Below are 56,966 nucleotides of genomic sequence, written 5' to 3'. Positions count from 1 at the left end.
TGGGGGACTTAAAAAAACGGGAATTTTGTCATACCTTCTTTATTTTTTAATATTTTTACACCAATATTTAACCACCTTCAAAGTATTCTCCCTTGACCACAACGCGCCTCTGCAAACGATCCTTCCATTATTCAAAACATTTTTAAAATTCACTTGTCGGGATGTTCTTTAGGCCTTCCAGAGATTTTTGATTTACCTCCTTCACAGTGGCAAAACGCGGGGTGAACAATTGGTGTCATACCGTTTTTGGCCAAAAACAGCTGTTTTTGTTCACCCCCTACTCACCGGAACAAGCCCCCTGTGATTTTTTTGTTCCCCAGACTCAAAAGGGACATGAGAGGAAAGCGTTTTGGCACTGTGGAGGAGGTAAAACAAAAATCGCTGGAAGGCCTAAAGAACATCCAGATAAGTGAATTTTTTTTTTTTGAACAATGGAAGGATCGTTTGCAGATATGCGTTGTGGTCAAGGGAAAATACGTCTAAGGTGATCAAAATAAACACCCCTTGTACATATATTTTTTTTACTTTACTTCGAAATCTATATTTCTCGTCCACCCCACTGCGGTAAACTGAAATCATCTTCCGCATTTGTGTCTGCGCTTCCAGAGCCCCCCGCGCCCGCCGTGATAGACCACTCGGACTCGTCCACCGACTCGGTCGTGTTCTGCTCCGAGCAGCCCTTCCCCGCCCCCCTGCCCGCCGCCTCCCCGGCGCCGCGCGCCGCCGCCGCCGCGCCGCCGTCGCCCGCGTCGCCGCCGCCGCTGGCGCCGCTGCGGCGCGCGTCGCCGCTCGTGCGCCGCCTGGAGGACTCCTCGTCCGGCTCGGGCGGCAGCAGCTCGAGCGGCAGCGACAGCAGCTCGAGCGACAGCGACAGCTCCGGCCGGTCGGCGGGCGGCGGCCGCTTCACGCCGTCGCCGCCGCCGCCGCCCATCGTCAGGTCCAACGGGATATCCAACCATCTCGGGTATGTTTGCCATAATGGCTTAGTAAAATATTTAGTTTCTTTTTTCTGAAAATCACCTCAAGGGCACGGTACGACAAGTAATTGAAAAAAATTACATTAATATATTACAACAAAAATGAAGATTTTATAGAAATCAGGCATTTACAGGGCTTTTGACCTGTCATTGGCTGGTCTGTTATTTATTAAACTCAGTTTTAATACATAAAAAAACGCTTTAATATAATAACTTTTTAAAAATTAATAATTAACAGTTTTACTCAATAACAGTTTTTAAAAAAAAGTTTAAAAAATATTGGTTTTAAATAATATTAAAAAAAAGAAAATGGTAAATGATTTAAATATAACAGCTTAAAAAAATACAGTCAGAAAAATGTAATTAGCTTAAAGAATAACAGTTTAGAAAAAAAAAACTGTTTCGAAAAAACATTTTTAAAAATACCTACTAAAAAAATAATAATTTAATAACAGTTAAAAAAATAACATTCAAGTAGATAAAAATTTAAAACAGTTTTCAAAAAAAAAACAGTTTCCAAAATAACAGTTTTAAAAACTGCCATTTTTTATAATAAAATTTATTAAAAAAAAACTGTTTTAACCCATTACAACACAAAGCAGGCGAATCTACGGCCATGGTCAATTTGTCGCTGACACACCACGCTGGCGATTCGCCGGTTTGTGTTTGAAATTTTTTTTTTTTTACATCAAAACTGAATGACAATAACTTTATTCTAAAAATGACAAATTAGTATATTACGGTTACTGATTTCATAATAAAATGTAATAATCACAATTTATTTCACATTATTTATTACGAAATTTAGTCTTAATGTTATTGTAATAAAAAAATGTGTCTAAATTAAATAGTGTTTTGTATGAACAAATTATGGCATTTTTATTAGTGGTGCAATGGTATTGAAATATATATAATATTGAATATCAATAGCATTGAAAAACAATATCAAAAGGTAATATTGAGTTAGTAAGAGAAAATAGATTAGTTATTTCTAAAAGCCGTTGGTTCCGCAGTTTTCCTCCTGAAATAACATTTGTTGACTTGTACGGGATGACTATTATACACAGTAATCACCTCCGTCATGTGGTGAAGGTACTTTTAGTTCCCCTTGTAATTTGTATGATCGAAACGGCTGTATATTTACGAGGTCTGTTCCATCTCCCCGCAGCATGTCCCCCGATGGCCACTCGTCCTCGGCGGGGTCGTCGCCCGACCGGACCCCCGGGCCGCTCCCCGGGAGCTCGCCCCCGCGCTCGCCCAGCTCGGCCTCCAGCGAGAGCGCCGACAAGCCCTTCCAGTGCCACACCTGCCGGAAGTGGTTCTCCACCACCGTCACTCTCAGGTGAGCCATGAAAACCTTCGCATCTATTAAGGTACATATTTATTCACATTTTTTGTAGCTTACCTATGGAAAAAGTCACCGCTTGCCGCTGCTGTATATACCATACCATTACAATAATCGTACAGAGAGAGGGGGGAAGTCATTGCAAATGTTCAACAAATGAATAGATACTTTTATATATTGACTCGGGTCGTGTTGTTTGCAGGATACACAAGAGGAGCCATACGGCCAGGCCGTCGGGGGGCAGCGGAGGGGGCAGAGCCTCGCGACGGTACGAGTGCGACTGCTGCGACGCAACCTTCACTCGCCGGGAGCGCCTCGAACAACACAGGTGACCAGAATCTTCACCCCTATCTGTCTTATCAGCGCAGGTCGAAATTCTGACAGTATTAGCTTTCATTAAATCCTTAAAACTCCTTGGATTTATTAACAGAAGCACAACTGACTGAAATAATTTGCGTTCTTATAATTTACACAAATATTTAATTTTATGGGCCATTTTCAACGAGTTGTAAATAACTCACTATTAGAAAATAAGAATCCAGTTGGGGTAGAGTGGGAGTCGAACCACGGATCTTTGATCCGTGAGTCCGAGACACCAGCCACGAGACCACAACCTGACTCAAGTGGCCACTTCACACACTGTGTAACATTCATCATTTTGCCTATGTTTGAACATCCATATTTCTTCCACCCTTCCATCTGTTGATTTTAGTGATGTTAAAGAGCTGAAACCTTTATTGTTGCAAAGAGATTCATCTGATCGAAGGAGTTTTGAAAAAATTTCAACGTAAAACCTTGGTTATGAAAAAGGTAAAAAACTTTGATTGGGGAATATTTGAATGAGAATGTATGAGAAAAAATGGGACCTGAACTTTTCAGCGTAAAAATGATAAAATGAGGTTTTACTGCATATCCACTTGGAGAAGACGAAGACTCGCGTGTAAAAGAAGAAGATTGAAGATTTGGACTTACTCGCTGTTTATGTTAAAATGTGATTCATCGCTTCACCTGTGTTCTTAACAGTTTGCGTCTTGTGCCATAGGACCGAGAGGCACCGGGGCACGCTGACAGAAAGGTGCGAAGTTTGCGGGAGAGGCTTCGAGGACGAGGAACAGCAGAAGAAACATTTTGCCACGCACACGCCCGACGAGAGAGCCGGTAAGACAATCTATCGACACTGAGAAGATGAATCTAAAAAATATATATTTTTTCATTTGCGGGCAGCCTCGCTAAAATCTTGCGTATTGCTATTGTGAATTTATTAGTCAGAATCCGCCCTGCTGGAAAGAAAGTGGAATCGAGGACGATAGAGATTTTAGTTATGACCCTGTTCATGTTCAGTTCAGCTGTTTTTTTTTATTTGTTAATTAATGGTCATGAAACTAAGCCAAATTTAAAAAACATATTTTTGTATATGGTTTTTTGAATAATTTTAGTTTAAATTAAAACTTAGCTTGATTAAAATGACATCTGCCAAACTAATGTCAATTCTTCTTTTTCTCCAAGTCCGTCCCTCAATGCTGAGGATCGTGATCACCATGAACACTTCTAATTAGTCTGTTCCACTCCAGTCTGTCCTCAGCCCGACGTACTGACTCATCAAATTTTACCCCCGTAGCCACCTTTATTTGGTCAGTCCATCTATATGGGATTCCACCCCGGCTTCTCCTACCTTCGACTCGGCCAGACATTATTGCCTTTTCTAGATTGTCTGGCTCACGTAAATGCAAGCAATATGTCCGAAAAAGGACAGTATCCTTCTCAAACACACCACTGATAGACGAGTTGTAATATGGAGCTCTTCCAGTATCGATGCATTCGTCCTTCTGGCTGTCCGAGGCACTCGCAGCAGCCTTCTCCGACGCCACATCTCGAATGCATCGATCCTATTCCTCTCGTAGGCACGCATCGTCCACGTTTCAGCCCCATATAGGAAATCGGAGAATATCAGGGCTTCCATAAACCGCTTTTTTGTGTTTATTGATATACCTCGATCTCGCCAAATCTTCTCCAAACGGCTCATTGCTTCTTTGGCCATTTGAATCCTGCGACCAGTCTCAGGTCTGCAACTGCCGCTGTTGGAGATAAGCGAGCCGAGGTACACAAAGTCATCTATCAGCTCAAGGTCTTGCATCTGTCTTGTCTTAGGAGACTGCCAGCTCTGTCTACAATCATTAGCTTTGTCTTACTTTTATTTATTTTAAGTTTAATTTACTATTTTTTTTTTTTTTTTTTTTTTTTTTTTTTTTTTTTTTTTTTTTTTTTTTTTTTTTTTTTTTTTTGCACCACAACAGGCCAGGAGGCCCAATTACAGTGGTGAATTACATCACAGAACACCCAGGCTTGAGAAAAATCACATTTAATTTTTGTGTTCTCACCGGGAATCGAACCCGGAACCTTCCGTCTGTGAGTCAAGCGTCTTGACCACTACACCACGGAGGCCGCCTGTCAATAGTGATGGGAAATTACTAATCACTGATCATGTACCCATCAAATCGATTTTATCAGTTTTTTCATGCAAACATGAAACTCCGTTTCCGAAAATTGATATAAAAACAAAAAAACTAGCCTATTATAGTGTGTTTAGGACCATTATTCACCAAAAAATAAGACATTTATATTTTTTTCATGAACAACATTAAATTCATTCTTTTTTATCCTATCAATTTACATTGTGTTAAGTAAATAACAGCATTTATCGATACTATTCCTGGCCGATTACCTTTCGTTCCCATCCTTCCTTTGACCCATTCTTATGGTACCTACCTAACATCAAAATAGAAGATATTCAAAATTAGAAGATTCGGATTTAGAACAAAAACAAAACAACATTTTTGACTTGACAAAAAATCGGATAAAGAGGTGGTCGGAATCGTCGCGCGTCGTGGAAAACATTTCTCATTTTATAGTTCATTTTGTGATCCAGTACCAGAAATTGAAGAACATTCAGATCATATTAAAGGTAGGTATCCATTCCATGTTCCTATCCTTTCTCAAATGTTTCCCAGTAATAAAATTGAATGAAATTCGATTTTCATTTACAGTCCGCCTTTTCGTTAACTCATTGATCAATTTGTCCCATCTCTAACGTTTGTGCAAATTGATGTAACCGTGTAATAACGTTGTTAATGATTAAGTTTATTTTAGTTTTTTTTTTTGGTTTTAAAGCTGCTTTTATATATTTATGTTGATTTATATGTCAGGCATTGTATTAAAAAAATAAATTAACATGCCGGATACTAATGATTTTTCATTTGTTGTTATTCATGAAACAAAGTATTTAATGTCTACCGTCTATCTAAAATCTACTTTTAATCTTTAGTTGTTGTCAAGTCTTATTAATTATTTTAGTATAACAAATTGTGATTATTATACCAATGTTGTTTGTGACCCATGGTGAATAAAATGAGTATCTCAGCGTACCGAGGTCGGTAATTCTCAGTAATTCTCTCCCGCTCCAGGTCGCTGCGGCGAGTGCGGCGAGGCGTGCAGCAGCTGGGAGCAGCTGCGGCGCCACCGCTCCGTCCACGCCCCGCCCGCCCCCCACGCCTGCCCCCTCTGCCGGAAGGCCTTCACCTACGCGCACTCCCTCGCCAGGTGAGCCCCGCCGTGCGCCGCCAGCACACGTTTCGTCGAAATGTCCGAATGAGCTTGGAAAAATTTTCAACGTAAAACCGGGGGTTATTTGAATGGAAAAAATGGGACCTAACATTTTGGCCTAAAAAGCTGGAAATCATCAGAAGCACTACCCCCAAAATTAGGCCTTTCGAGTTCATTAAAATACACGATGAAATAAAAGGTGTAAATTTGTTTATTTTTTAAACAAGGTCACGGGTCGTTAGATGCACCCGAGTACAGCCAAACGTAAAATAGCGTGGATGCTTGGACTAGAGAGAGATAATTATTCTTATGCTGAAATAGAGTCGATGTTAAATATTTCTAGTCTACAAAAACGTAGAACTAATATTGACTCCATATATATGTTCGGCATACTAAATGGTATAATCGATGTTCCATCATTACTGGGACAAGTAAAATTCAATATTCCGACTCGTAGATTGAGAAACAATGAAGTACTGTTCATCGATCAGCATAGAACAAACTATGGCCTAAATTCTCCAATGACCCGCCTTTGTCGTATTGTTAACTCAAGACAGGATCTGGACTTTTTTGGTTTAAGTTTACAAGGATTTAAACGAGCACTAAATAAATAGTCCAGATATTGTCTCGATGTCCCTTATGTTTGTCAATGCTTCTTTCTTTTTTCTTTAAATGTTTTAAACTACTCTTTTATTGTAATATTTAAACCTTATAAATTGTATACATGGACAATGTCCGTTAATAAATAAATAAATAAATAATAAATAAATAAATAATCCAGCACTTACTGACTGTTTAATGCGTCCTTACTTGAACTTACATAGATGTTGTAATAATTGTTTTATTTCAGAAAGTAATTAGGAACGTACGATACCAGGCTGATGAAGAACACAGTCCTGTGTGTGAAGTATCGGGTTCCAATATAAGTTGTGTCCATTTGTTCTCAAATTTTAAAATGAGCATCTAAGTTAAAACAAAACGGTAAACGTGATACGTCATTGGAAAGAAATTTTTTTACTCTATGAGATATTGTGTTTGCTTCTATGTTACGTGTATTATTTGTCAAGCAGACGAAAGTGAGCATTTAAGACACCTTCTGTTCGCGTTCAATCGAGGAAATAAAGCTGCAAACCTTTAATATTCTTGACCATTTTGTTGTGCTCATTTTTAAATAACTAACTTATATGTAAGTATAAGTTATTACATCGAAGCAATATAATAGCCGAAACCTTTATTAATGCGGGGGAGATGCGTCCGGCTAATTTTGATCATTTTTCTTTTCAGGCACTTGTCGAACCATTCGAAGGCCGTGTTCAAGTGCGTCGTGTGCAAGACGTCGTTCAACGACGCCAACACGCTCGCGCAGCACCTCAACAGCCACCTCGACCGCTACAAACAGCTGAAGACCACATAGTGAGGGGCGGATCGCCGGGCGCGCGCGCGGCTGCAGATGCGCCTCGCGCCCCCTAGCTACGTATCAAATTATCCACTCTGGTTTCCCGACGCGGACGGAGAGCGTCGCCACTGTCCCGAACCTCTCCTCGCACTCCGATACCCAGACTCGTAAAGCGTGTTTCGAGGAGACTTTAAACAATCATCGTCTATGTAAGTTCAGTACTGCGGAAGATCCATTGGTCAAAGTGTTCAAACCTTGCGATTTTGTTAAAAAATCAATTTAAACGGAGTTAAGAATTTATATTTGAACCACTAACTTTGCGGTTATTCTTTTTAATCAAATTAATATAAAACAGCTTTGTTTAATGTTAAAATAATAAATGACTAAATAAACAATACAGTAAAACCCCCGTTTTTTGGTTTTTAAGAGAGAAACGAAAAAAAGTGTTAAACTAAAAAAAACGCTAAAGTCAGGAAATTAAAAAAACTGCATAAAAACGGTCATAATTGGGGATCATTCATATTTACCTATGATTTCATTAAAAATATTTTGTATTTTTTCAATCAATACCTCAATGTTATTTTTATTGAATTAAAAAAAAAAACATTTTATATAATTTTATGCAGGTACTTAACCTTAAAAACACAAAAAATTTAATTTGCATAAAATGCATAAAACGATTTTTTCCTTAAATTTTGGGAAATTTTATTTACATGGTATCACTTTTTTTTGTCTGGCACCACAGAATTTCAACTGTCATTTACATCGCGGCAAAACTGTTCACACTTTTATAATAACTGTTCAAACAATCTTCTTTCCAAATTATGTTTATAACTTTAAGTAATATTTCTATTGCCAAATTTTTAAGCTTTTTGCATCGTAATTTATTGATGACTTAATTCTTCCTAAACATGCGTTAGTTGCATGTCACTATTTAGTAAATTAGACACTTAAACGAAATGGTCAATTGCACTGAACCTACTTTGAATTTAGTTTGAGACAACAATTTACACATTTTTTTATGTGCCTTGATTTTATTCGCCATTTTGGGCAAACGCGGCGGCGCGCGGCTTTCGACAGATCAAATGAGTTTCGAAAAAATTTCAACGTAAAACCGGGGTGTTATGAAAAATAAAAAAAACGGTAATTGGGGGATATTTGAATGAGAATGTATGGATAAAATGGCACCTGAACGGTTCGGCCTAAAAAGCGGGAAAACGTAAACTTGAGGAATGTTAAAATGAGGTTTTACTGCATTTAGTTTATTCGTTGAAGATGGCCACCAAAATTGAAATATTTTGGTAAATCATAAGAACGCACTACGCCCAAAATTAGGCCTTTCGAGTTCATTAAAATACATGATAAAATAAAATGCGTAAATTTGTTTATTTTTCAAACAAGGTCACGGGTCATTAGATGCACCCGAGTACGGCCAAAAGTAATCCAGCACTCACTGACTGTTGGTTTGAAAATCTATTTTTCCTATCGAATGCGTCCTTACTTGAACTTACATAGATGTTGTAATAATTGTTTTATTTCAGAAAGTAATTAGGAACGTACGATACCAGGCCGATGAAGAATACAGTCCTGTGTGTGAAGTATCGGGTTCCAATATAAGTTGTGTCCATTTGTTCTCAAATTTTAAAATGAGCATCTAAGGTAAAACAAACGGTAAATGTGATACGTCATTGGAAAGAAAATTTTTTACTCTATGAGATATTGTGTTTGCTTCTATGTTACATTTATTATTTGTCAAGCAGACGAATGTGAACAAATTAGACACCTTCTGTTCGCGTTCAATTGCGGGAATAAAGCTGCGAATCTTTAATACTCTTGACCATTTTGTTGTGCTCATTTTTAAATTTGAAAAAAAATGGACACAAATCATGTTGGGAGGGAACCATTTATCCATCCCTGTCGTTATTTTTCAATCACTGGTATTCCTAAGTACGTCTCTATTTTTTTTCTGCTTTAGTTGGCAGCCGACATTACTCAGACTGGCTCGTTTGTTCTTACAGCAGTAGAATTTTATATTTGTTGCCACGACGATTCTCCGTCATGTTTGAGATATGAATTTCTTAATCAAGAATTGTTTTTAAATGTGTATTTTATATTTGCACTGGATTATTTACACAGAGTATCACACACCAACACGGTTATATTTTAAGCGATTTTTCACAACACAGGTTAAAGAAATCCGTTCATTTTTAGGGCGTATGGTCTGTCATTGGCTGACGTAAGCAATGAAACTTTTGGAACTGTAACGTTTGCCCTTTTGCCCGCGTTTCAATGTTGTTTTTGAAAAGTAAAAGAGCTGAAACCTTTATCGATGTGGGTGAGATTCATCTGGCTGAATTAGGGCACTGCAATGGTGCACCATTTACGATCATCTCTTGAGGTTTCTTGATCAATGGAGCTGAAACCTTTATTGATGTGCGTGAGATTCATCCAAGTGAATTATTTATGTTACCTATCCACACTCGGTGGTGCATAGGGTACTGCATTTTTACACCATTTGCAATAATCTGTACAGGTTCCTTGATCAAAGGAGTTGAAACCTTTATTGATGTGGCTGAGGTTCATCTGGCTGAATTATTTAAGTTTCTCCTACCGCCCCCAGTGGTTCATAGGGCACTGCATCGGTACACCATTTGCAATCATCTCTCTCGAGGTTTCTGGATTTAAAGTGCTGAAACCTTTATTGATGTGGGTGAGATTCATTCTGATGAATGAATTTTTTACCTATCCAATCTCGATGGTGCATAGGGTACTGCATTTTTACACCATTTGCTATCATCTGTACAGGTTTGTGGATTAAAAGATCGAAAACCCTTATTGATGTGGGTGAGATTCGCCCGCTTGAGTTATGTCACCTGTTCTGAAATGCGTGAAAATGGTTCAATTCATCACTTAAATCAGCCAACAACAGGTCATACGCCCTATAATTGCCTTGACTTTCAACATACCACTTTTCAAACCTGTTGTTTCAATAGAGGGTTTGGCTCTTTAATCTCATGAAATTCGACAGGTGGAAGAATCAAAATAATTATGCAGACGTTCGAATATGGGCAGAATGGTGAATATCGCAAAGTGCGTGAAGCTGTCGCGTAAAACAGCCAATAACAGGTCGTAAGCCCTGTAAATGCCTGGGTATTCATATGACTTTCTTTAAAATACACGGTGTTTTAATTTGAATGCATTACAATCCAATAGCGGCGATCGTTTGTTATATGAAGATGAGGTGATCAGTCTTAGGCTTCAGGCGCCTGTCTTGTTGTGTTAGCCTTTTGATGTTAGGGACATTTCATGAAAATTAATTGAGGGTTTTAGAAGCACACTTAGAAATCCCCATTGAAGGTGTACTGAGATATTTGCGAAAAACTTTGAGAAGAACTGGGAGATTTATAATTATGCTTCACCTACTCAATGGAGAATGCTAAGTTTGCAGTGTCAAGTAGTATAATTGAAATCTGTTTTTGTAAGATTTAGAGACGGTTTTGAATTACGCTATTATTTAGGTACAGTAAAATCCCTGTTTTACGTTTTTCAAGGCAGCAACAAAAAAAGTGTAAAACTGAGAAAAACTCTCCAAGTGAGGAAATAAAAAATGTACGGAAAAAACTAAATTACATAAAAATATAATTGTTGTACTAGATGAAATATTTTGTATTTTTTCAAGCAATAGTGTTATTTTTTATTAAATTTAAAAACATATGTTTAAAATTTTTACGTAGTTACTTAGTCTTAAAAACACGAAAATAAAAATTTGAATTTGCATAAAATGCATACAACGATTTTTTCCCTAAATATTGGGAAATTTTATTTATATGGTATCACCTTTTTTAGTATGGTACCACTGAATTTCAACTGTCACTTACATCGCGGCAAAACTGTTTCACACTTTTATGATAACTGTTCAAACAATCTTCTTTCCAAATTATGTTAATAACTTCAAATAATATATCTGTTGCTAAATTTTTTAACTTTCTGCATAGAAATTGATTGATGCAAAGACTTTATTCTTCCTTAACATGCGTCAACCGCGTGTCACTATTTAGTAACATGTCAAAATTAGACACTTAAACAAAATGGTCAATTACACTGCACCTACTTTGAATTCGGTTCGAGACAATAATTTACACATTTTTTTATTTTCCTCGATTTTATTCCCATTCACGCGGCGGCGCGCGGCTGGTTGTCTTCCGACAGATCTAATGAGTTTCGAAAAATTTTCAACGTAAAACCGAGGTTATGAAAAACGTAAAAAACGTGATATTTGAATGAGAATGTATGGAAAAAATGGCACTTAAATATTTCGGTGTATTAAGCGGGAAAACGTAAAATTTTTGGCATCAATAACTCATTTTCAATTTTTGGTGGAGATTTCTAAGTGTGCTTCTAATACCCTGAATTGCCCTTATTTTTACCGCGTGTAAGAAACCATTTTTTGTATCCAATTTCCCTAGGCGTAAGACTGACTATCTTTTCTTCATGAAATTTTTTTTTTATCAAAATACGCTGCGATTGCTGTACCGATGCAATGCCCTATGCACCACTAGATGCGGAAAGGGAACGGTGATGATGATGTTTTTTTTTTGTATTTGTACAAAGAATAAATTATAAATAAAAAATAGACAAAAATGAAAAGCTGTGTTTTTCATCCGCCTGGGCACAGAATAACAACATAATGCATTCATACTAAAACAATCTTGTATAATTATTTGGGTGTTTTTGCAATAATCTTAAATGTGAATTATTCCAGATGGGTCAGTAATTTTTAATTACGAGGTATATTACAGAAAGTATGTTTCATTTGAAAGGCTAAAGAAAACTAGTACATATTCGGAAAAAATACTTTTTTCTATGTAAGTCTACTGTTTTGTAGGCACGGCACGAGCATTCAAGTATCCAAACCATTAAATTCAATTAATTTATTTAAAATGACATTAAATCCCAGCACAAATTTACAGGGTCATAACTGGAAGCTATCGTCCTCAATCCCAAAGTAAACTGACTGGAATAAATTGCCGAGTCTAGTTGTCCGTTCTATTTCAGTAAACCGGTAGCTCAATCACAAATAACTATCGACGGGCTATTCGCGATCACAATGCAACGTCCGCGAACACCTAATACTAAATGTCAAAAGATTTATAGGGTAAAATCGTTTGTTCATGTATCCCCACTACAGCGGAGGGAAGATAATGTCCTCAGGGGCGCTATTCCGAATCTCCCCTACCTCTAGAGAGTGATTAACTTAAGGATTTTTGTTTTTTGCATGCATTTACACTTTGCTTCAAATCTGGCCACACTGATGATTAAACGTCAAATAAATATGAACACAATAATTTTCAACAATGTTTGAGTATGTCCAAATGCTTGCAGACTGGCTGGATTTCCTCCCCAGGGAGTTATTCGTATTTAAATTTATTTCAACGGAGAGGGAAAACATTGTTGAGAAGGGAACTCCCTAGGGAGGAAATCCAGCCAGTCTGCAAGCATTTGGACATACTCAAACATTGTTAGTTTTTTTTTTAGTTTTAAAGCTGATTTTATATATTTATGTTGATTTATGTGTCAAGCATTGTATTAAAAAATAAATGAACACGCCAGATACAAATGATTTTTCGTGTGTCAATTTACATAAATCACTCCTTAGACGTTAGGTGACAAAGTACATTATTTTTCTTTAATTAAAAAGTTCAAATTAAATTTAAATTTATTGCAACAGAGAGGGACCATATTTACTATGGCCGCCTCCGTAGTGCAATGGTCAAGACGCTTGACTCACGCCCGGAAGGTTCCGGGTTCGATTCCCGGTGAGAACGCAAAAATTAAAAATGTGATTTTTCTCAAGCCTGGTTGTTCTGTGATGTAATTCACCACTGTGATTGGGCCTCCTGGCCTGTTGTGGTGCAAAAAAAAAAAATAGATGCATAAACGTAGATCTGTACTTGTTTACTTCGTGACAAGTTTCTCTTGTGTAACGAGTAACGTTTATAACGAGCAGATTCAATCGGTCCCATCTTCCTCGTACTACCCAAGTTCCACTGTATATAATGTAAAATTTATTGAAATTAATCTATATATTCCGTTGGGGCAAACCATAATACACACTGTCGCATAATAATATACTTTTGTAGTATTTTTCACACAGCGAATTTTTCAATCTCCGAGTAACAAAATATATATTTTCTCAGTTTTATGTTGAAACGTCCTTTTTTCTTATGACGGCAGAATATAACGCCTGAATAACATTGTGCTCTACGGATGTGAATCGTGGCACCCCACCTGGCCCCCTAAGCCCTAGGCCCAAAACAGAAATATTCTGAGTCTAGTGTTAGATTCCACCCAGTAAGGCTAAAATATATTCATTTGACTCTCCAATGTGTGAGTGCCTTCCAGGTATGGAGGATCTCAACCACAATTCTACTGCTTTATAAATGATACATTTCCTTCCTTTCATTTATTTTTTTATGCATACAAATAAATATATATTAAAATATAAACAACGTATCCCGGCCTCTATGAGATCAAGATGATGTCAATTGATGTAGTCAAGTCCATCAGAGATTTAGGAGTTGTTTTGGACTATAAACTGACATACAACGAGCATATAGATAATACAGTAATTAAATCACTGAAATTACTCGGCTTCATTGACAGAATATCCTCTGATTTTACTAATGTCCGTACAATCAAAACTCTTCATTGCTCGACTGTTCGCCCTCTTCTAGAATATGCCTCCGTGGTCTGGTCTCCATTCTATGTCAATCGCATAAATCACATTGAATCAGTCCAACATCGCTTGCTTCGAAAAATAGCGTGGATGCTCGGACTAGAGAGAGATAATTATTCTTATGCTGAAATAGAGTCAATGTTAAATATTTCTAGTCTACAAAAACGTAGAACTAATATTGACTCCATATATGTGTTCGGCATACTAAATGGTATAATCGACGTTCCATCATTACTGGGACAAGTAAAATTCAATATTCCGACTCGTAGATTGAGAAACAATGAAGTACTGTTCATCGATCAGCATAGAACAAACTATGGCCTAAATTCTCCAATGACCCGCCTTTGTCGTATTGTTAACTCAAGACAGGATCTGGACTTTTTTGGTTTAAGTTTACAAGGATTTAAACGAGCACTAAATAAATAGTCCAGATCTTGTCTCGATGTCCCTTATGTTTGTCAATGCTTCTTTCGTTTTTTTTTCAAATGTTTTAAACTATTCTTTTATTGTAATATTTAAACCTTATAAATTGTATACATGGACAATGTCAGTTAATAAATAAATAAATAAATGTCAAATCTCGCAGCAGTCTCACGCAATGGTTTCTTCCTTTAGAAAAAACTCAAACTTGTGCACCTCTCTTGAAAATGGCTTTCGTTTTGTAGAACTTAATATGTTCATCTGGGACATTGAACACTCTCGGGGCCGCAAAGGACAAATTTCTCTTAGCAAAAGTCTGACGTGTTTTTGGTATTAAATAATTTAAATTACAGGAAATCTTGTACGAACATTCTGCTGGGATCTCCTCTTGTAACCGCATGGTCAGAAATGTGTGAATGACTCTTTTGAAAAAAAATGTCTAATGTACAGTACCTTCATGAATTGATACAATGTTTCAATTTCCTTTCTCCAAGACTATCTTTACACTACCCCCTTCATACAAACATACACATTCTCGTAAACTACTACTACTACCATCACGCCATTTCCCCGTAGGCAGAGAGAATGGACCGCCACACACGTCTATCCTGGCATACAATCCTAGCCTCTTCCACATTCATACATCTTGTCATACATGCCCTTCGGTTCTGTCTGCTTTTGACATGACCAGACTTAAGATTTTGGTTTATCTGATCATGCCACGTCTTCCTTGGCCGTCCTCGTCTAACGTTGCCGTTCATTTTTGCCATATATACTTGTTTTACCATTCTCTCGTCGTCCATTCGTTCTACGTGACCAAACCATCTCAGAGACCCTCCTTAATCTTATCAATTATGCTTGTCTTAGATTTACACTCTCGCCTGATTTCATCATTCGTAACCCTGTCATACATTGATTTCCCACACATTCGTCTAAGAGATCGCATTTCAACCGCGTTCACTCGGCTTTCATCCTTCCTCTGCCAGTTCCATGTTTCACTTCCATACATAAGTGTTGGGACTAAAACTCCGTTGTGCACTGCCAGTTTAGATTCTCGTAAACTATATATTATATCTTCAAACTCCCATAAGAATTCCTTAAAATACACATTATTTATATCTATATCGAATAGAATATCCATACCGAAGAATTTGGGTGTGCGATGGTTTGACTTTGTAAGGAACGAAGTAATAAGAGAACCAGCCAGCGATCGAACCCTGGACCTCGAGAATGGTAGGCGTATACGCCAACCGCTATACTACAAGGCGGACTTATCCCCACTCGTGAGCAGCGGTCGATTTGAAAACGCTCGTCCTGGACTCGGGCTCTATTTCACACTCAGTATTCTCTTCTCTACATCTGCCTGGATGCAGATTTCTCAAACGGCGGTATTTTTAATTTTATTCGAAATCTAAACAAGCACCACGAAGCTCACGCAACGATCAGCTAACTCATAATAGCATGCGCGTAACCATAGTCCTTAAAATGTAAGATGATTAGAATGACAGTTGTCAGAAAAACTGACGACATAACTTTGTAGGAGTGATTTATATTGACACACGAAAAACCGTTCGTATTTGGGAAGTTAATTAATTTTTTAAATACAATTCTTGACATATAAATCAACATAAATATATAAAATCAGCTTTAAAATTAAAAAAAAAAACTAAAATAAACCTAATTATTTACGAAGCTCTTACAAGGTTATATCATTTTGCAAAAACGTTAGAGATGGGACAAATTGATCTATGGAATTAGATCGAATAAAATAAAAAATTCGTTTAATAATGTTCACGAAAAAAGTATAAATGTCTTATTTTTGGTGAATAATTGTGTTCAAAACACATAGGCTTGTTTTTGCGTTTTTTTTTAAATCAATTTTCAGAAACAGAGTTTCATCTTTGCATGAAAAAACTGATAAAATCAATTTGATCGGTACATGATCCAGTGATCAGTAATTTCCCATCACTATTGATTTGAGTTTGACAGCTGTCATTCTAATCATCTTACATTTTAAGGACCGCAGAAATGCAAACAGAACTTGCTTGCTCAATATACCTCGTACATGTATTATTTTATATAAAACATTTTATTATTATTATAGTTTACCATAAATATTAAAAGATTTACAAATTAATTATTATTACATAAATAAAATATTTGTTATCAGTATTGCCGACGTTTACTATATTTAAAGAACACAACTATAGCTTCGGGAGAGTACTATTCCTTTAGTTAGATTAATCATAAAATAAAAAACACTCAATAGTCAACAATATTTTTAGTATGTCTAAATGTTTGCAGACAGGCTGCAATTCACTCTCCGGAGAGGATGTACGCAAAACGTTGTCCATTAAACTAACTGGTATGAAAAATTACAAAAATTTAGAAGTGTTTTCAGGAGTTGCATGGTGAAATAATTCAGCCGGATGAATCTCGCCCACATTGTAAAGGTTTCAGCTAATTTTTGTATAATGGGAACTTCGTCGGGAGTCGAACCCGAGACCTCTTGCATGGTAGGCCGACGTATTGACCTCTACGCCACGAGGCCAACCCGTGTCATTTATTTAAAAAGGTGTTTTTACACTAGAATGTTTCACAATCCCTGGAGTGGTGTCTTACCTTCATGTAACAAAAATGATCAAGATTCGCTGCGATGTACCGATTTTTCGCCAGTGCACTGTATTTATTTACGAGGAAAACAAAAAACAAACCGACACGAGCGTTGACTTAGAGATTCCAAATGCGTTGCTTATGACTTTAGTTCCATTATTTGGTCGCCACACGAGACTCGATACTCTTTGATGGTGAAGAGAGTGCAGAAAAAATTTCTGCGCTACCTGTACCCAGAAGAGTGTGGATATTATCCTCGGCTCTTCCCAACCGACTTTTTACTGGGGATGCCAGGCTATCAGTCATTATGGAGGAGAAGGGACGTTCATTTGGGTGTTCACTTTTCCCAGGTGATCGGTGGTCGCATACATAACTCAGAAATTCTGATGGATGTAGGTCTGTTCGTACCTGATAACTATCTTCGACAAAGACAGCATCGATTGTTTTACCTACCGCGATGCAGAACAAACCTGCCAATGGTTATGCCAGTTGGTAGAGCAATCTTGCTACTTAATCGCATCGCCTCGGATGTCGACATATTTCACGACAGTGGGCCTTCCCTCAGGAAAGCACTTTCTAACTTTTAATTTTTCTTTTTACATTTTGTTATATTATTTTAATAACATAACTATCTGCTGTAATTTGTGATCTATTATTGTATTTAGAATGAATTGGGTCTTTTTTCTGTAATGTTCTTAAATATCTGAATAAATAAATGAAAATGAAAATGAAATGACTGCGACAACTTAAGCATGTTCATTTGTGTTTATTGTGATCGCTCAAATGCTTAGCATGTTTTTAAGCACGTCGATAGTTATTTGTGATTGAGCTACTGGATAAACGCTTTAACGATGTTCATCATCATCATTCCCTTTACCGCACCTAATGGTGCATATGGCACTGCACTAGTAAACCAATCGCAGTTTACCTTGATCATTTTTTTGTTACATTAAGGTAAGATTTTTTCAATAAGTTTAAGCAATATTGTTGACCCATAGGCCTAGGTGGAAAAATAGCATTACAGAATATTGTTCATTGTGATCGCTCAAATGCTCGTCGTGTTATTTATTTATGTTATTGCCACAGGATCGTTGCACTGCCAAACAATTGGATTCCGTCAGATTTTGCATAATCAGCTCTCAGGTCGCAACTCGCGCATCGCAATGTGTCGCCGAACTGGGGTCGACGCTCCCATGTGTTGTAATCAGTCGTCAAAAAATGATTCCCGATTTCCTGTCTGGCGTACTTTTACACCACACAACTTCGGTTTGGTAATTTTTCTAGCATCAGTCTTATTAATGTTAAAGATAGATTTATTTTATGGCTAAAATAATATTTTTACTAGCCACGAGGAAGACGCGATTAGATGTACTTTTTATTATTTTTATTTTTATTGCATTTTTTCTTAAAATTGTATAACACAAAAATAGATACCTATTGAATTTTATATGCTAAGTTTGTTAAAATAAATTTGAAGAATAAATATGTGAAAAAAATATTCATTTATTTCTTTTTGTTTCTCCCTCCCCACTGGCCTTCCGTATTTATTTATTTATTGTGGATAACTTATATAGCGCCATTTTCGTAATAAAATACCTCAAGGGCGCTTTACATGGTGATTCTATTGTTAAGTTAATTTAATTGAAGCTTTTAAATTTGTAATTTAATTAAAATAATTTATTTTGTTGTCACGTGCTACGGATTTATTCAAATGATTTAGAGAACAAGTGGGTTTTAAGTTTTTTCCGAAACATCACTTCACTTTCACAGCCTCGCACCTCTGCTGGGAGAGCATTCCATGCCATAGGGCCTGCGACCGCAAATGCGCGCTCACCAAATTTAGTGCGCTGTTTGCGTAGAGGTATAATAACTTTTCCTCTCGCCGTAGACGTAGCTGATCTAAGCGTGAGACGCCTGTCAGCTAGTTCATCTGGAATGCATAGTTCCCTTAGATATTCCGGAGCCGAGTTGTGCAGTGACTTATACATAAGCCAACAGAGTTTGTATTCGACCCTCTGTGGAAAACGTAGCCAGTGTAGTTCCCGAAGTAGTGGAGTGATATGACTGAACTTAGAGATTCCGAAAATAAGTCTCGCCGCAGCATTCAATACAGATTGTAGGCGAGTCATTTTGTTCATTGGTAGACCTGCATAGATACCATTACAATAATAATAATAATAATACGTAAACTGCCCAGTTCATTAACAAGACAAATAATCCCTTCAGTCGGGTGTGCGTTCAAATATATGAAATTTAAGATCATGTACCAGAATGCCAAAATCCCTAAAGACTGGGACATTTAATAGAAAAATCATTCATTACCAAAATCCTTAAAGACTGGGACATTTAATAGAAAAATCATTTAGTACCAAAATCCTTAAAGAATGGGATATTTAATATTATTATATAACTTTTCTACATTCCATTTTTTGACATGTATAAATTATTATTTTTTATAATTTTCTATTATTATTTTGTATATTGTTTTAATTATTTTGCATATTGTTTTGATTACCTGTATATTGTTTTAATATGTAAATAAATATTTTTGATTTATATATCGAAGAGTCCCGACTTAACACGGAATTTTCTAACAAGTCGGGACATAAAAAACATATAATTGTGTCTAGTAAAATTTTGTATTTTTTGCATTAAATAAAAAAAATATATAAAAATCATTCATTACTAAAATCCTTAAAGACCGGGACATTTAATAGAAAAATCATTCATTACCAAAATCTCTAAAGACTGGGACATTTATTAGAAAAATCATTCATTACCGAAATCTCTAAAGACTGGGACATTTAATAAAAAAATCATTCATTACCGAAATCTCTAAAGACTGGGACATTTAATAGAAAAATCATTCATTACCGAAATCTCTAAAGACTGGGACATTTAATAGAAAAATCATTCATTACCGAAATCTCTAAAGACTGGGACATTTAATAGAAAAATCATTCTTACCAAAATCCTTAAAGACTGGGACATTTAATAGAAAAATCATTCAGTACCAAAATCCCTAAAGAATGGGATATTTAATATTATTTTATAACTTTTCTACATTCCATTTTTCGACATGTATAAATTTTTATTATTTATAATTTTCTATTATTATTTTGTATATTGTTTTGATTATTTTGCATATTGTTTTGATTTCCTGTATATTGTTTTAATATGTAAATAAATATTTTTGAATTATATATCGAAGAGTCCTGACTTAACACGGAATTTTCTAACAAGTCGGGACATAAAAAACATATAATTGTGTCTAGTAAAATTTTGTATTTTGTCCATTAAATAAAAAAAAAAAATAAAAACCATTCATTACTAAAATCCTTAAAGACCGGGACATTTAATAGAAAAATCATTCATTACCGAAATCTCTAAAGACCGGGACATTTAATAGAAAAATCATTCATTACCGAAATCTCTAAAGACTGGGACATTTAATAGAAAAATCATTCATTACCAAAATCCTTAAAGACCGGGACATTTAATAGTAAAATCATTCATTACCGAAATCTCTAAAGACTGGGACATTTAATAGAAAAATCATTCATTACCAAAATCCTTAAAGACCGGGACATTTAATAGAAAAATCATTCATTACCAAAATCCTTAAAGACCGGGACATTTAATAGTAAAATCATTCATTACCGAAATCTCTAAAGACTGGGACATTTAATAGAAAAATCATTCATTACCAAAATCCTTAAAAACCGGGACATTTAATAGAAAAATCATTCAGTACCAAAATCCCTAAAGAATGGGATATTTAATATTATTTTATAACTTTTCTACATTCCATTTTTCGACATGTATAAATTTTTATCATTTATAATTTTCTATTAATATTTTGTATATTTTTTTGATTATTTTGCATATTGTTTTGATTACCTGTATATTGTTTTAATATGTAAATAAATATTTTTGATTTATATATCGAAGAGTCCCGACTTAACACGGAATTTTCCAACAAGTCGGGACATAAAAAACATAATTGTGTCTATGTAAAATTTTGTATTTTGTGCATTAAATAAAAAAAATACATAAAAATCATTCATTACTAAAATCCTTAAAGACCGGGACATTTAATAGAAAAATCATTCATTACCGAAATCTCTAAAGACTGGGACATTTAATACCAAAATCCCTAAAGCAAAATGGTGAATGTTACACAGTGCGTAAAGTGGCCACTTAAACCAGCCAATGACAGGTCATAAGCCCTGTAAATGCCTTGACTTCCATATTCCCTTATTTAAGGTATTCTCCATCCCTGTTGTAATTTGTTAAAATCTCTAAAGACTGGGACATTTAATAGAAAATCATTCAATACCAAAATCTTTGAAGTCAAAATTCATTCAATTCTAAAAATCCTTGAACACCAAAATCTCTAAAAACTAAAACATTTAACAGCAAAATCATTCAATACTAAAATTTCTAAAGACTGGGACATTTAGAAAAATTATTTCATTACCAAAATCCCTAAAGACTGGGACATTTAACGGAAAAATCATTCAATACCAAATTCCTTGAAGGCAAAATTCATTAAATGCTAAAAATCCTTGAATACCAAAGTCGCATTTAATAGCAAAACCATTCAATACGAAGAAGACAAAAATCATTCAATACCAAATTCCTTGAAGGCAAAATTCATTAAATGCTAAAAATCCTTGAATACCAAAGTCGCATTTAATAGCAAAACCATTCAATACGAAGAAGACAAAAATCATTCAATACCAAATTCCTTGAAGGCAAAATTCATTCAATGCTAAAAATCCTTGAATACCAAAGTCGCATTTAATAGCAAAACCATTCAATACGAAGAAGACAAAAATCATTCAATACCAAATTCCTTGAAGGCAAAATTCATTCAATGCTAAAAATCCTTGAATACCAAAGTCGCATTTAATAGCAAAACCATTCAATACGAAGAAGACAAAAATCATTCAATACCAAATTCCTTGAAGGCAAAATTCATTCAATGCTAAAAATCCTTGAATACCAAAGTCGCATTTAATAGCAAAACCATTCAATACGAAGAAGACAAAAATCATTCAATACCAAATTCCTTGAAGGCAAAATTCATTCAATGCTAAAAATCCTTGAATACCAAAGTCGCATTTAATAGCAAAACCATTCAATACGAAGAAGACAAAAATCATTCAATACCAAATTCCTTGAAGGCAAAATTCATTCAATGCTAAAAATCCTTGAATACCAAAATCGCATTTAATAGCAAAACCATTCAATAGGAAGAAGACAAAAATCATTCAATACCTAAATCCTTGAAGGTATTTAATCCAAAGTTCATTAAATGCTAAAAATTCTAAAAAAGCAAAATGCCTGAAGAGTAAAACACCCAATACCAATGAGGATTAAAAAAGGCCTAAATTTGTTTCTGGTAAAATTCTAAAATACTATAAGGCCAAGAAAGGTCACTAATTTATTTTAAGGAAAATACCAAAATCTAGGAAGACTGAAAAAATGGTAGGTATAATTTACTTCAGGGGAAAAATATTGAAATTCTTTAGGACCGAAACTTTTATGCCAAAATTTTCCAAGACGAAAAAATGGTAGGTATAGGTAATTTATTTCAGGGGTGGTATTCTGAATCTTCTCTACCTCCTAGATAGTGGTTAGTTTGTAGATTTTTTGCATGCGACCATACATTGCTTCATATTGCTACACTGATGGTAAAACGTCAAATGATGTAAAAAAACTAAAAAAAACTAGTACAGTTAAATGCTTTGGGTAATGCGTTAATGAGGTCGCAATAATGTTCTAAATAAAAATCATCATGCTTGGTTTCCCGTAATCGTATTTATTTTACTTTTAATTATCAATGCGGCCATATATGAAGCAAAGTGCAGTCCCATGAAAATAAAAAAATCCACAAATTAACCACTCTCTAGGGGGGTAGAGAAGATTCAGAATACTACCCCTGAGAGTCGAAAACGCTCGTTTAGGATTCTGGTTCTGTTTTAGATAGAGGACTATATTCTACACCCACCCAGACACGGAAAAGACCGGCAAAGGTCTCCAAATATTAAAATCAGGAAAAAGGGAAAGAATACAAAAAATGTTATCTTCATTACCTTTCCGCACCTATTGGTGCATAGGGCACTGCATTGGTACACCAATCGCAGCGTATCTTGATCATTTCTGTTACATGAAGGTGAGATGATCATTTAGTATCAGTCCATACCCATGTAACATATTTACATCTTAACACCATTTCTAACTAGATATTTACATAAAATTTTAAATACGTGTTCATTGGGTGGGGACAGGAGAGTTAGAATATGAATGGGGAATGGAATATTAATATCAGAGAGGTCGGATAAGAAATAAGGATAACAATCATTTATGGGACATAAAAAAAAACACGGTTTAAATCTTTCTCATCAAGTTGACATTCGCAAATGGTCCCAGGGTCCAAGAGTCCCAGACACGGATTCTGAACAGGTGAGAACCATTGCAGCAGTGCCCAAAGCGCATTCTGCATATGGAGGATGTCTCAAACTTGTTCAGAATCACTTTGGAAAACCAAGGCTTTTCTGTTACACGACACCTTGTCAAAAAAATACAAAAATGACACCCATATAAAACGAATTTTCAGTACCTACTTAAACCGAATTATAAAACGTTTGTCGTTTGTCATTTATCCATGCAAATTATACATCTATGGAATTCGGGACGTTTGGCCGGTTTGCCCGCCATAAACTCGAGAAACCTGTCAAATATGTCATCTCGAATCAAAATGTTTGCTTTTGAGCTTTTCTTTCTCTGCCAATTAAGTGAATAGCTTCTCAGAAGTGATTCGAAGTGACTTTTTAAAAGCAAAGGTGCGTGGAATATTTGTACTTACAATAATAATACTCTCGAAGCTGTTAAATACGCGACAAAAGTAGCTCAAACGCGAGCCGAGTGTCACCCAAACTTTCCGAAATGATTTTCCCTTGACTTAGAACTGTTTAATATGTCGACGAATTGGGCCAAGTGGCCCGAAGAGGCGCGTGGCTTATGTTGAAATGATTTTTTGTCGGAAAACAAACATGAAACAATTGAATTTCGATTTATTTTGACACATCAATTAGAATGTTCGAAATTTGTTGCAACCGAGAGAGGAAACATTTTGAGTAGTAAATACGGGTGTCTAGGCATTTACAGGGCTTATGACCTGTCATTGGCTGGCTTAAATGTCCACTTTACACACTGCAGCATTCACCGTTCTGCCTGTATTTGAGCATCTATTTTCCTTCAATTCTTCTATCTGTTTACTGTGCACCATTATTATTATTACGGATAACTTCTATAGCGCCATTTTCGTAATATAATACCTCAAGGGCGCTTTACAAAGTGATTCTCTAGACAAATAAATTTAATTGAAGCTTTTGAATTTGTAATTTAATTCAAACAATTTATTTTGTTTAAATTCATTGCGACAGAGAGGGAAAACATTATTGAGAAGGGAATATGGAAGTCTAGGCGTTTACAGGGCTTATGATCTGTCATTGGCTAGTTTAAGCATTGCCACACTGTGTACTATTCACCATTCTGCCCGTGTTTAAACATCACATTTCCTCAACTCTTCCATCTGTTGACTTTAGTGCACTGGAGATAGAGGTTTACCGCGTAGACTTCAGCTTAACTCCTCTCGAGTCACAAGAGTGGCAGTAAGTAAGTCGGTATCATTTCAGATGGCGGAAACGAGGCCGGCTTCTCTCCGCTCCAACGAGCGCCCGTGCTCCTTCTGCAAGGAGTGCGACGACAACGAGGCCCTCTTCGGGATCTTTTACACCATCGGTCGCATTAATTGTCACCACTTCTGTTTGGTAAATTAATCATTCGATATTTTTTTGTTCTTGTTGATAAAAAGTAATTTTTGCCTTTGATTTGCCTAAATACTTTAATTTTGGCATTAGTTTTTGAGTTGTACATAACTCACAGCCAGAAAATGGGAACCAGGTTGCGGTAGGATTATACAGGGTGTTCATTAAACCCTGTCACATCCGAAACCACGATGATCAGTATGAGCAAGAAGACGTATTGGCACATTAAAATATTTTTTTATAACAAATAAAATTTAAAAAAATTAATTATCAAAAAAAGCAAATGGTTGCTTACTTCTGCAGGGGAAAAATGAAGAGGGGGAGGAAGGTGTCTGATACTGTGCCGCGCTCCCCTCACTTCTCCCCTGCAGAAGTAAGCAACCATTTGTTTTTTAAATATTTTTTTAAAAAATTTTCTTCGTTCTAAATAATTTTTTTAAATATGCTAATATGTCTTCTTGCCTATACTGATCATTGTGGTTTCGGATGTGACAGGATTTAAAGAACACCCTGTATATAAACAAAATGACATTCATTACTCAATTTTGCAAAAAATGGGACTTGCACCTTTAAGGTAAAGATATAATATTTTAAATAGTAAATAATAAAAAAAATGATTTTTTCCAGTTGCTGTCCACTAAATTAACTCAGAATGGAAAGGACAAAGATGGCGTTTTGGGATTCCTTTACTCTGACATCGTCGCTTTGCTGAAGCAGGCATCTAAAAGGGTATATTTTCGTTCATTCCATACAAATCTAGATCTTGCGTGTCTCCTCACTTAAGTTAAATTGTTGAAATGGGCAGGTTTATTCGGTAAATGATTCCCGTCTGAAAGCACTCTGCTGGAAAGGGAGTCAGATCCACTCTACAATACACCAGAACAATGTCTTTATCTATCTTTCATAGATTCCAAGAACAAACTCAAAATATTGTTGCATTGCTTAAAAATTGAATTATTTTCCCATTTGTCAGATTGTCGAAGAAACAAAATGAACATTTCGTTAGTGTTGCCAGGGTAGTAAATTTTTTTACCCTACTTTGCTCATCCAATGAGAGAACTAATGAAAATTGAACCTCGGATTAAACAACTCTGTGGTGGACATTTGACCGACATTATCTTTAAAACATAAACCATTATTTAACAAGATAGAAAAATATCCATTTTATGTAAAATTAAATTTGTTTTATATTTTATGTTCAAAGTAAATAATTTCAATTACTCTTATTAAATGACCTTTTACTTATCTACTCTGTTGTGTCTATCAATGTTTCCGCGTGCACAATAACATTTTAGAGATATTAACAGATTGCTTTTTTTTACCTTACATTTGTGTTATAATTATATTTATTCCCATCGTGCAATATTACGCGGCGGCGTCACGAATGCGCGCGGCAAAAGTGGGGGAATTATTGCACACAGTCCGATGTCTGTTGGCTTATGTATAAGTCACTGCACAACTCTGCTCCGGAATATCTAAGGGAACTATTCATTCCTGATGAACTCGCTGACAGGCGTCTCACGCTTAGATCAGCTACGTCAACGGCGAGAGGAAACGTCATTATACCTCTACGCAAACAGCGCACTAAATTTAGTGAACGCGCATTTGCGGTCGCAGGCTCCATGGCACGGAATGCTCTCCCGGCAGAGGTGCGAGGCTGTGAAAGTGAAGTGATGTTTCGGAAAAAATTTAAAACCCTCTTATTCTCTAAATCATTTGAATAAATCCGTAGCATGTGACAACAAAATAAATTGTTTTAATTAAATTACAAATTTAAAAGCTTCAATTAAATTAATTTAACAATAGAATCACTATGTAAAGCGCCCTTGAGGTTTTTTATTACGAAAATAATAATATTCAAATATGATTCTACGCTTATTCTGGACTATTCTCAATTCCATGGGTAAGGTTATAATGTGTCCGGCGTCACCCACCCGTAATGTTCATTGTGGATGTGGATGTGCATTAGGGCGGGCTGATAATTTTTTTTTCCGAATTTTGAAATGAAAGGGGTCTAAATAGTTGCCTTTTGGATTACTTGCAATGCAAAAATATCCAAAAAATATTTGATACTACTACCAGAGCTTGAAGTTTTTGAAAAAGTCGATTTTTTGCACCAAACCGGCTGTCGTTTTGTATTTAAGTAAGAAAATCAGTCCAATTATTTTTTTAATGCGCATTAAACCTTATTAAATAAGCATCTAAGGGCGTGAGTCACACTTTGTTTTGTAATAAATGGGTAGCATTGTTTTAATGAGCCATTGTTTTCGTCAATATTAGCCAGGCGCTCGACGGAATTAGTTCCGTGGAGTGTAAACTTTTTGCATTTCGGTAGTTGTAAAACGTGTTCGAATTTGTAATGAGATAATAACAAATAAATAATTTTATCAATATAGATACATTACAAAATGTTCAGACACTGATAAACTTCAAACCTCGGTTGAGGACCAAAAGAAGTATGGAATATTTTTTTCAATAATTTTTACGTTCAATGTGATCCAAAATGCAACTTTTTAGACATCTTTTACTTTCATGTCTAATAAAATAAAAAACTTCATACATCATCGGCCCACTCTAATGTGCATCTCGTATGTCTCCAGCGAGCCGGCGTATAATGACGGTAATGTTTCCAGTCCTGCTACTACTGCGGGAGATACAACCCCACGGTGTACTGCGCCGAGCCGGGCTGCTCCAAGCTCTTCCACTTGCCGTGCGGCCGCCGCAACGGAGCCCTCAATCTGTTCCACGACCGGTTCCAGTAAGTGCTCATTTATCTATCCATCTTCTTCCAAGTCGGTCCCTCGATGCTGAGGATCGAGATCACCACGAACACTTCTGATCAGTCTGTTCCACTCCAGTCTGTCCTCAGCCCGACGTACTGACTCGTCAAATTTTAGCCCCGTAGCCACCTTTATTTGGTCAGTCCATCTATATTACTGTTAATAACCATCTATATAAAAAAAACATTTCGTTATCCAAGTGACTTGCTCTTCAAAGAATTCAGAGTACTGAATATTATCCAACAGTATATATTGAGAACGGTAGTGGTTGCACACATCAATAGAGACATTTACCCGAGCGTCAACCGCAACCATAATACAAGATACCCTAATAGGGATCAGACACTAAGTGGAGGGGTCAACACTGTTCTGGCATCGAGACAACACTATTACGCAGGCAAAAAGGTCCGCAACCTTTTGCCAGAATCGTGGAAAGACGGGAGTGTTGTCAAGTTGCGGAAGGTGTTGACCTCGCTCTTTCGTGACGTTGGTCGTAGGGAGTCAGAAAAGAATTAAAATACATATTAGGTACTGGCTCAGCCTCACTCGCTTCATATGCTCCTTCGTCCCTGTCTTTAACAGATCCACACTGTCGTTAAAAGGAGTTATCACGAGCCATTGTTCTTGGACTTTGCAACAATGGTGGTTGGACTCATAAAGGTAATAAACCAAAATCAGTGATCGAACATCCCATCTCCAAGACAAACAAAAACGATTTTTTATCTTAGCCTTGTACATGACACGTAAGGCTACTCTAAATACAGGGGTCCAAATATATATAAATTAAAAAAATAAAAACCATTGTAATATTCTCATTTTCATGAATGAGGAATTCCACTGTTTCCTAATTTTATTTTTTTTCTATTAGCGTACTATTTAACTAAGCAAAAATATATAAATATAATTTTATTTGTGCGTTATTTACAAAGATATGATTTTTTAAAGTTACATTTATCAAATACCGCGCCAAATGACTGTAATCAGTGTGTCACTTTTCAGTAGTGACGTCATGAAACGGTTGGCGTTCTTACTTTCACCGACCTGACAAGAATCTATGGAATATTGCTTTGATTACTTCATTTAGTTGATCGTGATTTGCTCATTTCTATGTTGTGGTTGTTTTTACGAACGTTTCGATTTAGAAAAACCTTGAAAGTTGACATAATCTCTGGTTGAAATGTCAAATTATACTCTTTTTTTTCTATGGTCAAAACGTTCCTTACAAGGTGCGGGGGCTTTAAAGCGGAAACCGGAAATACTACACGTAGATATAAGGAGTGACGTCATTATTTACGATTTTAAAATGATTACTATTTTTAACATTTTTTATTTATTTTTGCGTGCGTTTTTGAGATATTTCATCCTACTCCAAAATTTTTAAATATTTACGTGTACAGGAAAACATTTTTAAAATTTAATTCCGGGTTGGGCTGGAATTCCTCAGTGTGCAAAGTTGGGTTCGCGATACAGTGCCTCTAATTCATGATTAAACCGTCTCCTCCACACTCCGTTTTGGTTGACTGTACCAAATATCTTCCTTAATATTTTTCTCTCAATCAGTCGTCTTTTTCACACAGTACTGGAACAGAAAAAATTGTCCGTTTCCAGGTCTTACTGCATCAACCACCGCGTTCTCCAGAGGGTGCCGTCATCCGTAGTCTCCCGCCGGCCGGGCACCGCCCCCGGGGACGCCCTCGTCTCCGTGAACCGCCTGCGCGTGACAGCGGACGGCTGGGGCGTGCTGCTGGACGAGCTGGCCTTCCCGGGGCGCGGGGAGCTGCGCATCGGCCAGGACAGCTGGGCGATCATCGCGCGCCCCGGCGCCCACGACGGTGCGGACCTCGCTTACCGTGCGATACGCCAGCGAATGTTGATGATTCGAAAGGGATGAAAACATGACTAAACGTGAGATCTGTGTGAACGGAGATATTCTGAATCAGGTAGAAGAATTTGTGTATCTGGGAAGTATGTTTACTAGGGATGGAAAGGAGGGTGAACGCTCGAAAATTGCGTTTTGCTAGTTAGCGGGATTTTGGCTTTGTGTTGTAAACTCACATGCCATGCAAGAGGTCTCGGGTTCGATTCCCGACATGGTTGATGTAAAATATTTATTTGAATGGGTGTTTTCACACTAGAATATTTCATAGTCCCTGGATTGGTACCTAAAGCGTAAGCCTGATCATCTTACTTTCATGTAACAAAAATGATCAAGATACGCTGCGATTGGTGTACCAATGCAGTGCCCCCCTATGCACCATTAGGCGATGATGATGATGATGTAGTAAACTCTTTTGTTGGAATGAAATGGTTTGTTTGACTTACCTACCGCAGTTTCTTATTAATATAGATAATTTATACAGCGCCATTTTTGTGAAAATCACCTAAGGAAGGTTGCGTAGAATTTAATGAAAGATTAACTTGCATTGCTCTGAGGTTTAATAGATAATATGATGAATACAAGATTATACAAAAAGCGATTAAATGAAGTGCAACACTGAATGAATTAACCGTGACACGAATTTATATTATGTGGGTATTTGAAAGTCTTAGAGAGAGAGAGCAAAAAGCTAACTGAACTGAAGGCGACAAGGGACACGGAGAGTCAACCTTAATGTTCGAACTTCTCTCTCTCACGGCAGGCTCTACTAGATCCTGTGGTCAGATCGGCACTTGTCGGTTTCTCGATTATAAATTAACATTTTGGATTGGAATGACTTATTGATAGCTTAAATAAATGTTAGCGATCGTGCTGGGAATATCAAAATCACTTGTTCATTCGTTGACGGTTCAGTTGTTATTGGGCTGGAGAGAAAAATATTGTACCCGCAGTAGGATAATTACAACATTCTTACTAGGGATCATTAGGTAGCAATAAATTTAACACAGCAACCTACAGGCAATACTGAAAATATTGTAAATATATTTTGTGATTACAGCGGGTTCATCGCAAGTGGTAGGACCTTCAGAGTGGTACACTTGCGGTATATGCTACGACCGCGTCACGCCATACCCCACCATACACACTATCTGGCCGGAGTGCTGCAAGGGAGACCGCTGGTTCCACAGGCTGTGCGTGGCTGTAAGTACACACTCTTACCACACCCGTCTATCACACACTCGATCTCTTCTCACACCCTTTCATTACAAGCTCTTCTCACACCCTCTCATTACACACCCTCGCCACATCCTTTCATCACACTCTTGCCACATCCTTTCATTACTCACTCTTGCCACACCCTTTCATTACTCACTCTTGCCACACCCTTTCATTGATCACTCTAGCCACACCTTTTCATTACAATTTTTTGCTACTCTTTCATTATACTCTCCTCTGTAATGTTAAACTTTTTTTATTCATATTTTTTTATTTATCCATATTTTTTTGCTTACAAACTATAGTTAATAATAAAATAATGTGACCTCACTGGGGTTTCCCGTGCTGAGGACACTTAACAATATACTTTTTTAAAATTACATTTGAGAATAAACAAAGAAGACTAACTTTAAAAATAAACATAATTAACAAATATTCAGACAGTTTTAAAAACAAGGTATTTATGTACATCTATATTATTTATATTACAAAACACACAATGAAAATAACAAAAACCTAACATAAGCTATACACTTGTGGAGCAGTTGATTCAATATTGGTATATGCGAATGAGACAATCCATTTTACTTCTACCTAGCTCCACTATCCATTTTTTTTATAGCCTTTTTAAACATTTTCTCGTTACTAATTAATTTTGTGATTTCAGAAATTGGCGCTATCGGCCGGGAGGCATTACGTGAAATGTCCGCTCTGCAACAACCAACCAACGTTCCTCGCATCGCTGTACAAATATGGCTTCTATGTACCGGATCAGTGAGTACACATTCCTCTCTATTGGGTTGATCGTTAAGTCTGTAGGATTTAGGCAGTTGAGGGTTGGAGCTCCTACCCCAGTTAGAGATTGACAGAGAAGACACGAGGTTGCTGTTTGATGTTTATTTATTACATGGCCAATAAATAATGAATTGTGCAGCACGAGTGTTAAGATGATGAGGAGTTGAACTACACGCTGGAGCTGAGTGAACTGGACTGACTGACTTGACTGGTCGACTGAACTTGTTGGGCTGGCTGACTGTAGTCTCTTTATAGGCGACGTTTCTTTGTAGTTCATTTCTTCATGGTAGGGACGATGTGTAATAAAGAAAGAGATATTCATACCTAACATATTACAACAGAAATGAAGAACACTTAAGATAAGGTAATATAGAAGTCTAGGCATCTACAGGGCTTATGACCTGTCATTGGCTGGTTTGAGTGGCTACTTTACACACTGTGTAACATTCACCAATCTGCCCTTATTTGAATGTCTATATTCCTTAAATTCTTTCATCTGTTGTTTGTGTAGTTTTTTTTTTTTTTCATTTTTAATAAAATAATTATTTGTGTTCTTATGATATACGCAAATATTTAATTTTCAAGGGCATTTTCAACGAGTTGTAAATAACTACCTATTAAAAAATGGGAATCAAGTTGGGGTAGAGTGGGATTCGAACCACGGGCCACGGAACCACAACCCGATTCAAAGTTAAAGAGCTGAAACCTTTATTTGTGTAGGCGAGATTCATTGGCACTATTCAACTGAATTATATTATGCCTAGACTTCTATATTACCTTCTCTTAAACTTTCTTCATCTCTGTTGTAATATTTTTTTTTTTTTTGCAGCCAGCCAGCAGGCCAGGAGGCCTAATTACAGTGGTGAATCACAGAGCACCCAGGCTTGAGAAAAATCACATTTTAATTTTTGTGTTCTCACCGGGAATCGAACCCGGAACCTCCCGTGCGTGAGTCAAGTGTCTTGACCACTGCACCACGGAGGCCGCAATAAATATGTTGATATATATCTCTTCCAAGTCGGTCCCTCAATGCTGAGGATCGTGATCACCATGAACACTTCTGATCAGTCTGTTCCAATCCAGTCTGTCCTAAGCCCGACAAACTGACTCGTCAAATTTAGCCCCGTAGCTACCTTTATTTGGTCATTCCATCTATATGGGATTCTACCCCGGCTTCTCCTACCATCGACTCTGCCAGACATTATTGCCTTTCCTGGATTGTCTGGCTCACGTAAATGCAAGCAATATGTCCGAAAAAGGACAGTATCCTTCTCAAACACAACACTGATAGACGAGTTGTAATATGGAGCTCTTCCAGTATCGATGCATTCGTCCTTCTGGGTGTCCGAGGCACTCGCACCAGCCTTCTCCGACACCCTCGCACCAGCCTTTTCTGACACCACATCTCGAATGCATCGATCCTCTTCCTCTCGTAGGCACGGATTGTCCACGTTTCAGCCCCATATAGCAAAACCTAGAATATCAGGGCTTCCATTAACTGCTTTTTTGTGTTTATTAATATACCTCGATCTCGCCAAATCTTCTTCAAACGGCTCATTGCTTCTTTGGCCATTTAAATCTGCGACCAGTCTCAGGTCTGCAACTGCCGTTGTTGGAGATAAGCGAGCCGAGGTACACAAAGTCATCTATCAGTTCAAGGTCTTGCATCTGTCTTGGCCTTATGAAACTGCCAGCTCTGTCTACAATCATTAGCTTTGTGTTTAGTGGTTTGAAAAAAATAATTTAATATATATATATATATATTTTAAACCACTATACTTTCTCATTCGTCAAAAGTTCACGCTAATAAATAAACATTAAAGAAAATAAATAATGCACCGCACTACAAGAAAGACTGCTTTCGCTGTGCCGATACGGTGCCTGCCGTGTTAACAGTGTTTCCAACTTGCAGGGACGCCTCGTGGGAGAGAGAAGCCGGGGCCTTCCGGGAGCTTCACGAGCGGCCCAAGGAGTGCTATATGGACATTTGCCTCAGCACCACCGGACGCAACTATTTAGGAACAAAGAGGTGAGAAAAAAAACACATGATACTGTAAAACCCAATGACAAGATGACCTGTTTATTTAACTCTTAAAGACTGTGGCAAAAAATTCCTTTGCGCGCGGTCATGTAACATCGTGTTACCACAATCAAACGACGGAATATTCTAAAGTTAATATCATCATCATCAATCGCTTTCCGCACCTAGTGGTGCATACACCAATTGCAGTGTATCTTGATAATTTTAATTACATGAAGGTAAGATGATCAGTCTTACGCTTCAGGTACCAGTCCAGGGACTATGAATTATTATAGAGTGAAATCACCCTTTTAAAAAAATATTTCATATCAACCATGTCGGGAATCAAACTGAGACCTCTTGCATGGTGGGCAAACGCGCATTCTACCACGAGGCCGACCAAAACGCAAAGTTCACACATTAAAAAAAAACATGGGGACATACTGTTTAATAATTCCTTTTCCATAATTCATAAAAATAGAGAGAGATATTTCAACAGAGAGGGAAAACATTTTCGAGAAAGGAATATGGAAGTCTAGGCATCTACAGGGCTTATGACCTGTCAATGGCTGGTTTAAGTGGCCACTTTACACACTGTGTAACATTCACCATTCTGTTGTAATATGTTTATATAAACAGCTCCCCAGGGAGTTGAATCCAGTCCATGTCTACAAAAATTTGGACAAACTCAAAATATTGTTGACAATTATTTTGTTTATTTGCCCATGAACACATTTACTGTTTACTATAAATCATTATTATTGAAAGTAAAATATGATGGAAAGCTGTACATAATCGCTTATTTAGACGATTCGCCACTGTTTTGTATGAAACGCCGGGAGCCCGTTTATCACTGACCCTAGCGCCGTTTGCGGTGACCGCAGGTGGCAGCTGGTGATCTGCGGCCTGTGCGGGTCCCAGGCCGCCCACCGCGCGTGCGCGGGCCTGCCGCCGGCGCGCGGCCTCGTGTGCTCCCGCTGCCGCCCGGACGGCCCCGCCCGCCTCGGCGCGCACCCGGACAGCGTGTGTGAGTGCCACCATTATTGTATTGTTTTGTTCCAAGGGTCGGGTATTAGAGATATCACTTCGTCAAATTAGAATTTTAAAATCCAAGGGAATTAAATGCAGGAAATTACCGTATTTTTCTGACTGTAAGGTGTACTTTTTTACTCTTAAAACTCAATTGGTCCCTTGGCTAGTGTACCAGTATGTTACAGACATTTTATCAAAAAATCCTTTCATAATCCCAGATAAAATAAGTTGAAAAGTATAAATGCATTATAACCACTTTATTTATCACATTTTCATTGTAATTCAATCAAACTTTGGGAATATTTCAAAATGCTATAGTCACCTGTCTCCATAGAAATTTTATGTCTTGTGTTTTCGACTTAAAAGGAATGTAAATGTGAGGAGTGTAAAATGTAAGGATTGTAAATGTGAGGTATGTAAAATGTAAGGAATGTAAATGTGAAAAGAGTGTAAAATGTCATAAATATAAATGTGATGAGTGTGTAAAGTGTGAGGAATGTAAATGTGAGGAGTATGTAAAATGTCATAAATATAAATCTGAGGAGTGTGTAAAGTGTAAAGAATGTAAATGTGAGGAGTGCGTAGAGTGTTAGGAATGTAAATGTGAGGGGTGTGTATAGTGTAAGGAATGTAAATATGAGGAGTGTAAAATGTATGGAATGTAAATGTAAAAAGAGTGTAAAATGTCATAAATATAAATGTGATGAGTGTGTCAAGTGTGAGGAATGTAAATGTGAGGAGTATGTAAAATGTCATAAATATAAATCTGAGGAGTGTGTAAAGTGTAAGGAATGTAAATGTGAGGAGTGCGTAGAGTGTTAGGAATGTAAATGTGAGGGGTGTGTATAGTGTAAAGAATGTAAATATGAGGAGTGTAAAATGTAAGGAATGTAAATGTGAAAAGAGTGTAAAATGTCATAAATATAAATGTGATGAGTGTGTCAAGTGTGAGGAATGTAAATGTGAGAAGTATGTAAAATGTCATAAATATAAATCTGAGGAGTGTGTAAAGTGTAAGGAATGTAAATGTGAGGAGTGCGTAGAGTGTTAGGAATGTAAATGTGAGGGGTGTGTATAGTGTAAGGAATGTAAATGTGAGGAGTGTAAAATGCAAGGAATGTAAATGTGAGGAGTGTAAAATGTAAGGAATGTAAATGTGAGGAGTGTGTAAAATGTCATAAATATAAATCTGAGGAGTGTGTAATGTGTAAATGTGAGGAGTGTGTAATGTTGAAGAATTTTCATTACTTCACTTGCTTAGCACATTCTGCTCAGTTGCGCTCGTCTTCATTTCGGACTCAGTCCATAAGATCTAATTAAATATGTTTTTACAGCTATCTTCTCCAAAACCAGCAAAGCCGAAGAAGATGTATCTATCGATTGCATCAGCGTAGTTTCATCAGTGGACGTCGTCAATTCGGTCAAATATGCATCTCACACGGATGGCGGTAAGGAGCATAGTTCCTTCCTCTCGCAAACTCACTTGGCGTGCGACGACAGCCTTTCGAGAATGGACAGTGTGAATTTGTGGAGGAAAAACGTAATTTCGAATTCTGGGTGCAGTTCTTCTGTTTGGAATGATTCCGCACACGAGGACAGAGTCTTAACAGGTGACGTAAATTCCGCAACAGAGGCCGAGCACTCGACTGCTAATAATGACAATTTTGTCTCCCTCACTGAGAGCATTATGACCCAAGGTACGTCGCTGGTCGATGATGCATCTAGAAACGACCTCGCGGAATCTAAGAGCGACAAAAAACCCGCAAAAAAAATTTACAAGCGGAAACCTATTGCCAAACGGCGCTCCATACGCACGTCGCTCGTGACTTACGCGAAACGAAACCCCAATTACGACGCAGTCGAAGAAAATTACCTGAATAAAAACGGGCGCATTCTGCGCAAAAGAGCCGCTTCGATGTACGTGCAGAGTGACGCGGAGAAAAATGATCGACACAAGGTGAAACCGCAAGCAGATTGCGGCGTTTCCAGCTGCGTGGTCGCCGGGGACGGCGTTCTGTACGCGGATAAAAAGGGGGCAGAAAAGTCGCTCGACGAAACGGCGTTCCGAGCGCTGTTCAACGGCCCGGTCGCCAATCCCGCGAAGCATTCGACGCCCAGAGTCCGACCCGAGGGCGAAAAGTTCAAAGTGAAAATTTCGCCCGTGTTCAGGGACGCCAAGGCCTCGCAGCGCGTGCGAACGGACAGCGTCGATGCGGACGTCGACAACTACTTCCGCCACTTGGAGCTCCTGAAGAACAAGAAGCGCAATTTCCGCGTGGAGTCCGTGGACTCGACGATGCGGTTTATCATGAAGGGGCGGGCCGAACCGTCGGCCGGCGAGTCCGGCCCGGAAAGAAAGCGATCGAAGGGCGAAAGGCGCCGTCAAATCAAGAGGGAAACGCGAGATGCGGAGAGGGGTGCGAAGGCCACCGCGGCGGAGTCGAAGCCGTGTCCGAAATCGAAGAAAACCTTTTACATGTAAGTTTAATTTTACTATTTTTATTGAAACATGGATGGTGTTATGAAATGATTTCTGAACTCGTCCAAAAGTGATGTTCTTACTGTTAAGTACTGAATTTACATTTTTATACTAAACGTTAGAACAAATCCAACTAACTTATTTAAAACATGGTTTATTGCACAGAATTAAGAATAGTCCAGAAGGAGCGTAGAATCATATTCGAATACATCGGACTGTGTCCAGAAAGCCCCCCACTTTCGCCGTGCGCATGCGTGAAATCGCCGCCAATGTTGCCAGACCGCGAAAAATAAAATCATAATACGGATTTCAGGCCGGAGCGTTCTTAACAATTTTACATCGATCGGTTGATAGGTTTCCTCATTGAGGTTTTAAAAAAATATATATTATTTGATAATATTGTTCAATAAGTCCACTTATATTCACTACACACTCTCGCATACATACAATACTCACACACCCATACACATATACACTCACCCACACACACCCTTAATATGTATACTCACCCTCACTAACATGTTCAATAATAAAACTAAAACTAGTAAATATTATTACGTAATAATAAAAGTTATACTCATAATGTAATTGAGACACATTTAATGTATTTGAGTTTGTCCAAATTTTTGTAGACAAGGGCTGGATTCGACTCCCTGGGGAGCTGTTTACAATAACATATTACAACAGAGATGAAGAACATTCAAGAGAAGGTAATATAGGAGTCTAGGCATCTACAGGGCTTATGACCTGTCAATGGCTGGTTTAAGTGGCCACTTTACTCACTATTCTGCCCATATTTGAACATCCATATTCCTTGAATTCTTTCAATTTCATCTGTTGATGTTTGCGAAGACAAAGAGCTGAAACCTTTATTTATGCGGGTGAGATTCATCTAATTGAATTATTTCACCTGCATACTAGGCAATGCCTGAAAATGTTATTTTTTCAATTTCTATACTTCTTCATGAACCGGGTTGATTGACTCAGACTCACAGCTCAAAGCCCCGTGGTTCGAATCCCACTCTACCCCAATTTGATTCCCATTTTCTAATAGTGAGTTATTTACAACTCGTTGATAATGGCCTTCAAATTTAAATATTTTCGTTTATCTTAAGAACACAAATAATTATTTTATTAAAAATTAAAAAAAAAAAAAAACTACACAAACATCGACAGATAAAAGAATTAAAGGAATATAGATGTTCAAATATGGGCAGAATGGTGAATGTTACACAGTGTGTAAAGTGGCCACTTAAACCAGCCATTGACAGATCATAAGCCCTGTAAATGCCTAGACTTCTATATTTCCTTATTTAAGGTATTCTCCATCCCTGTTGTAATTTGTCAATCTCAATGACTCCCGAGGGGGTGAAATCCAGTCTTTTGTCTACGAACATTTGGACAATCTCAAATATTGTCTTATTTTTTAGCGAATAATTGTCTTAAACACACTACAATAGGCTTGTTTTTGCGTTTTTATATCAATTTTCTGAAAGGAATATTTATAATAATATTCTCTTGAATGTTCTTCATCTCTGTTGTAATATGTTAATTTAATGTATGTATTTCTACCGACACATTGTAAACCATTGTATAAATTCCATCATGTGTTTGGTTTTTATGGGAAATAAATAAATGAAATACAAATGCAAGGTAAAAAAAAAGCAATTTGTCAATTTCTCTAAAATTTAATTGCGAATTTTCGTTTTTTTAAATTTAATTTCAGTGAAAGCGAAGACCTGTCTCACATCGATGACAAAATGGACCTCGAAGAGGAGGCTTCCGTTAAATACAAAATTATCGATGACAAGTTTGCGAAGGTAAGAACTTTCCCAAATGTATTTGTATGTTTAAAAAGGCTATAAAAAAATGGATAGTGGAGCTAGGTAGAAGTAAAATGGATTGTCTCATTCGCCCAAACCAATATTGAATCAACTGCTCCACAAGTTTATAGATTATGTTAGGTTTTTGTTATTTTCATTGTGTGTTTATTAATATAAATAATATAGATGTACATAAATACCTTGTTTTGGAAACTGTCTAAATATTTGTTAATTATCTTCGTTTTTTTAAGTTAGTCTTCTTTGTTTATTCTCAAATGTAATTTTAAAAAAGTATATTGTTAAGTGTCCTCAGCACGGGAAAACCCAGTGAGGTCACATTATTTTATTATTAACTATAGTTTGTAAGCAAAAAAATATGGATAAATAAATAAATTAATAAATAAGTATGAATAAAAAAAGTTTAACATTAAAGAGGAGTGTGTAATGAAAGAGTAGCAAAAAATTGTAATGAAAAGGTGTGGCTAGAGTGATCAATGAAAGGGTGTGGCAAGAGTGAGTAATGAAAGGGTGTGGCAAGAGTGAGTAATGAAAGGGTGTGGCAAGAGTGTGATGAAAGGATGTGGCGAGGGTGTGTAATGAGAGGGTGTGAGAAGAGCTTGTAATGAAAGGGTGTGAGAAGAGATCGTTTTTTAAAGTTAGTCTTCTTTGTTTATTCTCAAATGTAATTTAAAAAAAGTATATTGTTAAGTGTCCTCTGCACGGGTGACCCCAGTGAGGTCACATTATTTTTATTAATTATAGTTTGTAAGCAAAAAATATGAATAAATAAATTAATAAATAAATACTATAGAAATCATAGTCTTTAACAAAAAAATATAAGGTATAACCCTCAGAGTAATAATGCGTAACCTAGAGAGAAGCCCTATCACTATGTTTCATAGAACGCAAGCGATGTTGGTTTGTTAGCAACCATTTTGTTTTGTTTGACAACAAACACGTAACAGGCTGTCTAAAAAAACATATTTTAAATAACTTGAATATTTACGTTATAATAAATAAAAATCCACTATGGTGAATTCATCACGTGGGTGAGATTGTTGAAATCTCTCTGTTGAAATAAATTTTAATATGAGCAACTCCCTAGGGAGGAAATCCAGCCAGTCTGCAAGAATTTGGACATACTCAAACATTGTTGAATTACTACCTGGTAAAAGAAGAAGTATAAAAATTGGAAGATTTGGTTCAGCCGGATGAATCTCACCCGCGTGATAAAGGTTTCAGCTCCTTTACTTCACAAAAGTCAACAGATGGAAGAGTTGAGGAAATGTGGATGTTCAAACATAGGCAGAATGGTGAATGTTACAATGTGTAAAGTGGCCACTTAAACCAGCCAATGACGGGTAAAAAGCCCTGTAAACGCCTAGAATTCCATATTCCCTTCTCAAAAATGTTTTCCCTCTCTGTTGAAATCAATTCAAATATGAACAACTCCCTAAGGAGGAAATCCAGCCAGTCTGCAAGCATTTGGACATACTCAAAACATTGTTGATTCAATTATAATTACATTTAATAACGTATAACAGATATGAGCTAGATTACAGCGTGTCCTACAGCTACAGAGCGTATAGATATAATAGAGGAAATGTGAATATTTTAACATAGGCAGAATGGTGAATGTCACACGGTGTGTAAAGCGGCCACTTCAACCAGCCAATGACAGGTCATGAGCCCTGGAAATGACTAGACATGCATATTCCCTTCTCAAAAATGTTTTGCGACAAATTTAGAATTTCTCCCTAGAGAGGAAATCAAGCCTGTCTGCAAATATTTGGACATATTCAAAATACAAATGTTTTTTTCTGTTTTTAGGTCATTACATCGCACCGTATCTACACCGTGCCGCTGCCGAAAAAACCGGAGGCGAAAAACAGGAAAAAGCTGTCGCCGGAATCCGGACAGAGAAATATCCTGTCCTACTTCCGCCCCGTGGACACGAAGAAGGGCGTTCTCCTCGGCGACGAGAAGAAGATCGAAATCGGCGATCCGAGCGTCGAAAATCACGACAACGTCACGAAGAAGGCGACCAAGAAGCTCATGTTCGATCGTAGCGTAGAGAAGGATGCGTTTCTCGAAACGAGAAAAAAGAAAAAAAAAACTGTAATGGAAGGCTACATAAACAAGAAAAAGTCCAATAAAGGCAAAGAGCCTTATAGAAATTGGATTTTAAAAGAACAGGCTTTCAATGGTACGATTGACGAAAGCGATCGAAACTCTGCTCGAAAATCGAGTTTCGAATCTTGTGATAATTTAGACGAATCTCCGTCTTTCAAAACTGAAAGTGATTTTCAACTCGGCAGTGTCAAAAATGAATCGATTACAAAAGATAAAAATTTGGAAGATTTTGACCAAAATTTCGCCGAAAATGCCATGGTCACTTACCTTCCTAGTCAAGATCTCGGTTATGATTTCGACGCAAATCCGTGCGTGGTCGACAATCGCATCGAATCGTCTACTCGACTGCTTGCGAATTTAGACACAGCCAGTACAAATCTCGACACTCCGGTCGATTTGACTGCGGAACGCGGCGCGAGCTGCAATTTAGAAGAATCCAACAATCGCAGTGTACCGGGATCTTCGATTCCGGTGCCTGTCGAAGAAATAAATGATAAATCAGTCAGCGATGAAGTCGAGGGTACAGTCTTACATAAAGACAGCGGTGATGTTGGATACGAGCCCGAATTGGTTCTCGTTTTGGATGACGTCGATGTGACCGATGACGGGCTGGAGAAAGAAAATTCCGCAGGGAAAACGATAGCCGGCGATTCGTGCGAGGTCGTCAAATCTGTCTCGCGCGACGACGAAGTGATTTGTCTAAATGATTGTATAAGTGGTTTTGGAAAAGAACAAGACCAATTGAAAGTGGATTTTACGGGGTACATGAAGGGAATTTTAAAAGAATCCTACAATCAAATCACCAATAAGCACGTCATTGCTTTGAGTAAGTCGTTAAATTTAACGGTTTCGCAAGAGACTTGCAAAATGTCGAACGATTCGAAAACCCCGCACGACGATTTGATCTCGCATGCTAATTTGAACATCTCCGATGGTGGTTTGACAATTTCGCATGTAGATTCGACAACCTCGATCGAAGATTTGACAAACTCGCATGTAGATTCGATAATCTCACACAAAGACCCGACAAACTCGCACGAAGACGCTATTTACTCCCCAACCGTCAATCCTAAAATCCTAGCCGTCAAATCCGAGCCGACCGGCAAAAGTTCGACCACAGTCAGCTTTTGTTCGGACGGCAATATGATGAAAATTCGCAGAAACACCAAAAAAATTATCAAGCGAGAGAGCATCGCGAAGATCGACGATCATTTCGTTCCCTTGCTAAACCAAGAAATAAAGCCTTTTCTCGCAGCGAAACAAGCGCCGCCGGACGACGAAAACGACTGCGTCATCGTCGGCGAAACGATCGCCGACAAGAAGAAGACCCGACGGAAGAGGACGGTCACAAACTACATCGAGATGGCGGCCGAGCGCGTGGCCGTGCAGAACGTGAACTTCCTGATATCGGAGTGCTCCGGGTCGCACGCCAAGCTCGGGGGCCCGGAGGGGCGGAGGACGAGCCAGGAAGCGCCCGTGTTCGCGCGGCAGAAGTTCAACCAGAACTTTTGGAACGGAGGCAGCAACTACCTGAAAACGGTCCGGTCCGACATCGAGAACAGAAAGATGGCCAGGAAGAATTTGAAATTTAACAAATCCAGGGCTTGGTACAGAATTTAGCCGACCGAAATCTACGGCAAAGCTTCGACTGTACCCTGTCTGCGTAATCTATAAGTGTGATAGACCCAAAGGCGATTTCTTACTGCATTCCCGAGCAATGATACTATAGTCCTTAATAGTATCGGGTTGTGGTCCCGTGGCTGGTGTCTCGGACTCACTGATCGAAGGTCCGTGGTTCGAATCCCACGCTACCCCAACTTGGTTCCCATTTTCTAATTGTGAGTTATTTACAACTCGTTGAAAATGGCCCTCAAAATTAAATATTTGCGTAAATTATAAGAAAGCAAATATTTCTTTTTACAAAAAAAAAAAACTATATAGCTTGATTAGAATGACATTTGTGACAAAAGTGAAGACATAACTTTGTAGTAATAATAATAATTGGTTAGGCCGATTGAAAATGTGTCACAGTGTAAATAAATTCCTATGCCTGTCTCCCTTTCTCTCGCCCACTTGAATCCTGTCCTTTTTGCACCTTTATAGTTCAAATAACTATTAAGTTGATTATTTTGCCACCTGGGGTCAGTGTCCGCTTTGACCGCGATTGAAGTGCACGTTCGGTTTGGAGTTTTGCCGCTTAAGCTACCGCTCGCTCCGCCGTATCGCCGCCTCAGCTAAGCTCGGAGAAAATAAGAAAATCAACAAAAAGGTCAGTCCATTTCCTTGCATCCATTTGCGCTGTGACATTTACAAAATTTAATATACCTCCTGTCGAGAACCAGCTCACGCATCGCCAATAATTATAATAATTATGGATAACTTATAAAGCGCCATTTTCGTAATATATAAAGATATAAATTTAATTTGAACTTTTTAATTAAAGAAAAATAATGTACTTTGTCACCTAACGTCTAAGGAGTGATTTATGTATATTGACACACGAAAAATCATTTGTATCTAACGTGATAATTTATTTTTTAATACAATGCTTGACACATAAATATATAAAATCAGCTTTAAAACTAAAAAAAAACTAACAATGTTTGAGTATGTCCAAATGCTTGCAGACTGGCTGGATTTCCTCCCTAGGGAGTTCCCTTCTCAACAATGTTTTCCCTCTCCGTTGAAATAAATTTAAATATGAATAACTCCCTAGGGAGGAAATCCAGCCAGTCTGCAAGCATTTGGACATACTCAAACATTGTTGAATTGACTACTTGGTAAAAGAAGAAGTATACAAATTGGAAAATTGTTTTCAGGCGTTGCCTAGTAAGTGATTTGGTTCAGCCGGATTAATCTCACCCACATAATAAAGGTTTCAGCTCCTTTACTTCACAAAAGTCAACAGATGGAACAGTAGAGGATATGTGGATGTTTATTTATTTATAAATATATACGCCCAATGGGCATTTTTAAGGACATATTTATACATAGAAAATTATTCTAAAGGAAAGTAGAAAGACGCAATGGTATATAGTAGACTCGGTGGGAGTGGAAGCGGGAGAGAGGTGTTTATAATTGAATTTGATTCAGTGATCGTTTGCAAGAAGACAACTTGTTATCAAAGAAATCAAGACTGGTATGTTTGTTGGCAGACCTGAGGATTCTGGGCATAGGGGAATGAAAACCATAGTTAGTTCTATGGTTATCGGTATGAAGGAGTCAGTTTTGTCTGAGGTTTCTAGTTGGGATATTTAGTTCAGGCGCATCAAAGAGTGAGTTGAGAATTTTAAATAGGACTAGAAAGTCGGATTTATTTTGACGGTCTTTAAGAGAAGATATATTTAAGCTAGTGTCTAACTCGTTATACGTATATTGGTCTCCGGATAAGCCCAACCTCCAGCCTATCTGTCTTAGAAATCGATGTTGAACTGATTCAATATTCTCGATGTGAACATCGTAATATGGAGACCAGATAACAGAGGAATACTTTAAGTGCGGGCGAACTAGGGAACAGAAGTGAGCTTTAAGGGTATTGATATTTTTGAAGTTGGTTGTGCTTCCGTTAATAAATCCAAGGAGTTTTAAGGATTTATTGACAACATGTTCAATATGAATTGTAAAAGAAAGTTTGTGTCAAGTATAATGCCTAAGTAATAAACAGTCAAACCTCTGTTTTACGTTTTTCAAGGAAAAAACAAAAAAAGTGTAAAACTGAGGAAATGAAAAATGTAAGGAAAAAATGAAATTTCATTAAAATATAATTTTTGTACTAGGCCATACTAAATATACTGCAGAAAAATTGTAAGAACTGTCAATTGGGGATTATTCATATTTACCAATGATTTAATTAAAAATATTTGGTATTTTTTAAAGCAATACTACGTGTTATTTTTTATTGAATTAAAAAAATACATTTTTAAATAATTTTATCTAGGTACTTAACCTTAAAAACACGAAAATAAACATTTTAATTCCCATGAAATGCATACAACGATTTTTCCCCTAAGTATTGTGAAATTTTATTTATATGGTATCACTTTTTATAGTATGGCACCACAAAATTTCAACTGTCATTTACATCGCGGCAAAACTGTTTCACACTTTTATGATAACTGTTTAAACTATCTCCTTTTCACATTATTTATATATACGCCCATTAGGCATTTTTAAGGACATATTTATACGTAGAAAATTAATATAAAGGAACAATATGTTAATATTATGTTTATAACATCAAATAATATTTCTATTGCCAATTTTGCAACTTTCTGCATTGTAATTTATTGCTGTAAAGACTTTATTCCTCCTAAACATGCGTCAGTTGCATGTCACTATTTAGTAAATTAGACACTTAAACAAAATGGTAAATTCACTGCACCTACTTTGAATTTAGTTTGAGACAATAATTTACACATTTTTTAATTTACCTCGATTTTATTCTCCATTCATGCGGCAGCGCGCGGCTCGCCTTTCGACAGATCGAATGAGTTATGAAAAAATTTCGACGTAAAACCGGGGTTATGAAAAACGTTAGTTGGGGGGAATATTTGAATGAGAATGCTTGGAAAAAAATGGGACCCAAATATTTTGCTATATTGTATAATTGTAATTCTTAAAATCACTCAAAATAATGCAACAAAAATCACACAAAATTTATAGAAATATTTCATATCTACGTAAAAATATCGTAAAGTAATTTAAAAAGATGAGTCAGCCGTGGCTGACTGTGACATGCTGGTACATTCGGCCTCATTCAGTCGGCCTTGATGAATCTGTCTTCGTGGCCTTATTAAATCTCAAAATGGTGTCTTTTGGGTATGTGACTTTTCTGAACGTCGACGAAATGTTTATTTATGCAATAAAACGACTTTTTAATATGTTTAAAGTGTGTTTTTATTTACAAAATGTATAAAACCTATGTTCGTTTGAGACTGGAGTATGCCTACAATATTTCGGTAGTCAGATGGCAGAAAGGACCATCTGTATTGTTGTCTATGTTTTAGTTTTCAAAAGTTTGAATGAATATCTCAGTAAATACACACAGAAAAAAAATTTAAAAATCAGCGTCATTTAGAATGGTAATTTACTATTTAAAAGCAACACTGAAATATTTTAGTTTGTGGATGAAAGCCTTGAAATTGAGACGTATTTCAGCTCTCCTGAACATTTTTGAAAATTACAAATGGTCCCTTCTGCCATTTGACTACCGATTTATAGATCCCATAAAAAATAAAAAACCAGTGAATGTCGACCATAATAATTACTGTATACCAGTAGCGAGCGGTGATTAATTTTATGGGTAATCTGCAAAAAATGTTGATTAATTTTTACCTGCAAGTAAAAAAAAATCTTTAAATTTAGTTTCAATTTATTTATTGATATATAAGTTAACATATTACAACAGAAATGAAGAACATTTAAGAGAAGGTAATATAAAAGTCTAGGCATCTACAGGGCTTATAACCTGTCAATGGCTGGTTTAAGTGGCCACTTTACACACCGTGTAACATTCACCGTTCCGCCCATATTTGAACATCTGTATTCCTCCAATTCTTTCAAGAGCTAAAACCTTTATTTTTGCGGGTGAGATTCATCTAATTGAATTATTATCATAGTCTCTAGATGGCGCTAGTTGAGTACAGTCGCAAATAATATTGTATGTCAAAACGAATTTGAAAATGATGTAAATTCTGTTCTGCTTTCTATTTTATCTTTTACATAAAAAAAAAAAAAAAATAATTAAAAGGACCGGGTACTGTCGTGGCGTTATTTCTCTAAACTAATCAGTTATTCGGTGTATGTGTTGTAAAAATACAAATCAGTGGACAAATCAATTAGAATTATAATGCATGTTTTACAAGTGATTTTTGATACTTTGTGAACAAAAACTCATAGTGAATTGTTAAAGAGTGTCTTAAAGAGGAAATATGGTATTCCATACCATATTTCCATCGAAAGAGCTCTGTTTGCAATATTAAAAAGTTTTGCTTGTTTAACTTCGATGTTATTGTGACAATACCGCCAAACCTAACAGCCATAGTGACATAAATCAGTGGCAAAACTTAACAAATAATAATAGTAATTGTACATACTTATAAAATAATATTGGCCTAAATAAAATCTCTAATTAAAGAAAAAAAAAAAAAAAAAAAACATAAAAAGTGATTTCAAAATATATACCCATACATTGTGATATCAAGTGCGGAGATACAAAGGTACGTACTGAATAAATCTATTATGGCTTCTAGTAGACGCTTCAGTACAAGCTCTAGTACTGGTGAGTTAAATATGAACTCTCTCTCTAACAATGATCGTCTAAAGGATGCCAAAAATCAGCAAAAAAAAATTAAAGATCTCTTAGCAAACAACATACTTAGTAAAGATCAACGGGGCGCTCTTATTGTTGCTGTTAATAACATTATGGATAATCTTATTTCGCTGGTACAATCAACGCCAGAAAAAACGGATGTGCTTTCAAATGTTATTGAATCCATAAAAACACTCTCCAACGAAATCCAGGATTTAAAAACATTTAAATTTACTGAAGATAGAATAAAACCTTTCAAAGGTCAAAAAGACATCTCGACAAAAAAAAATCTATATAATATAATGTTGACTCCTCAATCCGACGAATCAGCTGATGCACTTCTGAAAAAAATATATAAGAAGATAAAAATAAGGAATTTGGGAATAAGTGTAGACGAAGTAAAAAAGGTTTCTAGAAATAGAATACTTATAAAATGCGATAAAAAAGAGGATGCAAATAGGTTAAAAACATGCTTAGAAAGTGAATTCAAAGACGTTAATGTCGACGAACTGAAAAAGAGAAAACCAACTGTCATCCTAAAGGGAATACATCATGAATATGATAAAGAAGAGTTCCTGGTAGACATAATAGCGCAAAATTCCGAAATAAATATTATAAGTCAAGAAAAACCAGTTGAGGACTTATTTCGCATTAAAAAAATTACAAAAAATAATTTTAACGATACATCTAATTATATTGTGGAAGTAGACCCGAAAATAAGAAGAGCGATGATAAGGACTAATAAAGTGAATATTGGGTATCAAAAAGTCGCAGTTGAAGACGCTAACATCTTGATGCAGTGTTATCATTGTTTACGTTGGGGACACAGCGCGGGACGGTGCTTACTCGCGGACAAGGAAAAGGTGAGCTGTACATACTGCGGAGGGCCACATACGCATCAACATTGTGAAAATAAAGAACATGCTCCCAAGTGTAAAAATTGTATTAATAACAATACTAGGTTTAAGCTGACATTTCCGACGGATCACAGGGCCAACGATAAGATACACTGTAAATATTATGCTAAAATGTTGCACCTTGCCGAACAAAATATTGAATATTAAAATGAGTCATATATCGTTTTTTATGTGTGATTGCTTGTATGCACATATACGCAGTAAGCTCAAAATGCATTTAATAACTAAATGTAATAATGTAAATATTTTACTAGAACGCTACAAACCATTCTATAGATTATTAAGTGTATATTTTATTTCGTTTCCTTATTTGTATATAATGTATTTGATATGTAAATATTTAAATACGAATGTTATTGGTGCAATGATGTGTGATGAAAAAATACTTAAATTTTACTACATTCATGACAATATATTATCTAGTATTGTTTACATTTTAATCCGTGAACTGGTTTCACGCCTCATTTTTTATTTTTACTTTAGTGAACATACTCGTACGCGTAAATATTTTTATATGAATTTGGTAGATATGCAACTAAATCAACGGATATTTATATACAATTTAATGAGACTTATATTTTATAATAAAAATAAATCTCTTCAACAAGTACTAGTTTTAAAAGTTTTCATATACGTGCTTATAATGCACGGTGTTGTGTTTTCTAATTGTATAGGTATACTACTTGTAACATACATACTCTCTTTTATTTATTGTTTTACATTTTTAAGAATAGTATATGGTTATTCCATTGAAATATTAAAACTAAGGAAATATTTACTAAATTATATTTATTGCATTGAATATTATTATTATACCTCATCGGTTGTTTTTTAACCATATTATGTTACCTGCTTTTGTATACAATATTATGTTTTTTTATTCACTACAACTGTCACAAGTATATTTCTATATTTTATTTAGGCTTAAAAAGCTTCTTAAACACTGTGAACATATTTATATTTTGATAGATTGTATTATATTGAAAGGGAATATCATGCCATGAGTCTTGAATTTATAGATTACGAGAGCGACGTCGAATATATAAGAGTTAGCAAACTAGAGGATTTCATTGAATTAATTAATTGTAATAAGCGTTTAAATAATAAAATTACTTGTGTCCAGTTAAATATTCGCTCAATATGTAAATATTGGGATATATTCTATGCATATTTCAAGAACTGCTTACAGTTTATTGATGTTCTAATGCTATGTGAAACTTCGATCAAGGAACATGAAACCTGTTTTTATAATATATCAGAGTATAATTCTTTCAATTTTTGCAGAACTAATAAGCAGGGTGGCGGAATAATGCTATATATTAGTAAGAGGTTAGATTTTAATAAAAAAACAATACAAACCACTTTTTTCGAAAATGTATTTGGGACTTTGACTTTACCTAATAAAAGCAATGTACATATCCTGGCAATATATAGACCCCCAAATCTAAACAAACAGGGGTTCTTAAATGAAATCTCACTATTCCTCAAAGATAGTATAAATATAAATGAAAACTTATTGTTCTTAGGAGATATTAATTTAAATCTTTTGAATGAATTTGATCCGATGACTATCTCATATGAAAACATAATGACTGATAACTTTTTAGTAAAATGTATTTCCGACGTCACAAGGGAAGCGATAGTTAGAAATGGAATTACTATCTCATGTATAGACCACATATACTTGAGATATATTCCAAAAAAGGAAGGTGGTATGCGGCGAGAGGCGTTCTCCGCAAACATACGTGCCTGTGTATGCGAATACATGATAGCTGATCATTATACGACAGCGATTAGTTTTCAATTTGCCGCAAATAATAACTATCTAAATGCTGCCAAAAGTAAACCAACGTACATACTGTCACAGAAGTGTGTAGATAGACACATTACAAAATATGACTGGCATGCCCTCCTAGGGGAAAATGATGTCAACGCATTATACAATAAAATTAGTGAGAATTTTGCGAATATATATAAGGATAGTTTAGTTTTAGTTTCATATAAGAATAAAACCAGACCTCGCGCTGTTAAAGATTGGATGAATGGTGAAATATTGAATGATATAAAATATAGAGACATATTATTTAAGAAATGGAAAAGCTCTCCTGGCAATAAATATTACGAAAAGGAATATAAAAGGTTACGAAACAATCTAAATAAAAAAATTAACAAATTTAAGATCGCACATTACAATATGAAATTTCAAAATTGTTTCAATGATGTTAAAAAGACATGGGACGAATGTAACAGAATATTGGGCAGAAAATCTAAAACAAACTGTGATGAAGTTATTAAAAGGTACTTTGTTAACAATGATGATCACGTTGAAAAGGTCTCGAATGATTTTGCCGAGTATTTCTCTGAAAATGTGTCTCAAATGTTACACATCTGTGACAAGCAAATTGATAAATCAATATCTGAAGAGCTCCCCCACAGTCTATACTTACCTCAAGCTAAACTATTTGAAATCGTTAATATCATAAGGCTAATGAAAAACTCGAAAGCACCAGGAGCTGATCTAATCAGAATGGTTGATATTAAAAAACATATTGATATTCTAGGACCGATTGTAACGCATTTAATAAATAAAATTATATCTCAGGGCGAAATTCCATTGAAATTAAAATGCAGTATAATTAGACCAATATACAAAGGAGGTGATCATTCATTATTAGGAAATTATAGACCTATTAGTATTCTACCTGCTCTTGAAAAGATCTTTGAAAAATATGTATTATTAAAATTAACAAAATATCTCGAACTTTTTGGAATAATTGATATTAACCAACACGGTTTTCAAAAAAAGAAGAGTACTGAAACTCTTCTCCAAAGTTTTGCTAATTATGTTAATAATGAACTAAATAATAGAAAACATGTATTAATATTATTTATTGATTTTTCTAAGGCTTTTGATACTATAGATCATTGTAAACTATTAAAATGTTTAAATATAATCGGAATAAGAGGACCATTACTTAACCTCTTCAAAAACTACCTAACTAATAGAACAATGTCCGTAAGTATCGATAGTGCACAAAGCAGTAATAGAAATATCAAAGCAGGTGTCCCCCAGGGTTCCATATTAGGACCCATATTGTATATAATATATGTATCATTCATTAAAAATATTTTTTCACATGTTAAACACTTTGTTTATGCAGACGATACTGCTCTAGTTGTTTCGCATAGGGATATTAATAAATGTACTGAAATGTTGCAGGATGACTTTAATATTTTACAAATTTGGTGTCATGATGCGGGTCTTTTAATAAATGCCAAAAAAAGTCAATTAATGCATGTTAGATCGCCACACGCCAAAACAAATATGTTACCTATTGTAAAAACTCATAATTTTGAATGCCTTCATAACTCTACCTTTGATAGAGCTTGCTTATGCGATAAATTAAAAATTGTGAATGAATATGTTTATTTAGGTTTAACTATTGATAACTTTTTTAAGTGGAATATTCATGTTATGAAAACATGCAAACGGTTAAGATCTGTAGTTAGTCAACTACACAAATTAAAGTTTTTAGTTCCTCTCTCCACACTAAGATTAGTATATTTGTCTCTGGGAGAATCTATAATAAGATATGGGATCACTGCTTGGGGACATTCTTGTTCAACAAACATTAAATATGTACAAAATGCACTTGTCAAATTGATTGCACCCAATTATGTATACAATCAGAGGAATAATACCCCATTTATGTATGATAAATTAAATGTTTTACCAGTTAAGGGTATTTTATGGAGCAAAATTATTATTCAACAGATGTTCAGCTCGATATATAAAAATAAATTAGAACACAGCTATCTAACAAGATTTACATCTGTTGATGGCCTAGTAGTACCAACATTTAAAAATAAATATGGACAACGTACGTTGGATTATATTGTTCCAAAAGTATTTAATTTGTTGCCACTTGACATGAAAACATGTCATAGTAAAAATAAAATTAAGTTTCTATTACGTAAGTGGTTAGTAGATAAAACGTTCCTATATTGATTTATTATTTATGTAGTATTTATGTAATACATTTTTTAATTTTTTTAATATTCTTTACTTATTATTATTTTTTTTACATATATACATTTTTTGAAAAAAAAAAAAAATTTATCCCTCATTAATTACATTTTTGTTATTTTCTTGGGTTAACCTTTTCTTTTCTTTTATTACTTTCTTACTTTCTTATTTCATTTACAAATGTAAAATGTTAGATCTTAATTTTAATATGTACTTTTAATTTTCTTACTATTTTTTTATATTTTTTTTCTGTAGATATGAATTGAAATTCTAGATTTACTTTACCTTGTTTAATTTATTTTCTTATCTTGTTTTGATTACATTTATGAGCACACACTATTTATATATGTGTCTATTATTTTTTCTTTCTTTCTTATATTTAAAATATATTTAAGTAAATTACTATTCTTTAATTTTAATTGTATTATTTTACTCTATTTTCTTACTTAAAAAAAAAAAAAAAAAATCTTTAAACTATTTTTATGTTTATTATTTTATACGTATACAATATTATGTCTGTACTCTTCTTATTTGATTATTAATTAAAACTAATGTCTGAGCACCCGATGACAAACTATTATTGAATAGTTTATCGGGACAAAATATATCTTAATACTTTGTTTTCTTCATAATGTATTATAATGTAATAATATGTATATTTTATTGAATAAAGACTCAAAAAAAAAAAAAAAAAAAATTTCACCTACTAGGCAACGCCTGAAAATGTTATTTTTTCCATTTCTATACTTCTTCATGGACCAGGTGGATTTATCAACAGGAATAAAGATGTTCAAATATGGGCAGAATGGTGAATGTTACACAGTGTGTAAAGTGGCCACTTAAACCAGCCATTGACAGGTCATAAGCCCTGTAGATGCCTAGACTTCTATATTACCTTCTCTTAAATGTTCTTCATCTCTGTTGTAATATGTTAATATAAACAGCTCTCCAGGGAGTTAAATCCAGTCCACGTCTACAAAAATTTGGACAAACTCAAAATATTGTTGATATATTAGTTTTAATAGTTTTTAGTTAATTGGGGAGATTATTGTAATTTTTGACACCTTTGAAGACGGAGCTATTTTGACCATTGTGTGGAAATTGGGGATTTTAATATTATTTTGGTATCTGAGTGACTTATTCACCTCAAATTCTTTTATTTTTTCTTTATAAATTTGCAGAGTGGAATTTATCTTATAAATAGTGTGAATTGTACATTAATGTCTAAATTTTATTGAGAATATTTAAACACGATTTTTTAAAAGCGGTCTCGTTACATTCGGCGATCGCCTTCAAATCGTTCCAAGATCGGAGGTCTAGATAATCGTGCGATTCTTTTTTACCTAAATTTATAATGACGCTTCTCAATATTTTAGCGAATCCTATATCGTTCGTTCGAGAACGATGTCCCATTCGTAGAAACTTCATAATCAACTCGGTGAGTTCGTAACTCGTCTCCGAATCTGAGGAATTATACAGGCGAAGGACGACGGGGAAAACCCAGGTGTGTTCCGCGGTCACCTTCTCGAGGTACTCTTTTAAAATGTGGAGTTGCTGAGCGCTCGTGAGCTTCGACACGAACGCGATGCTGACTAGCGCGGAAGGCCGGTTTCGGAGCATGATCGGTACCAAAACAAACGAACAAAACTCGGCGAATTCGCTCGTTCGTAAAAACTCAAAAACACAAGTCTCTAAAATTTTGGAATGTTCGCGCGACGAAATACACGGAAAAAGAAACGACTTGAAAAATATTTTGGAGACGTTTTCAATTTCGTTTTCTTCGATTCTTAAGAACGCTCGGCTAATGTTCAAAACAGCGCTGTCCGACGCAGTATTAGATAAATATTCGAGGATCATTTCAGCGTTAGTATTAAGCAAAATATCTTCTTTCAAATAGCTGTGTTCAAAATTCAACTTGATAAATTTCTGGGCAGTTTTTTCAATTTCAACGTCTGCGCACTTTGTAATTGGGACGTCTATTTCTATGTTAGATATTGTGGCATCCACATTTGAGGGTTCATCTTCCTCTGCGATTTCTATAATTGTATTGTCTCGCACGGCGAGTGTCGTATTGTCCGCAAAATGTGACCACCGGTTCGATTTTTTCGCTAGTTTGCCAGAAGCGTACATATTTTGTTTATCCCGAACGGCTTTCCTGAAGTCTTCCAATGCAGGCAAAGAGCTCGAATCGTACTCCCAACAGGGAAACATTTTGGTGATGTATTACAAATACTATTTGTTCTTTTTAGATAATTTTGCTGCTATCCGCTATCGGTGACATCCGTCAAAATACAAAGTTCGATTTGATTTTGAAATTTGACCAGAGAAATAAGAAAACGATACATTTCTAATCATTTTTTTAGTGATGTAAATATTACGGAATACCAAAAATGTGACACATAAATACTCCGATAGTCGCAAAATAAACGAATTCGTTATGAATAAGTCACTCAATTACCAAAATATTTTTTTAATTCCCCCCAAGTCATGGTTAATAGTTTAGTTTTCAAAGAAATAAAAAATAAAATAATCTCTCCGATAATCTAAAAACTATGAAAACTAATTATTAAAATTTAAAGCATTAACTCTGTGGTCAAACATTTTACTAAATGTTATTAATTATTTGTATATAACCACTTACTGACTTTTTATGTTTACCGGTTTCAAGACGTACCCGTCTCTTCGTCAGGACATCAATTAAACCATATTTCATTAATTCTCAAACAACAGAATATTTTCATAATTTAATCAGGCGAGGAGTTCACAGAGACTTGTATATTTTGCAGGCCCAAATTTTTTTATTTTTTTTTACTGATAATATTTCATTGATCCGAAACTTTCAAAATTTCCTTTTTTAAAAAAAAACACGCACTATCCTGGATTCAAAATAAAGATTTCAACTCTTTTTTTCTGTGATTTGTTTTGTTGCCCTTTAACAAAAAGGACCATTTATATATTTTTGATTTACTTTCTTAATTACTACAAAATAAAAAAGTACCTTTTATCTTTTACAGACTATTTTTTTTTGTCTTTCTTGAATTACACAAAATTAAGAGTCTTAATTTATTTTTAAATAAATTAGGGGGCGTGTTAAATATATCATTAGATAAAAAAAGCATTCTATTTAGAATAAGAACGATAGAAAAAAGAGTGTTGTGCATAGTTGGTGCTACAGATTGACAGATGGAATAAATACTTATTTCTTTCACGCGAAAGGGGACATTAAGATTAATTTTGGAGAGTAGGTTAAAAGAGTCTACTTTATTATTTAATAGTTTGTATAAATAGCATAATTCAAAAATAGTGTGTCTATTTTCAAGGGTAAAAAATCCACTTTGTTTAGCAGATTAGCTGTAAGTGCAAAGATTTTTATTATTTTTATAATCAAGGTATTTAAAAAAATTGAGTCAAATAGTAAAATAATAATAATAGCAATCAAAAAAATATTCCACAAAGTTAATGCTGAAATAATATCCTCCCATGTCAATCCCGCATCCTTTATTTCCACCAAATAAAGCCAAAGATCATCTACGATGGTCTTCCAGCTTCCTTCCTTGGGGGCAGCTTGGGTTAGGGCTCTCCTGAGGCATCCGCCGCACGTCCAAGCCAGGTCCACCGCTGCACCCTCAAGCTGTTCTCAGACTTCAATGTTAGTTTTGACGTTAACCGAACCACCTTATACAACTCGTTTAAAAATGGCCATCAAAATTTAAATATTTGTGTTCGGGCCAACTCTCAGCAAATCCATATCTACCTACCCGCCCTTCCCATTTCTTAGCGCAATCCACGCAACATTAATATTACGTGTGAGCGCCCGAAAAAACATTATATTATGAGTACTAATCTAACATCAAACAAGTAAAGTGCATAACTGTTATTTCCTTAAGCGAGCTGTGCCCGCGTCCTTAAGACCGCCAACTCCACACAAGCTGTGCCAGCGTCTCATGACCGCCAGCTTCACCAGGGTTCCAGCACACGTCACGCCTCATCATCATCAGATTAGTAATGTTGCGCAACCTTCCTTCCCCAACAATACATTTCACTTACTAAATTTCCGCTGCCTAGGACGAGATATTTTTAAAACCTCGTCCACTTTTTAACAATTTGGGTAAATTTTAAGAACGCAAATATAAATATTTTTTTAATTCTTGTCATGTGCAAAGTTGCTTCTTTTTCATCGTAATGAGATCACCCATTAGTGGTAAAATACCATCATCATCATCATCATTCTCTTTCCGCACTTGATGGTACATGAGGCACTGCATTGGTACACCAATACGCGAAGGTAATATGATCAGTCTTGCGCTTCAGATTTTTAAATAAATATTTCATGTCAACCATGCCGGGAATCGAACCAGAGACCTTTTGCATGGTAAACTAATGCGCTGACCACTACTCCACAAGCCGATTACTACAGGCAATAAAAATACAAGGCAATAAACAAAAAAGGGAAATATCACATGCTACGAATGCCGATAAAAATATGTGAAATGGATTAAGAATAATTAATTCTATTTTCAAAATCAATACGGATATTGTGGAAAAATGTTTTCATACATAAATGTAAAAAGGAAATTTAATAAAATACGTTTCAAGAAAACGTGACGTGTTCGGCCTTGGTTGTCGTGAGA

At 35.9% G+C, this 56,966-nt stretch overlaps 2 protein-coding genes across 2 annotated transcripts; both read left to right on the top strand.

Annotated features, from left to right (window-relative positions):
• Positions 1 to 606: 606 nt before the first annotated feature.
• On the top strand, positions 607 to 8,459 carry LOC148275681 (uncharacterized; the record flags this gene model as incomplete). Its single annotated transcript, XM_088235355.1, has 6 exons — positions 607 to 964; positions 2,146 to 2,319; positions 2,525 to 2,650; positions 3,365 to 3,480; positions 5,784 to 5,919; positions 7,207 to 8,459. Coding segments are annotated over 6 exons (1,040 nt in total), but the record flags the coding sequence as incomplete, so codon positions are not given.
• Positions 8,460 to 23,760: 15,301 nt separating this feature from the next.
• Positions 23,761 to 43,014, top strand: LOC148275680 (uncharacterized). The gene is made up of 12 exons (XM_088235354.1): positions 23,761 to 23,938; positions 24,794 to 24,928; positions 25,553 to 25,654; positions 27,559 to 27,683; positions 29,314 to 29,537; positions 30,642 to 30,784; positions 31,467 to 31,573; positions 33,507 to 33,623; positions 34,499 to 34,641; positions 35,981 to 37,124; positions 38,852 to 38,945; positions 40,779 to 43,014. The coding sequence occupies exons 2-12, from the start codon at positions 24,794 to 24,796 to the stop codon at positions 42,699 to 42,701; spliced, it is 4,257 nt and encodes a 1,418-aa protein (XP_088091480.1). The 5' UTR covers positions 23,761 to 23,938; the 3' UTR covers positions 42,702 to 43,014.
• The last annotated feature ends 13,952 nt before the right edge of the window (positions 43,015 to 56,966 follow it).

The sequence above is a fragment of the Micrasema longulum genome, unplaced genomic scaffold, assembly GCF_059751315.1.
Source record: "Micrasema longulum isolate JH-2025_06_02 unplaced genomic scaffold, ASM5975131v1 h1tg001362l, whole genome shotgun sequence".
Classification (NCBI taxonomy): domain Eukaryota; kingdom Metazoa; phylum Arthropoda; class Insecta; order Trichoptera; family Brachycentridae; genus Micrasema; species Micrasema longulum.
This window is presented reverse-complemented; position numbering and strand designations above follow the sequence as displayed.

Excerpts from the sequence above, each read along its gene's own strand:
- LOC148275680 (XM_088235354.1), top strand. The coding sequence starts at position 24,794 with ATGGCGGAAACGAGGCCGGCTTCTCTCCGCTCCAACGAGCGCCCGTGC. Across the intron at positions 27,684-29,313 it reads CTGTTCCACGACCGGTTCCA|GTCTTACTGCATCAACCACC; the intron begins GTAAGTGCTCAT and ends GTCCGTTTCCAG. Across the intron at positions 34,642-35,980 it reads CGCGCACCCGGACAGCGTGT|CTATCTTCTCCAAAACCAGC; the intron begins GTGAGTGCCACC and ends ATGTTTTTACAG.